We start from the raw sequence: 72,089 nt of genomic DNA, 5'->3' as shown, positions 1-72,089 counted from the left end.
AAATTCGTGTCTCATCATTTTACTGAGACATGAAATACATGTATTTTGTGTATGTTTGTGTGTAAGCGTGTTCTTCTTATTTTTGTGTCTCACAAACCAAATAGACACGTTCCACCGTGTCTATGTCTTGGCAAGACACGGATATTAAACAAACGGAGCCTTAAGGACTAATCTGAATTGATCTAACAAATTTATCTTGTCAGCAACAAGAGGATATTACTCAGCGAGTGCCACGCTGACAGTTAACGTGCTACGTCAGCGAGCGTTAACTACCTTAATAAACGAGATGACCAAATAACTAATATGACCAGATTCATTATCTTTTAGAGATTAATTTGATTAATTTATTTTTTCAGAAACAAAAATAAAGATCGAGTAATTTCGACAATTAACTTAATTATAAATTTATAGAAGAATTATTACCACAAAAACTAATTGATATAGTATTGATAAGGTAGGAGAGTTCAAAATTTTATAAGATTTTTTTTCAAGTGTTGACCTCTCCATATAGACTCCTTTTTAAAAATTAACTTATGAGACTATAATTTCTAGTATTAAATTAATGGAATATTTCACACACCATTAAATAATGAAAACAAATTTTAAAAATCTGTTCGAGAGAAATAAATTCATCTTATTTATTACTCTCCATGCTTTTTAAATAAGTATTCACAGTCAAATTTTTACTAAAATTAAAAAATAATTGAAATATATCAGAATTATAAAAATTGAAATGAATTTATAAAATTATCCTTTAAATATTATATTAATAATTCTTTCTATGATTGGAAAAAAATTATTTGCTAAATGAACACCTAATTTAAAAGTAGACTAAAAAGTAAAAACAGAATAAATTCCCAATTTTTTTCAATACTTTTATTGTTTTAAAAAATACAAACTAAAAAATAAATATGGTTAAAAACTTAAATTACTAATAACACTGTTGCGGTAAGTACTAAGTAGTAAGAAACTAAGAACAGATGAAGAGAAGTGTCACGAATGTTCATCATATACTCTCTACTTTCGACAGAGACAACAACATAAACACAAACACAACTTGGTACTTGTCGCTGCTTCAATTTAGAACGAAGGCAAGCAAGGAAGGAAGACACACTCAACTCTTCCTCTTCTATCTTCGTCTATGCACATTCCAACTAACCAAGAAAAGTATCAAACTTCTCTTCACTTTGGGGAATCAAACTCAACTTCACGCCGCCCACTTTCTCAGCATTCAATGCTCTTCATCTATCGGGATTGCATTGCTCATTATTAGTTCAGTAATTCACTGCTTCTCTCACCTCTGATTCTCAAAATCCATTTGGTAACTCTTCATCATTTTCCTTAATTTCCCTTTTGTTTGCGATTGGTACTGGGGCATACTTGATTGACTTTCAATTTCCATGTTTTAGAGGATTTTAGTTTCTTGGGGTTCATAATTAGCTTACAAAGCTTCAAGCTTTGATGAGATTTCCCACCAAAATTTCTGGGTATACTAGATCTTTGGTTGTCAACAGTCATAGGCATTTATACTGTAAGCCCTGTGCTCTTTCTTTGTCGTTTGGAACAAATACGAATCAATCAAAGATGAATCACACTGAAAATTCAAATTCAAATGGATCTCTTCATAATGTAAATGGTGGTGGTTTGGAATTGAAGCTTGATGAGCTTCGTCAGCTTATGGGGAAAGTGGATGGTGATCCATTGAGAATAGTTGGTGTTGGAGCTGGTGCTTGGGGTAGTGTCTTCACAGCTATGTTGCAAGAAGCTTATGGTTCCTTAAGGGAAAAAGTTCTTATAAGGATATGGAGGAGACCGGGGAGGATGGTTGATAAGGCCACTGCTCAGCACTTGTTTGAGGTTATCAATTCAAGGGAGGATGTATTGAGGAGGCTGATTAGGAGGTGTGCCTATTTGAAATATGTCGAGGCGAGGTTAGGGGATAGGTTTCTTTATGCTGATGAGATCTTGAAAGATGGGTTCTGCTTGAACATGATTGACACACCTCTTTGCCCTCTCAAGGTTGTCACCAATTTGCAGGAAGCTGTGTGGGATGCTGACATTGTGATCAATGGCTTGCCTTCGACGGAAACAAGCGAGGTTTTTGAAGAGATTAGTAAGTACTGGAAAGAGAGGATCACGGTTCCTGTCATTATTTCATTGGCAAAGGGTGTGGAGGCCGAATTAGGTAGCGAGCCGCGAATAATAACTCCGACTCTTATGATCAATCGAGCAAGTAAGACGTGGCTATATTTGTTTCTTTACCTGCATTATGTAATGGTCTAATGGGCCTGAATTATCTTCACTTTGCTATGGTTCTGAGCAACCTGGACTAAATTTGTTTTCTTAGTTTTCAATTTAACGTTGTCAGAACATTTATACTTAATGTTTTTGTTGCTTCTCTTTATGGCTCACTTCATTGTCAACTATCATGTTTTGCAGCCGGAGTCCCCATTGAGAACATCCTTTATTTGGGAGGACCTAACATTGCCTCAGAAATTTACAACAAAGAATATGCAAATGCTCGGATATGTGGAGCAGAGAAATGGCGGAAACCATTGGCAAAGTTTCTGAGGCAGCCCCATTTTATAGTATGGGATAATGGTGACCTTGTTACTCATGAAGTTATGGGTGGATTAAAGAATGTATACGCCATTGGAGCAGGTTAGTTTAGTTTTATTTGATCTACTCTAGATGCTATTCAGGATTCAGTGCTTTCATGTCCGGTTCTTTGAATTCTTTTATGTTACATCACATCGAAAAGCTCTCTTAATGTTTTGAAAACTTGTAATTTGTATTGATGAGTTTAAGTTTTGATAGGAATGGTAGCTGCTTTGACAAATGAAAGTGCCACCAGCAAATCGGTCTACTTTGCTCATTGCACATCGGAGATGATTTTCATCACTCATCTACTGGCAGAAGAGCCAGAGAAACTTGCAGGACCTCTCTTGGCCGATACCTATGTAACATTGTTGAAAGGTCGTAATGCTTGGTATGGACAAAAGTTGGCCAAAGGAGAGTTGAGCCTCGAAATGGGCGACAGCATCAAGGGCAAAGGGATGATTCAGGTATCAGATTTTTGTCATTCAACACTCGATAATGCTCGTTTCAAGTTTCGACTTTGCTGCTTATCAATGATATTTCATGTTGCTTCGGATTTCATAGGGAATCTCGGCAGTTAAAGCATTTTACGAGCTACTTAGTCAGTCCAGCTTAAATGTCCTAAATCCAGAAGAAAACAAGCATGTTGCCCCAGTGGAGCTTTGTCCCATCTTGAAGATGTTATATAGAATACTGATTACAAGGTAAATAAGTTTCACTTCCCATGGTTTTCGGGATAGTGTTTCAAGAATTGAACTAACTAACCAACCAACTAACTAAAACTAACTTACTTTTTCTATGGTTTGCTGAAATCTGATGTTCAGGGAATCTCCAGTACAAGCCATCCTTCAAGCGTTGCGAGATGAGACCATGAACGATCCGCGTGACCGTATTGAGATTGCTCAAAGCCAAGTGTTTTATAGGCCTTCACTTCTTGGTCAGAACCCTTAGCTAGAACCCTAGATGCATAAGAAGTTTGGTCAATGTATATTTCAGTGAGTTTGTGGATTTTTCAGTTGAGGCAGGCTTTAGTTTAGGAAGGTGTTTGATTATATATTTAATGAAACCTTAATATTACTTTTTGATTGATTTTTCCTTTCATATATATGAATACCTATGCCTTCAACAATTTTATGCCTTTGATCTGGCTATTAACATGATGAAAGCAGGAAATGAATCTGCTGTTGTGTACACAATTCTGTATAGAGCTGTTGCAAGTTTGAAACACCACAATTAATTTGCCTAGGATCGTCTAGTGAGATAAATACTTCAACAACAATACAACGTGATCTTAATATATTTTTTTTCTCAAACAATATAGTAGTACTATAAAGAGGAATAATATTACAACAATAAGAGATATCTCTGTTCTACTAACTCTCTTAATAGGGAGAAAGTTAACTTAAGCCCGGATTTACTTATGAACTTCACTTGAATAATCCAGTTAAATATAATATTTATTTATAGACTTGAATATGTTCATTTTTTTAATTATTAAGTCATTCCTAATTTTGATAAGTATGTCAATATATGATGACATAATTGTGATAAACTCTAGCCATAAATTCTGACTTTAAACATTGAGTCATACTTGATAAGTTTGGTGCAATTTTTGACTCTTTTTGACTGTCAACTTATTTAGTAGATACCATTCTCGTTTCTGTTGGTAACTTGTAGCATCATCTTTGAATATCTTAAATACTTTAGACTTGTTAATAAAATAATAAGCTTAGTTTAATAGTAAATAGCTATCAAAATGGGTTAATTTTGTCGGATTAGTCCATTTAACAATCTTAAATGAACAAGTTTTTAACTCCAAAAATAGAAATGTAAAAATGATATATTTAACAAGCTTAACTAAGAGCTTTGGTTGAATGGTTAAATATGTTACACCGGGATTAAATGTGTGCGAATGTGTGATGTGTGTGATGCCTAAAATTGAGAACTGTCTAATCAATTCGACAAAAAAAAAATTTGGCCTAATTAACTTGTGTATTAAACAGGTTCACCTGCGAAATAAACAATTATCCCAATTAATTAGTTTAATTTTCTCATATTCTTTTAGTTTTTTGAAGTTTTTAACAATTATTTTAATAATTCAATTCAAATATCTCAAATTTAATCCAATAACCTATTAAAAAGATAAAAAAAAGGTCAAAATTAATATTTTAGCCAAATAAATATTTTTTCAAACAAAAAAATAAAGTCCCAAAAAAAGAACAAAAAAAGTAAATGGGATGATTTAGTTTGACAGACTTCCTTTGAATGGGTTGGATCTCTAATTTAAAAGCCCATATATTTTTATATTAGTTTATTCGATGGTTTTTTTTTTTTTGAATGGATCCAAACCGAGTTTGGCATCTCTAATTTTCCGTAGCACATAATGCATTTTCATGTGGCTTACAACTTTTATGTTAGGTAGTAGGGTTGCGAATCTAGAATACAATAACTTTTATTTTTCAAGGAACTTATATCTTGTACAAGGAACATCATAATGAGGTCCACAGAGCAACATAGCAAGGGAACTGGAAGGCTTAAAGGTATAATCTTATACCATCTTTTTTCACGGCTATTTTTTATAATATGAAAATATTATTGGTGTTTTTAATAGAAATAGGTGTATTTGGTATATTCACAAATCGGTGAACGTATTAGTTGGACAATTTCAACACGTGAGGCGTGCTGACTCAACACGTGGGAGGCGTGCTGCCAACACGAGGAGAATATGCTGACTCAGCACGTGGAGGGTGTGATGTTTAGATGTCGCACTCTGATTCGTTGGCGATGCAATATGTGGTTTGCGTGTTGAGTAAAACTCGATAAATTAAACTTACAAAAGAGTAATTAAAAATTAAACTTAATTACTAAACCCCTGCTTATTTCTTTCCAAGCATCCAATTAAGTCCCTTGTTCATCATGCCCTGACCAAACCGCGACGGAGTAAACTTATAAGGTGGATTTAGGTTATATAGATGACCCCGAACTGAATTACCGACATCCGCGATGGCCGACCCACCTGCTTCTGTCGGAGCAGATGCATCGAGATTGTACTCCTCAACAACCTCATGCTCATTCACGTTTAACTCAAAAGTGCTCGGCCTAGTAGGTGGTAGATTGAGACGAGTAGTATCAAATACCATATGCGTAACGATGAAACCGCTCTGTCGGGAATCACACGATGCCTGCCCTGAAGTGCAATCAGAAGCAGATCCCTGTCGACCAGACTCTGGTAGTGAAGGGATAATGCTTAAATCTAGAACAGGACCCACACCAGTGTTAACCCATTACTGAATATGATCATCCCCATCCCCATCAACGGGAATCTGCGATGGGATTGACAAAAAGTCAACCAATTGTTGTCCGAGTTGAATGTGCTATGTAGGCTAAATCTGCTGGCTAGACTGACTCTGCCGACTATGCTGACTGTGACGGCTGTGCTAACTGTGTCCACTTAGCTGACTGTGCTAACTGTTACGGCTACGACGGCTGGGCTCATCGTGGTTGCTAGACTGACCGTGTTAGACTGTTGGTTGTATTGACTGAGTTGGCTGCGACGGCTGGGCTCGCCGTGGTCGATGGATTAGCCATGATGGTTGTGCTGACTGTGCTCTAGTTTCTATGAGAGATAATAAAAAAACAGTTCAAACACTTCATATTGAGGTGGATGCTGAGGAACTTGCTTCGACAATATCAGCAGATACCCGAACAAATCCACGTACCAATCACGATACTCAGTCGACGGTCTAAAGTCCCAAGTCAGAAGGGGGTGCAGATCCCGCAATCGAGTGTTACAACGGTTGCCCCATTCCTCTATCCATCATGCATGTAAAATCCTCCAGTCATGAAGTTGCACTCCGTAAAGAGAGATGCAAATCTCTTTCGATAGAATGACTTTCGCTAGCTCTGGAGTGGGTTGTGCATACCCGAACTGACACATCACTCAGTTCGTAGGGTGTCATTTGACACACTCGAACGACAATAACGGAGCAACGGTGTCACACACCTCGGGTATGATTAATCATTCGTATGGCCATCAGACAAATTTCATCGTATTATTAGAAAATTAGAAATATAATATTAATGTTGGATATTAACACACACAAAATAAAAATATTAACCTCGTCTATGTAGTCTATTTTCTGCCTAAATATCTCTATGGTCTTCGATAACCACGATGTGTATCGTGCTGAATGACTCCACTTGCAACATATAACATTGAAAAATTTTAAAAATGTGACGTCAATCAAGTATGCATCGTCAATAAAACACACAACTAAAATAAGAACTATTACCTCCGAACAACTAGTACGTCAGCCGTTGGATGGTATTGTCTCGAAACGGGCGCAATATACGGCATTCGCTCCCATGCCCAAACAAACAAAAGATTAAGAGGGTCATCCATCTCCTTAGTATCATACCATGATTCACGGCACAGTGCCCTGTAAAAATGCGTGAGACATGCTGCCCCCCAATTATAGGTGTGGATCCGCTGAAAATTGCGGAGCAACAGTAGATACTTCGCGTGGGCATATGTTGTTGACTTATCGTGAATAGGGTCGAACCTAGCAAACAGAAAATCTGGCATCTGACGTATCTTTGAATAAAGTCCAAAGTGTCCAATGGTTCTGCATCTTTGATACGACGAACCCATGCCAGCTTTATTTAAGAGTTGGAGGAACTACTGACAATGGGTTCACTACCAAAAATCGCAATGCTCTGGTTCTGCAAGAAGTCATGACTGCTATCTGTTCAGCTGCTCATTATCTTTCCATCAATGGTAAGCTAAATATATGAGCCACGTCCTCCAATGTAATAGTAACCTCACCCACCGGCAATACAAAAGTGTGAGTCTCCAACTTTCACCTTTCTACGAGAACAGATAGTAAAGGGTAAAATTCTCTGATCACCCCAATTCTCGAAACGTGGTAGAATTCAGTTGCTCGTAAGGCGTCTTCTACCATCGAATTCTATGTCTTTGGTAGATCAAGTTTACAGACCATAAATTTTCTATTAGACTAGTCCAACAAAAATATACCGTTAAATATACATATTAGTTTAAATGAACGAAGATTATAACAAATAATTATTTATTAACTACACTACTTTACATAAATAAAAAAATAAAATAAAAGATATTATATTATACTATTCACTCACTAGCTTAAATAATATTTAATATAAATATGGTCATAAATAAAAAAATAAAATATAATAATATTAATATCCTTGATAATTATTATAAAAAATAATCGAACAATTTTTTTATATTGATATTATTTATTTATTTTCGTAAATAAAAATTATTCATTAATATTCATTAAGTTAACTAAATACAAATTAAAATAAAAATATATTGTGACAACAGAAAATTAAAATACAAAAATAGAAATTCAAAAAATAATAATATTATTTATTTGTTAATATTTAAATTATTTATTAAATCTAGAAAAAAATAATCACATTATAATAAAATATTCAAAAAAAATTATATGATCATATTTATATTATTTCTTTGTTTAATACTTACAAATATAAAATAAAATAATAATATACTGACAAAATAAAAATATTATCCGATAATAGTTTAATATTTATTATTATTTATTAAATTTAATAATTATAAATTTAAATAATACAGTAATATTAAGTACAAAAAAAATAATAATACTAAAATAACAATGTTATATCATCATATGATGCTAACACAAAAAAATTAATATGAGTTAAAATTAACAAAATTACATTACAAAAAAATTATTAACTTACATGAACTGGATTGTCACGGCCCAAAATGAATCATGACCGGCGCTCAGGAAACAGTTCCCTAGCAAGCCTATCAGACTCAAATATAAATTAAATAAGAAAGTTACAAAGATTTTGAATAATTTACAAGCTCTAAAATAAATAGTTATACATTTTTAACAAAAATTAAAATAATTAAGAATGGTTGAATCCTGCCTGTGACATATAGAGCATATAACGTCTAGAAACTCAATAAGGAATAGATACCCATTGCAGATTATAATTCTTGAATAGAAGGGATCACATATTTAAGTATTTATTTCTAAAAAATATTTTTAAAAAAATAGAATGAGTTTTGCAACTCAGTGACTAGATAATACATTTATAATTTACATGAGATCATATAAACGTTATTATAAAAATAATTTCATTTAGAAAATAATAATTTTTATGAATGAGTGAATCAATAAGGGAGTTTTCATATAGAAATTAAATCAAATAGTCCACACTTGGGCGGCTCCACCTCTAAGGGTAGCCATTTCCTCTCGTGTGTCTGTACGGAATAACAGATCCACCGTGTGGCTTACACGTTAGGCTAGTGGTGCGAAATTTATAACCACAAACTAACCGACAAGTGCACCGGGTCGTACCAAGAAGTACCTCAAGTGAATGAGGGTCGATCCCACGATGATTGATGGACTAAGCAACAATGGTTGATTAATTTACTTAGTTAGACAAGCAGAAAATGATGTTTAGAGAGTTCAAAAGCATTAACAGTAAATTCAAAATATCAGAAAGCAAGCAGTAAATAAGTTGTGAATAATATATGGAGAAACAATTAAGGTTTCAGAGTTATCTATTTTCCGGATTGATTTTTCTTACTAACTATTTTAATCATGCAAGATTTAATTTATGGCAAACTGTATGTGACTAAACCCTAATTCCTTAGACCTTTTAGTCTTCTCTAAAATTCATCAACCGTCAATTGCTTGGTCACTTAGTTCCAATTAGAGGGTGAAGTTCAATTCTAGTTTATATACCACAAAAACCCGAATTACCCAAATATAAGAGGATTATATGTCATGTATCCCGTTAAGTACAGATAATTAGAATTTAGGAGAATATATTTTCAAGCTGTTGTTCAAGTAAAGAGCTTTTTCAAGTTATACAAGAACTCAATTAGAACAAGGGTCATACTTCTATTCCACACAAATTCATAAGATAACAAACGAAAACAATTCTTGAAATATAAATCAGTACATGAATTAAAATAGAAAAATAATAGTATTAATCCATACAATAATAGACAGAGCTCCTAACCTTAACAGTGGAGGTTTAGTTGCTCATGGTTCAGAGAGAAAACTAGGATTCATAAAACTGTAAAGTACGGAATGAGGTTGAAGAGAAGAGAAGAGTGATGCGTGAGCATCTTGTCTATCTTTTCCTAGTGAATTTGCATCTAATTTGTTGAGTTTAATTAAGAATTAATTATATTTTAGCCACTATGGATGCTATTTTGAGTTTTGTGCAATTTTATTTATTTTAGGTAGCATTCGGAGGGATTTGATGAAGTTTTTGCAGAGAAAAAGAAGAAACCAAAGAGATGACCAGCGAAGACCGACACGGACGCGTAGCTCACGCGACCGTGCGGAATGGTGAAATCGCAATGACGCGAACGCGTGGACTGGAATATGCACAAATGACGCGAATGCGTGGATGACGCGGACGCGTCACATGCGCGATCTGCAAAAATACAAATGACGCTGGAGGCAAATTCTGGGCTGTTTTAACCCAGTTTTCAGCCCAGAAAACATAGATTAAAAGCTGCAGAATGGACAAATCAAGTGGTCCCCACCCATCAACAGAAGACCTGTTAATTAATTCAAATTTAAATTCAAATATTATCTTTTAGGAAAAGATATTATTTTTAGTTTTAGATATTAGATTTTAAATTAATTAGGATTAGTTATAAAAAGGGGAGACTTCTCTTCTTTAGAGGGACATTCAGATCAGAAACAGTTTACCTAAATCCTAGTTTTCTACTCTGAACCATGAGCAATTAATCCTCCATTGTTAAGGTTAGGAGCTCTGTCTATTTGTATGGGTTGATTTTATTACTTTTTCTATTTTAATTTATGTATGGATTTATAATTTAAGAATTGTTTTCGTTCTTTATTTTATGAATTTGGGTGGAACGGAAGTATGACCCTCTTTCTATTTGAGTTCTTGTAAAACTTGATAAAGCTCTTTACTAGAACAACAGCTTGAAAACATATTCTCCTAAATTTTAATTATCTGGATTTAACGAGATACGTGACATATAATCCTTTTATTTTTGGGTAATTAAAGTTTTTGTAGCATGTAAACTGGAATTTGATCATCACCCTCTAATCGGAATTAATTGATCAAGGAATTGGCAATTGATGAATTTTAGAGGAGACTAGGAAGGTCTAAGGAATTAGGGTCTAGTCACATATAGTTTACCATGAAATTAAATCTTGCATGATTAAATCAATTAGTAATAAAAGTTAATCCGGAAAAATAGATGACTCTGAAACCATAACTGCCTTCTTAATATTTTATTCCCAACTTATTTACTTGTCTGTGTTTAATGCTCTTTGAATACCAAAACACTCTTTTCTACTTGCCTAACTAATCCTATCAAACGCTATTGTTGCTTGATCCATCAATCCTCGTGGGATCGACCCTTACTCACGTAAGGTATTACTTGGCACGACCTGGTGCACTTGCCGGTTAGTAGTGTGGGTTGTAAAATACCACACCAAGTTTTTGGCGCCGTTGCCGGGGATTGATAGTGATTAACAACTGTTAGTTGTTTGATTACTTAGATTAGGCGTTTTTAGTTTTAATTTTATTTAAAAAAATTTGCTATTGCAACAAACAACTTTGAGTTGAAGTCTCAACTGGTCACCCTGGTGCAACAAAACTGCCAGTATCATGGTTTTCCCCACGAAGACCCAAATAAATTCATTTCAAGTTTTTTGCAGATTTGTGATACTGTGAAGACAAACAGAGTGAACCCAGATGTGTACAAACTAATGCTCTTCCCGTTTACTCTGAGGGACGGAGCAAAACTATGGCTAGATTCTCAACCCAAGGACAATTTGGATACTTGGAACAAGGTGGTTACTGAGTTTCTCACAAAATTTTTCCCACCAAAGAAGCTGACTAAGCTTAAGATGGAGGTTCAGACCTTCAGACAGAAAGATGGTGAGACTCTGTATGAAACTTGGGAGAGATACAAGCTATTGACTAGGCAATTCCCTCCAGACATGTTCTCCAAATGGACACAAATAGACATATTTTATGAAGGCTTGGGTGAAATGTCTAAAATGTGCTTAGATAATTCTGCAGGAGCTTCATTGCACAAGAAGAAGACACCGGAGGAGACTATTGAGCTTATTGAATTGGTTGCTAGCAACCAATATTTATACTCCTCTAACAGGAATCCTGTGAACTCTGAGACTCCTCAGAAGAAGGGTGTCATGGAAGTGAAAACTCTTAATACTATTCTTGCTCAGAACAAGCTTATGTCTCAGCAAATAACTCTTCTTACTCAACAGATGGGTGGCATGCAAGTCTCAGCTATCAACACCCAAAATCCCCCTTAAGAAGCCCCTTATGACATTACATGTAATTTTGTGCAGAATGATAACTATGATTATGCTCAAGCTTCTTCTGAACAGGTCAATTACATGGGGAGTGCTCCTAGAAATCCCAACAATGACCCATATTCTAAGACATACAACCAGGGATGGAGGAATCACCCAAATTTTGGATGGAGGGATCAACCTCAGAGATCTCAGAACTTCAACAATAATTCTCAGGGCGGTTTCCAACAGAACAATGATTTGGAAGCAATATTGACAGGTTTTAAACAGGAAATCAGAGCATCCATCAAGAATCTGGAGATTCAAATGGGTCAATTAGCCACAAAAGTCACTGAAATTGATCAGAGGGCCACTAATAGCCTTCCTGGTAACACAATTCCAAATCCAAAAAAGGAATGCAAGGCTATCACTGTGATAAGTGGACAAGTGGCAAGTGCAGAAGCACAAGTTATGCAGGAAACCAGAGCCTCCATTAAAAATTTAGAAGTGCTAGTGGGTCAACTGAGCAAGCAAATACTTGAGAGGTCTGCAAGTACATTTCAAGGTGATACAGTGGTGAACCCAGGAGAAGATTGCAAGGCTATTCAATTAAGAAGTGGTAAAGTAGCTGGTTCTGAGACCAAGGTCAATGAAGAGCTAGTTGAAAAGGATGCTCCAGAGGAGAAGAAGGAAGAAGTAGAGCACGCCCCTCCAAAGCGTGCAGACAACCCATTCCCAAACTCTCTTGACACTTATCCTAAACTGCCAAAGGCTCCTGAGTACAAGTCTAAGATGCCAGATCCTCAGAGACTTCAAAAGAAGACCAAGGACAAGCAGTTCTCAAAGTTCTTGGAAATCTTCAGAAAATTACAAATCAATATTCCTTTTGCTGAGGTTTTGGAGCAAATGCCTATCTATGCCAAATTCATGAAGGAGCTGTTGTCAAAGAAAAAGCGTTTAAAGGGAGATGAGACAGTAGTCCTGACTAAGGAATGTAGTGCTGTAATTCAGAATAACTTGCCAAAGAAGATGCCAGATTCAGGGAGCTTTCAAATTCCATGCACCATTGGGAGCACAACCTTTGAGAAAGCCTTATGTGATCTGGGGGCAAGCATAAATCTAATGCCCTTATCTGTGATGAAGAAGCTGCAAATCCAAGAGGCACAACTCACAAAGATAGCATTGCAGATGGCAGATAAATCTATGAAGCCTGCATACGGATTAGTAGAGAATATCTTGGTCAAAGTGGGTAAGTTCTTCCTCCCAGCAGACTTTGTGATTCTGGACACAGGGGAGGATGTGAATGCCTCTATAATTCTAGGAAGACCATTCCTAGCCACTGGAAGAGCTCTTATTGATGTAGAAGTGGGTGAATTAGTGCTTAGAGTGCATAATGAGCAACTGGTCTTTCATGTCTTCAAAGATATACATCCAACAGGTGAAGAAGAGAGGTGCATGCAGGCTAAGCTTATTGATCCAAACCTTTAAAAACCGCCTGATGATACACAGCAGAATCTTCAACTCAAACCTCCCTTGGTAACAGTCAATAAAATTCCTCCTGACATCAAACCTAAGTTTGGTGTTGGGAATGCATCATCTACCAAGGAAGAGGTTCCCAAAAAGAAGAAAGTACCCAGAGGATGGAGAAACAAAAAGATCCCCACTGAAGGTTTCTCCCCAGGAATGAAGGTAGTATTGACCAGCAATCCAGCATGGGTTTATATAGTAATCAGAATCCTCTCTCTGGAGCATATTGAGCTACGTTATGTAGATACAGGAAAAAAGTTCAAAGTAAGGGGTGAAGAGCTGAGCCCCTATGATCCTTCTCCTTAGAGGAGCTGACCGTCAAGCTAGTGACGATAAAGAAGCGCTTGTCGGGAGGCAACCCGATAATTTCGTATCCTTAGCTATTTTTAATTTTTGTAGTAGTAATTTTCTTATTTGATTTTTTTTGAGTTCTTACTAATTTTCTGATCATGCTGCTATTTTATCACAGGAACCGAACACCTCCAGCTCTATATATAATTAAAAAAAACGCATACGACGCCGCAAGCGTCACTGACGCGAATGCATCGGTCATGTGTGAGTAAAAAAATAAATTTAACAGAGAGTTGCGCAGGAGTGGTGCTAGAATGGAGCCTTTCGCACAAAGGATCCCACTCGTTTACGTCGTTTGTTATTTTTGCCATTCACGCGGGCGCATCCCTGATGCGAACGCGTGACCAGCAAATTCGACGTAAAAGAGTATTGGGCAGAGAGTTGTGCTGGCTTGGGGCAGGAAGTGTGCTAAAAGCACAAATTAGATCACGCAGACGTGTGACTGACACGTTCGCGTCAGTTGCACATATAGCCATCCACGCGAGCGCATGTACGACGCGAACGCGTTGTATGAAAAATGGATTCCCAAGCACTATGAATAGAGAGTCGCGCGGGCGCGTGCCTGGCTTCGGACAAATCGCACAAAATCCAGGGCACGCGGACGCGTGCCTGACGCTAACGCGTCATTATGAAGAATGCACGACCCACGCGTAGGCGTCGTTCTGCGCCGCCCAGTTTTTCTTCCTCTCTCTCTCCCAATCCTAATTCTATTTTATTCTTTTATCCTTTTATTTTTTTTCCTCATAATATTTGTCTCTTCTATTTTCAGTTCTTCTTTGCTTGAGGACAAGCAAACCTTTAAGTTTGGTGTTGACGCTACGCTTATAGGTATCCAATCGTCAAAAAAGGGAGGCGAATCATCTTCACGGAGGAGCACAACCTGAAGAATAAAGTGACCGCAAGGATAATTAAGGTGGTTGAGTTCCTTTCATTTTTATTCCTCTCCTCTTTTTCTATGTTATGTTCCGGTCTTCTGCTCTTTTGTTTTATTTGTTGCATGATCCTTTATTAGTTAGAATCCTAGGACTAGTTTAGTTTCCTTTTTTATGCTGAAAAGATGTTTCATGTACCACTCACTGAACTTGAATCCAAAAAGAAAAGAAAAAGAAGTGATGTATTGCATGAGAAATTGAGTTAATTTTAAGAATAGTCTTATTTACTTAAATGTGGTGGTATTTTCTGTGATTTTTGAATGCATGATATGAACATTGTATATTTGAATTTGAATCAAGGGATGTTGATATATAAGGAACAGGAATTTAGAGAATTATTATGACTTCTCTGAAATAAATAAAAATTTAATCCTTGAAGCAAAAGAAACAGAAAAAAAATGAATGAATAAAAATAAAAGCAAGGTCCAAGGCTCTGAGCATCAATGACTAGGGAGGTCAGACATGATTAAAAGCTCAAAGAGTTGTTTTCCTAGTCATATGCTTGTGGTGTGATTGTGTCAAGTAATCCTTGAGACAGAACACTTAGAGTCGAGACCAAGTGCGTTTAACAGAGTATGCCAAAGGCTTTGAGCACCACTGTTTGGGAGTAACTGAAAGAAAAATCAGAACTCAAAGAAAGTTCCCCAGTTAAGTGCTTGTGGTGTTTCTGTATCAAGTAACTCTTGAGACAAAACATTTAAAGTCACGGCTAGGCTCAAGGTGCAAAGCACCAAAGAAAAATAAATTAAAGTAAATTTTGCTGTGTTCAAGGATTAAACTGAAATATAAAAGATCAGAGAATTCATAATATTATCCGGATTCTAATTTCAGATGACAGTGACATCCTTCTGATTTAAAGGAGAGTAAGATGCCAAACCTATTCAGGATTACAGTTATAAACCCCACTATAAAAAGAGACACGAGCTTAATCGAATTCTCATTCTCATGCAAATTCACATCCTAAGCCTATATAGTTTTGGTTGCTTGAGGACAAGCAACAGTTCAAGTTTGGTGTTGTGATGCGTGAGCATCTTGTCTATCTTTTCCTAGTGAATTTGCATCTAATTTGTTGAGTTTAATTAAGAATTAATTATATTTTAGCCACTATGGATGCTATTTTGAGTTTTGTGCAATTTTATTTATTTTAGGTAGCATTCGGAGGGATTTGATGAAGTTTCTACAGAGAAAAAGAAGAAACCAAAGAGATGACCAGCGAAGACCGACGCGGACACGTAGCTCACGCGACCGCGCGGAATGGAGAAATCGCAATGACGCGATCGCGTGCCTAACGCGAACGCGTAGACTGGAATATGCACAAATGACACGAATGCGTGGACGATGCGGACGCGTCACATGCGCGATCTACAAAAATACAAATGACGCTGGAGGCGAATTCTGGGCTACTTTAACCCAATTTCCAGCCCAGAAAACACAGATTAAAAGCTGCAGAATGGACAAATCAAGTGGTCCCCACCCATCAACTGAAGATCTGTTAATTAATTCAAATTTAAATTCAAATCTTATCTTTTAGGAAAATATATTATTTTTAGTTTTAGATATTAGATTTTAAATTAATTAGGATTAGTTATAAAAAGGGGAGACTTCTCTTCTTTAGAGGGACATTCAGATCAGAAACAGTTTACCTAAATCCTAGTTTTCTACTCTAAACCATGAGCAATTAATCCTCCATTGTTAAGGTTAGGAGCTCTGTCTATTTGTATGGATTGATTTTATTACTTTTTCTATTTTAATTTATGTATGGATTTATAATTTAAGAATTGTTTTCACTCTTTATTTTATGAATTTGGGTGGAACGGAAGTATGACCCTCTTTCTATTTGAGTTCTTGTAAAACTTGGTAAAGCTCTTTACTAGAACAACAGCTTGAAAACATATTCTCCTAAATTTTAATTATCTGGATTTAACGGGATACGTGACATATAATCCTTTTATTTTTGAGTAATTAAAGTTTTTGTGGCATGTAAACTGGAATTTGATCATCACCCTCTAATTGGAATTAATTGACCAATGAATTGGCAATTGATGAATTTTAGAGGAGACTAGGAAGGTCTAAGGAATTAAGGTCTAGTCACATATAGTTTACCATGAAATTAAATCTTGCATGATTAAATCAATTAGTAATAAAAGTTAATCCGGAAAAATAGATAACTCTAAAACCTTAAATGCTTTCTTAATATTTTATTTCCAACTTATTTACTTGTCTGTGTTTAATGCTCTTTGAATACCAAAACACTCTTTTCTGCTTGCCTAACTAATCCTATCAAACGCTATTGTTGCTTGATCCATCAATTCTCGTGAGATCGACCCTTACTCACGTAAGGTATTACTTGGTACGACCCGGTACACTTGCCGATTAGTAGTGTGGGTTGTAAAATACCACACCAAGTTTTTGACGTCATTGCCGGAGATTGATAGTGATTAACAACTGTTAGTTGTTTGATTGTTTAGATTAGGCGTTTTTAGTTTTAATTTTATTTAAAAAAAATTTGCTTTAAATTTTCGAAAAAAAAAATTTACGGTATTTTTCTTTTTTTTTTACGTTAATTTTTTTCTTTCTATCCTTTACGTTATTTTTCCTTTTCCTTTTCATTTTACCCCCTCCCCTGTTCTTTCTTTCTCGTTTCTTTTTTTATTTTGTTTAAAAAAAATAATAGATAAATAAATAAATTAAAATAATAAATAAATAAATAAAATATTTTTTCTCTTATTTTACGTGAACCCCTTCCCCTATTTCGTTTTAATTTTTTTCTTTTATTACTTGATTTTCAAAAAAAAAAAAGATTTCGAAATTTTTTTTAAATAGCACCAATATTTTTCTTAATTTCTGAAATTAAGTTTGGTGTTGACTATTTGTTATTTTTCTTCTATTTATTTTTATTCAATATTTTTATCTCTTTATACAGGTTACCTCATTGGGAATTCTCTGCACTCTAACGTAGAGATTCCCATTCTTTCTTGTTTTTTGTTTGTTTATGCGCAGGAACAGAGACAAAGAACATCTCTTAGGCTTTGATCCTGAACCTGAAAGGACTTTCAGGCGGCGTTTACAACAAGCAAGACTTTATAAGGCTGCAGAATCCACTATGGATCCGACTAATACTGAGAATACCAATGCGGCAAACCCAAATGGAAATGAACAAAGGAGAGTACTTGGCTCTTTCTCTGCTCCTACTGCAGATCTGTATGGAAAGAGCATTGTGGTGTCTCCTATTGCTGCAAACAACTTTGAGTTGAAGCCTCAACTGGTCACCCTGGTGCAACAAAACTGCCAGTATCATGGTCTTCCCCACAAAGACCCAAATAAATTCATTTCAAGTTTTCTGCAGATTTGTGATACTGTGAAGACAAACGGAGCAAAGCCAGATGTGTACAAACTAATGCTCTTCCCGTTTGCTCTGAGGGATGGAGCAAAACTATGGCTAGATTCTCAACCCAAGGACAGTTTGGATACTTGGAACAAGGTGGTTACTGAGTTTCTCACAAAATTTTTCCTACCAAAGAAGCTGACTAAGCTTAGGATGGAGGTTCAAACCTTCAGACAGAAGGATGGTGAGACTCTGTATGAAGCTTGGGAGAGATACAAGCTACTGACTAGGCAATGCCCTCCAAACATGTTCTCTAAATGGACACAAATAGACATATTTTATGAAGGCTTGGGTGAAATGTCCAAAATGTGCTTAGATAATTCTACAGGAGGTTCATTGCACAAGAAGAAGACACCGGAGGAGACTATTGAGCTTATTGAATTGGTTGCTAGCAACCAATATTTATACTCCTCTAACAGGAATCCTGTGAACTCTAAGGCTCCTCAGAAGAAGGGTGTCATGGAAGTGGAAACTCTTAATGCTATTCTTGCTCAGAACAAGCTTATGTCTTAGCAAATAAATCTTCTTACTCAACAGATGGGTGGAATGCAAGTCTCAGCTATCAACACCCAAAATCTCCCTCAAGAAGCCCCTTATGACATTACAGGTAATTTTGTGCAGAATGATAACTATGATTATGCTCAAGCTTCTTCTGAACAGGTCAATTACATGGGGAGTGCTCCTAGAAATCCCAACAATGACCCATATTCTAAGACATACAACCAGGGATGGAGGAATCACCCAAATTTTGGATGGAGGGATCAATCTCAGAGATCTCAGAACTTCAACAATAATTCTCAGGACGGTTTCCAACAGAACAATGATTTGGAAGCAATATTGACAGGTTTTAGACAGGAAACCAGAGCATCCATCAAGAACCTGGAGATTCAAATGGGTCAATTAGCCACAAAAGTCACTGAAATTGATCAGAGGACCACTAATAGCCTTCCTGGTAACACAATTCCAAATCCAAGAGAGGAATGTAAGGCTATCACTGTGATAAGTGGACAAGTGGCAAGTGCAGAAGCACAAGTTATGCAGGAAACCAGAGCCTCCATTAAAAATTTAGAAGTGCTAGTGGGTCAACTAAGCAAGCAAATACTTGAGAGGTCTACAAGTACATTTCAAGATGATACAGTGGTGAACCCAGGAGAAGATTGCAAGGCTATTCAATTAAGAAGTGGTAAAGTAGCTGGTTCTAAGACCAAGGTCAATGAAGAGCTAGTTGAAAAGGATGCTCCAGAGGAGAAGAAGGAAGAAGTAGAGCACGCCCCTCCAAAGCGTGCAGACAATCCAATCCCAAACTCTCTTGACACTTATCCTGTACTACCAAAGGCTCCTGAGTACAAGCCTAAGATGCCATATCCTCAGAGACTTCAAAAGGAGACCAAGGACAAGCAGTTCTCAAAGTTCTTGGAAATATTCAGAAAATTACAAATCGATATTCCTTTTGCTGAGGTTTTGGAGCAAATGCCTATCTATGCCAAATTCATGAAGGAGCTGTTGTCAAAGAAAAAGCGTTTAAAGGGAGATGAGACAGTAGTCCTGACTAAGGAATGTAGTGCTGTAATTCAGAATAACTTGCCAAAGAAGATGCCAGATCCAGGGAGCTTTCAAATTCCATGCACCATTGGGAGCACAACCTTTGAGAAAGCCTTATGTGATCTGGGGGCAAGCAAAAATCTAATGATCTTATCTGTGATGAAGAAGCTGCAAATCCAAGAGGCACAACTCACAAAGATAGCATTGCAGATGGCAGATAAATCTATGAAGCCTGCATACGGATTAATGGAGAATATCTTGGTCAAAGTGGGTAAGTTCTTCCTCCCAGCAGACTTTGTGATTCTGGACACAGGGGAGGATGTGAATGCCTCTATAATTCTAGGAAGACCATTCCTAGCCACTGGAAGAGCTCTGATTGATGTAGAAGTGGGTGAATTAGTGCTTAGAGTGCATAATGAGTAATTGGTTTTTCATGTCTTCAAAGATATACATCCAACAGGTGAAGAAGAGAGGTGCATGCAGGCTGAGCTTATTGATCCAAACCTTCAAAAACTGCCTGATGATACACAGCAGAATCTGCAACTCAAACCTCCCTTGGTAACAGTCAATAAAATTCCTCCTGACATCAAACCTAAGTTTGGTGTTGGGAATGCATCATCTAACAAGGAAGAGGTTCCCAAAAAGAAGAAAGTACCCAGAGGATGGAGAAACAAAAAGATCCCCACTGAAGGTTTCTCCCCAGGAATGAAGGTAGTATTAAACAACAATTCAGCATGGGTTTATACAGTAATCAGAATCCTCTCTCTGGAGCATATTGAGCTACATTATGGAGATACAGGAAAAAATTTCAAAGTAAGGAGTGAAGAGCTGAGCCCCTATGATCCTCCTCCTTAGAGGAGCTGACCGTCAAGCTAGTGACGATAAAGAAGCGCTTGTCGGGAGGCAACCCGATAATTTCGTATCCTTAGCTATTTTTAATTTTCGTAGTAGTAATTTTCTTATTTGATTTTTTTTGAGTTCTTACTAATTTTTTGATCATGCTGCTTTTTTATCACAGGAACCAAACACCTCCAGCTCTATATATAATTCAAAAAAAAAATAAAAAATAAAAAATAAACAACGCATACGACGCGCAAGTGTCACTGACGCGAACGCATTGATCATGTGTAAGTAAAAAAATAAATTTAATAGAGAGTTGCGCAAGAGTGGCGCCAGAATGGAGCCTTTCGCACAAACAATCCCACGCGTTTGCGTACCCCACGCGTTTGCGTACCCCACGCGTTCGCGTCGTTTGTGATTTTTGCCATTTACGCGGGCGCGTTCCTGACGCGAATGCGTGACCGGCGAATTCGACGTAAAAGAGTATTGGGCAGAGAGTTGTGCTGGCTTGGGGTAGGAAGTGTGATAAAAGCACAAATTAGATCACGCGGACGCGTGACTGACGCGTTCGCGTCAGTTGCACATATAGCCATCCACGCGAGCGCATGTACGACGCGAACGCGTCGTATGAAAAATTGATTCCCAAGCACTATGAACAGAGAGTTGCGCGTGCACGCGGCTGGATTCGGGCGAATCGCACAAATTCCAGGGCACCCGGACGCGTGCCTGACGCTAATAATAGTGGAAATTTAGTTACTCATGGTTCAGAAAGAAAACTAGGATTCATAAAACTGTAAAGTACGGAATGAGGTTGAAGAGAAGAGAAGAGCCCAAAGGCTGATTCTTTTTCCTTTTATATCTAATCCTAATTAATGTAAAATATATTTTCTAAAACTAAAATAATATATTTTCCTAATTATAAATAAAAGAAAATTAAATCAAAATTTATTAAACATGCGCAGCCTTGTATGAGTGCATGGGGACCATTGGATTCGTTCAGGTCCACGCTGAACTTGGGAATTCTCAAGTTCAGCGTGGGTGAGAGCAGTATGTGTCCTTTGGAGCTTTGAATCCGCGCTGAACTTGGAAATTCTCAAGTTTAGCGTGGACTGATGCGCACATTCCTCTTTTGATTCTTCAAACTAGCGCTGAACTTGAATAACTTCAAGTTCAGCGTGGAGTGATCACACAAAGTGGAAGAAAAATGTATACTATTATATATCATTAGAAAGCTCTAAAAATTAGCTTTCCAATTCCTCTAGAATCACGTCAATTGGATCTTTGTAACTCAAGTTATTTTTGTTTGAGTACAAGGAGGTCGGGGTTGACAGCATCATTCGCTTTTTTCCTTTTCTGCTACAAAAATCCGTCAAATCCATCCAAATGCTACCTGAAATAAACAGAAATTACACACAACTCAAAGTAGCATTCATAGTGGCTAAAAGTAGTTAAATCTTGATTAAACATAGTAATTCAAATGCAAATTCACTAGGAAAAGTTAGAAAAGATACTCACACATCAAAACACCAAACTTGAATTGTTTCTTGTCCTCAAATAACCAAAATTAGTAAATGATTAAGATGTGAATTTGCATGAGAAGTGAGAGTTCAGTTATGCTCATGTCTATTCTTAAAGTGGGGCTTATCTCTTGTAATTCTGAACAGTTTTGGCATCTCACTCTCCTTTGAATTAAAGTAGTGTCACTGTCATTTGGAATTAGAATCTGGATTATATTATGAATTCTCTGATCTTTATACTTCAGTTTAATCCTTGAACACAGCAGATATCCTTTAATTCTCAAGAAATTGGTGCTTTGCACCTTGAGTCTAGCCGTAACTTTAAATGTCTTGTCTCAAGCTTCACTTGACACAAAAATACCACAAGCACTTGACTAGGGAACTCTCTTTAAGTTCTGATTTTTCTTTCAGTTACTCCCAGATAGTGGTGCTCAAAGCCTTTGGCATACTCTGCTAAATGTATTTGGCCTCGACTCTAGATATTCTGTCTCAAGGATCACTTGACACAAGAACACCACAAGTATATGACTAAGGAAATAACTCCTTGAGCTTTTAATCATGTCTGACCTCCTTAGTCATCAATGCTCAGAGCCTTGGACCTTGCTTTTATTTTTCTTTTGCTTCAAGGATTAAGCTTTCACTAATTTCATAGAAGTTATAATAGTTTTCTAAATTCCTGTTCCTTATACATCAACATCCTTTGATTCCAATTCAGATATGCACTGTTCATGTCATGCATTCAGGATTATAGAAAGGGGAATGCTAGGGGAACAATGATTATTTTGAACAACATGAACAACCACCAATAAAATAAAAACACACTACACCTCCAAATTAACCCTCTAAAGTTTAATATTAAAATAACCATCCGTACACTAGTAAAATGAACATCCGATATATCTATTATTTATATTGTTTAATATTTTCATTGTCTACCTATACTTTTCCTTACAAAAAATACTACCACATTCAAGTAAATAAGACTACTCTTCAATATAACTCCATCTCTCATGCAATACATCACTTCTTTCTTTTCTTTTTGATTTCAAACTCAGTGAGCAATACATGAGACACCTTTTTGAATTAAAATCAAATAACAAAATAAAAACAGCAAACTAAACTAGAATCTAGGAATTGAAATAACAATTGATCATGCAATAACTAAAACAAAACAACAGAAAACCGGAAAATAACATAGTAAGAACGGGAAGGAATATATAATGAAAGAAACTCAACCACCTCAGTTATCCTAGCGGCCGTTTCATTCTTCAAGCTGTGCTCCTCCGTGAAGATGATTCACCTCCCTTGGTGCCATTAAAATAAACAGAAAAGTCACAAGCGAAGCGACAACACCAAACTTAAAAGTTTGCTTATCCTTAAGCAAAGAAAATCTAAAAACAGGGAGGCACAGAAAAAGTGCACAGAGAAGGAAAAACAAAAATTAAAATTAAAAAAAAAGAAAATGATAAAAAGAAAAGAAAAGTTAAAACTAATTAAAAAATATATATGTAGATGTTTATATATATATATATATATATAGTTATTTATTTATTTATTTATTTATTATATATATTGTTCCTGTGTGAAAGATATCTCTGAGGAATAGCCTATTCTGCTAGTGCTTGAACTTGCTTTTCTTGGGAGTGAGAGGAAGGAACGTCATCTTCTTGTAAGGACGGTGGCGTTGGACACATGCAAAGGGACTCCAACGCTCCAGTTAGTAAGAGCAGAAGATATACGAAGTTATTATGAATGAATAATGTACCTGTGACCTAGTGAGTCACTTATATTTATAAAGTTGTATTTGAAACGGTTATCAGCATTTCCGTAACTGTTTTGTAGTGTTATGGTTGATCATGCGATAATTGTGTTTTAGTGATTCGCTTGGGGTTTGTGTGGAGAGATTTGCGGAGAGATTTCTGTTGGCACGTGGTTATTTGATTTTTATCGGATAAATCGGTTAGGAGAGCAAAACACGTACTCTATGTACTACTGATGCAGGACGTGTTTATTTAGTTTTAAGCAGATTCCGATTTATAGGTTTATTTGAGCCGAGTTATAGCCAATGGATCATAGCCCCCAAGCTTGACCTGTGAAAGTTTTCAATTAAACAAGTTGAGCTTATGAGTTTTTGTAGTGTTATAAATCGGAATGGTAAATATACCTTGGAATAGTGATTGTAATCATAGTTCGGAATGGTGATAGTAATAGTAGTAGTCCCCAAGCTCAACTTGTTGTATGTTGAAAAGTGATAGTCATGCTTGGAATTTTGGTGCAGGTGAATAGTGAGATAAAAGAAATTTAAGAATGATTAAGAATAATGGTTAAATAATAAGGATAAGCCCCCAAGTTTAATCTAATGGCATGAAAAATAAAATTTATTTTTTTGAAAAAAGGTTCTTGGTATGCATCGGCTTAATTTTGACTAATTTTAACTTATAAATGCAAATTTGTGGAGTTGTTCCAACGTATAAGTGTGTTGTTTGGATTGAATCGGACTTATAGATGAAAATATGATTGGATTTGTTCTGACATATAACTATTACTGCATGTTTGAGTATAGTGAGATTGACAGAGGTAGCAAGTATATTGAGATTGGCAGAGGTAGCATGATTTGCATGATAATTATTCTGTACACCATTTGATGGAAATATTGATGAGAAAAGAGGGAAACGTAGACTTGGTTTGGCAAGTGTCAATAAATAATTATATAAGATAGGCTAAGTGACCATTGTTGATAGGTCAAATGAATGTCGTCGGTTGTTGAGTTGTTTAAAAAATTGGTGAACTGATGTAATAGACTGGTTTAGAATTGAGCATAGCATATATGGAGTTGTACAACTTATAGATTGATTTGGTTGAAATTATTCTGACTCATAGGTGTTGGGTTGTTTGAAATGAGTTTGACTTGTAGATGTCGGTTTGTTTGGATTGATAGATAGCTTGGTAGCTTGTGCGTTTGAAAACCAAAGTATAGCTCGGTTTTGATTAGTTGATTAAGCCACAGATATTTGTTTGTGGATAGTATCTTCAGAAGATAGAGGAGTAAAAGTCATGATTTACTTGAAAACCAAATTATAATTAGTAAGGAGAGCTGAATTTGAATAATGGATTGGATATCCTTTTAGATAAGTTTGAGCGGTTGACTCAATGTCAATGGATTTGTAAATTGCTTTTGAAATTTGACAATCCAAATTGTAGGTTTATTTTGGTATGAAAAGAATTGGTAATATGTAACTTGGTAACGTGTTTTATGGGGGAGTATATCTTGGTCGAAGATTTGTACATGATTTTGAAGATTCGTGGCGGAGCAGTTTATGTTTATCGTGTATGAGATACTTATAGATCAATTAGGAATGACGAAAATGATAGAAAAAATTGAAAGTAAAAGAGTAAAGATATTTCATTAATAAAAATAACACCACCATATTGTCGTCTTATAAGGTAGGTTGTGATATACCTGTTAGGCTAGCCTTTATATATTGATTTTGGTGTCGAGTGGTCGTTGAAAAGTACAAACTGTCTGAGTTATAATATAATCCGCATGGTCTATAGCATACCAGATATTCTTAAAAAGGTCAATCAACAATGAAATATAGATTGATAATATTGATAATCAACAATAAAATATAGATTGATAATCTTGATAATATGCAACTAAATATAACATGTCCAAGGTTATTATATGAAATGGTAAGATATATTAAGGTAAAATGGTTCAAGTAAATAGGTTAGTGTATATCTTATAATAGGCCATGTCGTATTGAAGATGAAAATAAAAGAATATTTTAAGCGGTTATTCACCTCTCAATTGACATTCAATTTAATTTTTGAATTTTTTTATTGTATTGTAAATTCATGTTTTGAATTGTCGGTTAAAACTATAACTGAATTCTTTTATTATGGGAGCAAAATAATTGAAGAAAATAAAAGAAAAAGACTTAAATAAAATAACATGGATTAAATATTGAGCAATCAAAAAGTTGTTTCAAAAGAAAAAAGAAATAATAATCATTATAGTAATAGCAATGTAAACAAGAACGAAAAAATTTTGTTGTCATCACTGTAATAGCAATGGCAATAGCAATGTAAATTGCAGTCATTATTTCCAAGGTGTGGTCATCATTGTCTCGGAGTTGACTTTAAATTTATCTTTTTATATTGACCTCAGCATTTTATGATATGGTAATATACAAGGCAGTTTGAATTTAGAAAAGAAGTTAAATGTGACAATGCAAACACCGAAGAAACAAATAATTGAAATTACCAAAGGAACAACACAAATAGGACAGTATGAATATCGAACAATCAAAATGCAGTTGAAAAACAGGATAGTACTTACTAGCAATAGAAATTTGCGATAGATAAATATAATTGAGAATAAATGTATCTCATTGTGTCAGTAAAAATTGTTAATAAAAATTAAGTAATTTTGCATTTATGCTACTTTATTGAAAATTAATTAAAAATTGTTATAAGAAGGAAAAGAATAATTAGTATAAGAATAAATATTGTGAATAGAGTAAAGGTTGTAAAGCAATGCAAAATAAAAAATAAGATAGAACTTGTATTCACAAATAATATATGAATTCCAAATAAGTTTGAAAGATTCCTATTACTAAAGGAGTAGAGTAGATGATAAGTCTTTTTGAACTAACATCTTGAAAGTACAAAATCCTATAAAATTTTATTCTTGATCAAAGATAATGAAATTAATTTTGCTATTTGGTCAAATAGTTATATAATCTTACGAAGCCAACATTTTTTATGTAAATATGAAAATCGAAAATGTGTAGCATGTAACTAAAACTGCATACCGCTAAATAATGTTACCGAAAAATTTGAAATTTATAGTGCGTTGCAGGATTTTGTCCTTCCGTCATTAATTACATCCTATAAAAGAAGGTAAAAATCAAGCAGAGAAGATGGTGGGGTTAGATATACGACCCCACGGTGGATGCCAAATGTTCCTGTGTGAAAGATATCTCCGAGGAATAGCCTGTTCTGCTAGTGCTTGAAGTTGCTTTCCTCGGGAGTGAAGGGAAAGAACGTCGTCTTCTTGTAAGGACGGCGGCGTTGGACACCTGCAAAAGGACTCCAACGTTCAAGTTAGTAAGAGCAGAAGATATGCGAAGTTATTCAGAATGAATAATGTACTTGTGACCTAATGAGTCACTTATATTTATAAAGTTGTATTTGAAACGGTCATCAGAATTTTTGTAACTGTTTTGAAGTGTTATGGTTGATCATGCGATAACTGTGTTTTAGTGATTCGCTTGGGGTTTGTGTGGAGAGATTTGCGGAGAGATTTTTGTGCCAATTTGGATTGGTACGTGGTTATTTAATTTTATCAGATAAATCGGTTAGGAGAGCAAAACACATACTCCACGTACTAATGATGTAGGACGTGTTTATTTAGTTTTAAGCATATTCTGATTTATAAGTTTATTTCAGCCGAGTTATAACCAACGGATATATGTGTGTGTGTGTGTGTGTGTGTGTGTGTGTTTGTGTGTGTGTGTGCGCGCGCGCGCGCGCGCTTGGATTTGGATAAGAATAGGGATTTGGCACCGAACGTGGGGGGTGGGCAAGTTCAGCGCCATGATGCACTTAATGGAACTCTTCTCTCCACAGTTCGGCGTGGGTTCACTCCTTTTCTTTTAACCCCCCACACTGAACTTAGAGGGGGCAAGTTCGGCGCTGCTGCTTGTCGCATGTACTCCCCTTTTTTTACGTCGTTCTCCACGTTGAATTTGGGATTTTTCAAGTTAAGCGTGGGCTTTTGATGCATGAGTATCTTCTTTATTTTTTTCTAATGAATTTGCATTTAAATTGTTGAGTTTAATCAAGATTTAAATATCTTTTAGCCACTATAGATGCTACTTTGAGTTGTGTGCATTTTCGTTTATTTCAGGTAGCATTCGGATGGATTTGACTGAGTTTTGTAGCAGAAAAGGAAGAAAGCGAATGATGCTATTAACCCCGACCTCCTTGCAATAAAAAAGAAATAACTTGAGCTACAGAGATCCAATTGACGTGATTTTAGCAGCATTGGAAAGCTAACTTTTAGAGCTTTCCAACGATATATAATAGTATACCCTTTTCTTCCATTTCGCATGGCCTTCTCCACGCTGAACTTGGACTCAAAGAAAAACCAAAGAAGAAGCCATTGCCTCCTCCACGCTGAACTTGGAAATTCTCAAGTTCAGCGTGTTCCTTAAGTGCAAGAGTGGTCCCCATGTACGTCCAAGGGTTTGCACGAGTATTTAATTAATTTTGATTAAATTTTTATTTTATTTATAATTAGGAAAAGATATTATTTTAGTTTTAGGAAATATATTTTACATTAATTAGGATTAGATATAAAAGGGAAAAGAATCAGCCCTTCGGGCTCATCTCTTCTACCTCATTCCGCAATTTACAGTTTTTACGAATCCTAGTTTTTCTCTCTGAACCATGATCAACTAAACCTTCACTGTTAAGGTTAGGAGCTCTGTCTATTGTATGGATTGATACTATTATTTTTCTATTTTAATTCATGTACTGATTTATATTTCAATAATTGTTTTCGTTTTTTATCTTATGAATTTGGGTGGAACAGAAGTATGACCCTTGTTCTAATTGAGTTCTTGTATAACATGGAAAAGCTCTTTACTTGAACAACAGTTTGAAAACATATTCTTATAAATTTCTAATTATCTGGACTTAACGGGATATGTGACATATAATCCTCTTATATTTTGGTAATTAGGATTTTTGTGGCCTATAAACTAGAATTGAACTTTACCCTCTAATTGGAATCAAGTGACCAAGGAATTGGCGGTTAATGAATTTTAGAGGAGACTAAAAAGGTCTAAGGAATTAGGATTTGGTCACATACAGTTTGCCATGAATTAAATCTTACATGATTAAAATAGTTAATAAGAAAAGTCAATGCAGAAGATAGATATCTCTGAAGGCTTAACTGTGTCTCCATATATTATTCATAACTTGTTTACTGCTTGCTATTCTAATTTTCTGATTTACTGTTTAATACTTTTGAACTCTCAACCATCATTTTCTACTTGTCTAACTAAGTAAATTAAACTGATTAGGATCTTCCTGAGGGAGTCCACGATACTATTATATATTGTTGGAAAGCATTGAAAGTTAGCTTTCCAATGCCGCTGAAATAAAATCAATTAGACATTTGTAGCTGAAGTTATTCTTGTTTGAGTGCAAGGAGGTCGGGGTTGACAACATCATTCGCTTTCTTCCTTTTCTGCTACAAAACTCTATCAAATCCATCCGAATGCTACATGAAATAAACAGAAATTGCACACAACTCAAATTAGCATTCATAGTGGCTAAAAGTAGTTAAGTCTTGATTAAACATAGTAATTCAAATCCAAATTCACTAGAAAAAGATATAAAAGATGCTCACGATCAGCTAGCAATGCCCCTGCTAGCTGAGGTTTAAGCCAGATGCATCTAGGTTAACGTCATAACCGTCATTAACTGCAGTTTTCTAATACGAGCCTCCCAAACCAATTCAAAACATATAATTTCAAATACAACCAATCTTTTGATCTTTCAGATATATACAATATCAAATCAAATCAAATAATACTTTCTCATCAAAAATTCCTTTCAATCATATGAAATGTCGAATATACTTTACAAATTCAGAGTATATAAGTGAGTATCAACAATATTTCAACGTTCCAGAAATACATATTCAAATAAAATCGAACATTTTAAAATAATACAAAACTTCACCAAACATGTGTACAGTCTCATGTGCAGATTGAAAATCTATATTTCACAGAAATAAATATTTAGTTCTAATAAATCCATTATTAAAATAAAACTCAAATCTTTGTTGGTAACTTGTAAATATAGTCACAAATTCAAGCAGCATATATCAAAATAATTATAGATGTAAAATCAAATAATTATAAATGTAAAGCCTACTCACAATGTGGTCCCAATGGACCGAAAATACCAAAGCCGGAGCGCCAAATTCAAGGTGAGGAGGATTGAAGTAGAATAAAATGAATGAGCACAGAATTTGGATCAGAGTAGCGACAAGATAGAGTTGGCGATAGTTCTGAAAATCTAAAACAAGCAAAACTAAAATCAAATTAAAACAAGGACAAGACAGATTAAATGGTGTCATAATAGAACTTGAAAGTTAGAGCAGAATCAAGGAAAAAGGCTAGATCGGGATAATGACAGGAACGGTTCAGCTCCTGCAGCACCAACAACTCCGGCGGCAAGGATGATGGCTTGGTTCAGGTACATCCAAACGGCGACAGGAACAACACAGCAGTGAATGGTTCCTCCTCCTTGGTGTTTCTCTCTCTCTGAGAACTCCTCTCTCTTCGAAGCTCCAAATCTACAACTATGACAACGACAGTGAGGCTGGCTTCGACGGCGGCGGCTAGGCATTTCTTGGCGGCAGAGGCGCGGCGGCCATAGCAACAACAGCAGCGGAGTTCTAACGGCGGCGGAACCTCCCTGCGACCCCTTCTCTCTCCACGTGCGTTCTGTTTCTCTCCCGGCGACGGCGACAGATCTGGCGGCGCGAAACGAAGGCACGAACAACGGCAATGGTGGTTGGGCTTGACGGCGATTACCCTTCCCGCGGCGGCTCTGGTTAGAACGGTGCGTCTTCCTTCTGTTCGTGAACCTCCATGGACGGCGACGATGAAGACCTCGACGGTGACGCCTCCTTCTCCTCGGTTCTGGCCTTCCTCGCGACGACACGACGGCGGCGACGGTGGCAATGATGCCCACCAGCGCCACCTCCCTTCTTTCCACTTCTCTTCCCTTTCCGGTTTTTTCCCTCTTTTCATTTCCCTTTCTATTCTTTTGCTCTGCTGTTGGGTAAAAGGTAAAGACGGCTAGAATTTTGGTGAGTGTGTGTGAGGGAATGTGTTATGTCAAAATTAAGATTAGAATTTTGGTTTGAAAAAAAAAAGAAAAGTAGGAGTATTTTAAAAGTTTTACATAAATAATCTAAATAATTGATAATATTTTATTTAGTATTATATAATTACGTACCATTTTTTATTAATACAAACTGATAATTTTTTTTATATAATTACTTTTTTTTAAACACACTACTAACCATCTTCTTCTTCACTTTAGTACTTTTCTCTCTCAAAATAGTGGTTCTCTTCAACAAATGCATCAAAGAAAAGAGGGTTGAGTTCTATTTAAAAAAGTTCAGTCCTGCGTCGCTGATTCTCAGAGGAAAGAGCTGTCTTTTGCATTCAGACCAATTCCAATACGTCCTCCCGTATTGAAAGAATACCTACAACTCTTCGAAAATATGCGTAAATCTTTATAAAAGCTAGTTGGAATTTTTGACCATCTTTTAGATTAATATTGTAACTCGGTCACACAATACCGAATCCGGATTTTGGGCCTTAGAGAGCAGATCTCAGAAGTATAATACTATAGATTCGTATAGTTCGCCAAATGTTTTTTGGCCTCAAGATAAAATTTGCAAGAATGTGAAAGACATATATGATTATTGAAATTAAATAATAACGAGAAAATTCCACTCCCCTCCCTGTGAGATGCTAAAATGATACTCTCCTCTCCTCTATTTTATAAATGTACATTTCTCTCTCTTCTAACTTTTAAAAAACCTCATTTTTAATCCATTTTAAACTTTTTGTGTTAACTAATGTTAACTTTATCCATTTTTTAAGAAAAAAAAATTATTTTTTAAAAAAATAGTCATTAGCAAAAATTTTATTTTTTATTATTAAATTTTTCTTAATAAAATATTCTTTAATAAATTATTTTTTTTATTGATTAAATTGTATTTTTAAAAAATTTAATAATTATGTTATTTTTTTAAATACCCTTTAATAATTTTTTAATTATTAAATTATAATTTTACCAAAATTTTTGTTAACAATTTGTTTAGATTTTACTATTAATTTTTTGATATCTATATATTATTTTAACATTAAATAAAAAATTTTTGTAAAATTATTTTTCAATATCAATAAATATTAATTGTTATACATATTACCAGTGGTAAGATTTTTTATTTAATATTAAAATAATATATATTAATATAAAAAAAATTAATAATAAATATAAAAATAATTGTTAACAAAAATTTTAGTAAAATCACAATTTAATAATTAAAAAGTTATTGAAAAACAGGTATCTTAGAAAAAAATAATTTAATTATTAATTTTTTTAAAAATATTTCGTTAAAAATACAATTTAATTAATAAAAGAATAATTTATTAAAAGATATTTTGGTAAGCAAAATTTAATGATAAAAAATAAAATTTTTGTTAATGGATATTTTTTCAAAAAATAATTTATTTTTTTTTCATAAAAAATGGATAAAGTTAACATTATTAACACAAAAAATTTAAAATGGATTAAAGAGGAGGTTTTTTAAAAGTTAGAAGGGAGAAAAATGTACATTTATAAAATAGAGGGGAGGGGAGTGACATTTTAGCATCTCGCAGGGGAGGGGAGGGGCATTTTCTCAATAATAAATTATGTTATCATGTTATATTAATATTTAGAACAAAATTCTCGAAAATATCTTAATTTTAAAAAAGTTTATACAGTTTATATTAACAAACATCTATAAAATACGAACATTTTTTTAATTTATCGTATTTGTATGTCGGACATTTGAATATATTTTAGACACAATATTCAATAATACCTATTCGATGCATGTATCTTTTGTGTCCAACCATATTTTAATAAAAAAATTAGTGTATAAACTTATGTTCAGTATGAAAAAATTTATAAAAATAAAAAAATTATATGTTTGGATATTTTAAAAAACCACAAAATAATTATTATTTTAAAAAATTTATAAAATTATTATCAAAATCAAAGTTTAACTTAAAAATAATGAGTAATAATCATTTTATACTTTTTTTAAGTTAAATAATTATACATTGATAAAGAATTTAAAATAAAATTAAAATATTTACAATAGAATCCTATTTTTTTAAAAATTTTTCTATAATCAACATTGATGGTTGAATTTACAGACATTCCTACGTGATTCATAAGTAAAACTTTTAAACTTCTCTTAGTCTTAACTCTTGAAAGTACCACATATAGTTGACCATGTGTAAAAACTAGTTTGAACAAGTACAATTCAATGTGAGATAAAGTTTGTCCCTAAGACTTATTAATTATCATGGCAAACGATACTATTATGGAAACTACTTCATTAAAATCTAAGATTTCATTTGTTGGTACCATATTCATTCTTAGAATCAAAGCAATATGACCAATGACAAAACTTGAAACAAAATTTTGGAGAATTATATTTAACATAAAAATTTAATAATAATATTTATATTAAAATAAAATTTATAAATATAATTATTCTTTAAATTTGGTACTAATAAGATAATAAATAAATAATTTTACAGATAAAAAATATAAAATAATTTATAATAATACTTTTGAATCTTTAATAATTTAAAATCTTATTTCTTAACTTTGTCTTTATTATTTCATTGTAAAAAATGATTGCTTTATAAAAATATTAAAATATTATTATAATTTATCTAAACATATTATTTATAAGTATGCGTATTCTATGTCGCTTGGCATCCAGAATACCAGGATCCTTGCATCTTACGTCCATAAGCATGTATCTAGTCTCTAGAGTCTAGACTCAGTGTTGGAATTATCATTCGGCCATTCTTCTACGGTAAGTGTTGGGGAACTTTCTACGGCACTATATAAAGAGGAGGATTGGAGGATCATACCCAATAAGTCAAGTTAGAAAAGACCTAATAAGTTCTCCACTCATACACCAAGTTCTTTTTCGTTGTACTTTTAAGTTTCCGTGTGGAAATGGGCTAATTATTTTTTGTTATGGAAGTAGAAATCGTGATATACCTTAATATTATAATTTTTGGTATTTTTTAAAATTGTGAAAAGTACATTCTGTATTTTAAATTTTTTAATTTTTTAACTACAAATCGAACGGTCCGATTTGTGTATCTCTCACAAATTGGACGGTCCGATTTTTGTATATCTATAAATTAGACGGTTTAATTTCTGTACCTCTACAAATCAGACGATCTGATTTGTGTACCTCTAAAAATCGGACGATCTGATTTTTGTACCTCTAATAAATCGAACGGTCTGATTTCTACCTCTCTAGTTAAACGATTTCACATTTGAGTATAACACCCAACAATTCACATTTTAAAAAAAAACACTATCACTCCAATATTTAAAATAAAAAGTTCGTGGAAATGATGTTTGGGGGAAAAAAGGAAAAAACACTTGGCGTTTGTATTAGAACTTACCAGTTAATAGTCATGCAAACATAAATGTATTTCTTTATAGATTCAGAAGATTAAAATATAAAATTATGTTTACCACACAAAATTTAGATAAAAATATTATATATAAAAATATTAAATTAATATATTTTATATTTATTTATTTAATAAAAAATACAAAAATATTAATAAAAATATAATTTTTTTATTTTTTATTATTTTTATTAATTTTTATAATTATATTTTATAATTTTTTAAATAAAAAAATAAAATTAAATTAAATTTTTATCATTTATTTTAATTTATTATCAAATAAAATATAAAATTACTAATTTTTGTGTTTTTATTTTTTATGTCTTATTTTTAATATCTTATATTATCCTATTTTCAAAATCAAAACGTAATCAAAATCCATCTATGTTTGTTAATAAAAATTTAGAGTAATATCCTGAATGGAATTCCTAAAAGAATTTATTCATACACTTTAAGTAGTATCAATTTTTGTTTGCTGAATTATTTCTTGACTTTTTATTTCATTAGCTAAATTCTTTTATAATATTAATATACAAGTATTGGTGTGAGGATTGTAAAATTTTTACGTGGTTTTCAAATGATGATAGAACTGGATTGACAAACTTATTAGTTTATTTCTAACATGAGAATTTGACATGAAGACCTATGTTATTTAATAAACTAGAAGCTAGTAATTTAATAATTAATATACACATTAAAAATACGTTAATATACACATTGTATTTATTATTTTCATTTATAAGACTTATTTAGGTGAGTTTTTTTTAAAAAAAATATTTTAAAAATTTTTTTATTTAAAAAAATAAAAAAATTTTATGTTTAGATCTTTCATAAAAAAATATTTTTACTTATCAATTTTATTTGTGTATAATAATATAAAAAATATTTTGTTGTTTATTTATTATGTAAGTTTTTAATGTTAGTTAAGTACCAAATTCTACAACCAATTGGCACGCAACAATGCCTAAAAATATTTTTAAAAATGAGTAAATTATAACTTCTTAAAAAAATACTTTTTTAATATTTTTACTTTTATTATTAAAAATTTAATAAATACAATAAAAAATAAAAATAAAAACTTTTTTTTCATTCAAAAAGAATATTTTGCTATCAAGACACCAAAGAAGCACGTAGTCTTTCAAAAGAAGACAACTTCATAATAGAACCTTTGAAAAATCACGCTAAAATTTAAAACAAAGGTACATTCAGAAAAATTGAAAGGAAAATGCATGGAATGGAAGAAACTTCCTTCCGTAATATTTGAATTTTAAGTCGGACAAAATATATATGGTGGAAATATATATGGTGGATAAATATATATGGTGGAAACTAAATTGCAGTCGACTTCACGTGAAATTATCTAAGAACTATTAGATGATTTGATTGATTTGACTAAATTTTAATCTAACAGCTTTTAGATATCAGCTTTACTTAACATCGACTTCACCTGAATTTTCACACACATATATATATATATATATATTTGAATTTCCATGTTTACCCTTATGTGTGATTGCCATTTGCCAGTGCAATCTAGTTCCCGCTATCTTCGGCGATGTTTGAAAGTTTCCTCATCTTTCTTTTGTGTTTGAATGTTATTAGCAAAATAAAATAATTTGCATGGTTTGATCAGTGATCAGTAACAATGGAGAGGTACCTCAGAGACAACTTTTACGTTCAGCCCAAGCGCCCTACCTCCGACGCCCTCCGCCGATGGAGGTCCGCCGTCGCCGTCGTCAAGAACCCCCGCCGCCGATTCCGTATGGTCGCCAATCTCGCCCAACGCGCCGAAGCCGAACAGAAGCGCAAGAAGAGTCAGGTTCCTCAATTACTTCCCTGCATTATTATTATTATTCTTCTCTTTCTTCTTCATTCTTTCCTTCCTTCGTTTTTCTTTTTCCTCTCAACACTTCTCGATCCAATTTTAACACTCAATAAAAATCAAATGGCGCGCGCCACAAAGAAAACCTAACTGCGATTTTTTTTACTTTTTAATTTTGTTTTCATTCCGAGTTTGATTTTCCTAGCGTGCAAATGAAGCTGGCTATTTAGTTCTTCTCTCTCGACTTAAACCATTTCTAGTTTAACAATTTCTACTTAGTATTTCAGCTTCCAGTTTCTGATCTGTTTTTTTCTACTATAATTAATTATGGACGAATTTCAAATAATGAACTAGTTCAACGAATTGTTTCAACCTTAGTTACTATCTGATTGACATTTTAGCTTAACATATAAAATTATGGTAGCTAGGCTCTACATAAAATGTTACTATATTAATTAGTGATGGCATGAGCATAATTTATTTAAGTGTTTTATAAATACCAAACCATTTTTTTTCATGCAAACGTAATTATGAATGGATTTAAAACAAAAAAATTATTTGAATGGCTATTTTTGCTTAGATTAATTACAATGATTTTTTGAAAAACTTTTCATGTTAAAATATATGTTTCTATCAACTAATTTGGATTAGTCTATTGGTCAACTATAAACAGTGTTAGTAGTTTAAATTCCGTTTTGTATATGCAGTAACTCATGCTAGTGATATACTCTTAACTAAAGCTGCTTGCAATAGATTAGTCATTGGTTTATCGGATTAGGAGGATATTGTGGGAAATTCTACCTTAATGTACTGTTATATCCATGATTATCCTTGATTAATAAGTTTTCTCGTTAAACTTGGCTATGATTGTGCCTGTATTTTATGTTATCCATGGGCCCGTGACCATGGACCACACTTAACCCCTTATATGCTGTAATTATGTCAGAATAGATACGAGGTATAGCACTACCTTTGAGTCGTTTTCTTCTTTTCCGCAATACTTTCGTTCTTTATTCCTTTTCCCAGTTGATCTGTTTCACAGAACTTCTTCTGCAAGTAACACTTTCTTATGGCAGAGAGATAAAATTTTATTGGAAACCACAATAGTACAGTTATAGTAACTAAATCTCAGTTATCGTTATGCTCTCAATGTCAAAGTAGTGTCCATAAACCTTGTATACAAAGGTTTCCTCTTGTGTATGCTAATCAGCTAATGATTCTGTCATAGTAAAGCAGAATTAACAGAATAATTATAGTTATATTGCTATAGACATGGAAAAACAAGAAGGTAGAGATCATTTACATCCTATAGGAGTAGCCATGGATTTTCATATACCCACCGGTCAACCAAAGCAATATAATTTTGCTATTCCATCTTTGTTTATTTGTTAAGAGTCACGTCAATAGTTTGTCCTGGACCTAGATCACATGATGCTGAAGAGTGAAGATCACGATCAAACTTTGCATGCTATATAGTTAGAAAATTTTTTTCTTAAAAAAAGTCCAATTTTCAGTAAAAATACAGAATGAAACTTTTATTAGTTTAATAACATGCTATCATGATCTTTGTCCGAGCAATTCATAAATGATATCAAACATTTACTTTGCCATGATGATAGCGAAAATGCTCCTATATGCTCTGCCTGTGACACGTCTATTTTGGAAAATTTCATATGAACAGAATTGGTTCACCTATGTTTCCCTTTTTTTCCCCTTTAATATCCAATAATGGTATCATACATATATCTACACTTTTGGTTGTTTCATTAATGGTGTAATAATATTAATTTGTCTGTCATCACTGTGCTTATTCTTGAACAAGAAAATACTATATTATGATCTTGGTGGCGTAAGCAGAATGTTTGTAGCTAGAAATAGTATTCATTTCCACGTGCTTCCTAACTCTTTCTGATTAACGTTGCATGAAATGCATTTATTATCCGTCTCTCTTATCACACCATGCTTATGCCTCAACTATATTTGACCACAGGAAAAGGTCAGGGTGGCTCTCTATGTGCAAAAAGCAGCATTGCAATTCATTAGCGGTATTTGCATTTTTTGAATCCCGTTATTCACTCGTCTTTTTCTCATGTCACCAACACAAACTCCCCCTTCTTCTGTTACTTACTATTTTGTTTTTCCAAATTCTCACACAGCTGGAAGCCGTAGTGCTGAGTACATGCTCTCCAAAGAGGTACAAGAAGCGGGTTTTGGAATTGAGCCAGATGAATTAGCGGAAATTGTTCGTTCCCATGACACCAAATCTTTGGACCGCAATGAAGGAGTTGAAGGTTTAGCTAAGCGTGTTTGTGTGTCTCTTCAAGATGGCATTCATTCACAGGATATTTCACACAGACAGAAGATCTTCGGTTGTAATCAGTACACAGAGAAGCCGCAAAGAAGCTTCTGGATGTTTGTTTGGGATGCAATGCAAGACTTGACACTCATGATCCTCATTGTCTGTGCTGTGATTTCAGTAGGTGTTGGAATATCAACGGAAGGTTTTCCAAAAGGTATGTATGATGGAGTTGGAATTATACTTTGCATTCTGTTAGTGGTATTTGTCACTTCAATCAGTGACTACAGACAGAGTTTGCAATTCAAAGATTTGGATAAAGAAAAGAAGAATGTCAGAATCCAAGTCACAAGAGAGGGTAAAAGACAGAAGGTTTCGATTTATGAACTTGTGGTGGGAGACATAGTTCATCTTTCAATAGGAGATGTAATCCCTGCAGATGGAATTTTCATATCAGGTTTCAGCTTGTTGATTGATGAATCAAGCTTATCCGGTGAGAGTGAAGCAGTGCATGTTGATCATGAGAAGCCTTTTCTTCTATCAGGGACATCCGTTCAAGATGGTTCTGCAAAGATGCTAGTGACTTCTGTTGGTATGAGAACTGAATGGGGAAAACTGATGGATACTTTGAATGAAGGAGGTGATGACGAGACACCACTTCAGGTCAAGCTCAATGGTGTTGCTACAATTATAGGAAAGATAGGACTTGGTTTTGCAGTCCTAACATTCCTGGTTTTGACTGGAAGGTACTTGTTGGAGAAAGTAAAACATCAGGAGATTGCTCATTGGTCCATGGATGATGCATCAAAGCTTCTCAATTTCTTTGCCACTGCTGTGATCATAATTGTTGTGGCAGTTCCTGAGGGACTTCCTTTGGCAGTCACACTAAGCCTTGCGTTTGCAATGAAGAAACTTATGAATGATAAGGCACTTGTAAGGCACCTTTCGGCATGCGAAACGATGGGCTCGGCCGGCTGTATCTGCACGGATAAGACAGGAACCTTGACGACAAATCACATGGTTGTTGACAAGTTATGGATATGTGAACAAACTAAGGCAGTAAAAAAGGGTGATGGTGAGAGTGTCTTGAAGAATTTTGTTCCTGAAGAGATATTTGATCTCTTTCTGCAGTCTATATTTCAGAACACAGGCTCTGAGATTGTCAAAGGGGAGGATGGTAAGAACAAGGTCATGGGAACTCCCACGGAAACGGCATTGTTGGAATGCGGATTGATGTTAGGAGGTGATTCTAAATCTTACAATGACAAGTACAAGATAATGAAGGTTGAGCCTTTCAATTCTGAGAAAAAAAAGATGTCTGTGCTTGTGGCCCTTCCTGATGGCACCATCAACAAGTCTAGAGCATTTTGTAAAGGAGCATCAGAAATAGTTCTCAAGAATTGTAACAAGGTTATTAATGCAGATGGGAAAGTGGTGGATTTGAATGAAGAACAGAGAAAGAGCATCATAGAAGTAATAGATGGTTTTGCTTGTGAGGCTCTGAGAACACTCGGTATTGCCTTCAAGGATATGGAAGGATCTTCTTCTGAAAGTAATGGCATCCCTGAGGATAACTACACATTCGTAGCAATTATTGGAATCAAGGATCCAGTGAGACCTGGAGTTAAAGAAGCTGTGAAGACTTGTTTAGAAGCTGGAATCAATGTTAGAATGGTAACTGGTGATAACATAAACACTGCTAAAGCCATTGCTAAAGAATGTGGCATCTTGACAGATGGAATTGCTATTGAGGGACCAGAATTCAGGAATAAAAGCCAGCAGGAGTTGGAGGAGATCATACCAAAACTCCAGGTTCATTCCAATTCCACATCTTGATTCTCTTATTTATATGTTCCATAGCTACTTTTTTAATGTTTAGCAAACATGGTAACCCTAAAAAATTTGTTTGCTTTATTTGTATAGGTGATGGCTAGGTCCCTGCCTCTTGACAAGCACAAATTAGTAACCCATTTGAGGAATGATTTTAATGAAGTTGTGGCAGTGACAGGTGATGGGACCAATGATGCTCCAGCATTACATGAGGCTGATATTGGACTCGCCATGGGTATTGCAGGGACAGAGGTTTGTCATGCACACAATCTATATATCATGGATTACTTCCATTGTACTTCCTCAGTTCCTTTTTACCTAACTTTTTGGTATATCATTGGATTAATGAATCTGAATATAATTGTATCTGGGTACTTTATTAAAAAATTTACCAACAGATAGCATATTTCATCATTAATTATTCCATGCTAGATAAATGTGTGAATTCATTGCGTGCTCCATTGCATGCTATTGTGCTAAGCATTGTAAACCTCCATGTTCTGTAGGTTGCAAAAGAGAATGCGGATGTGATTGTAATGGACGACAACTTTGCCACCATAGTGAATGTTGCCAAATGGGGTCGTTCTGTTTATATAAACATACAAAAGTTTGTTCAGTTCCAATTAACAGTCAACGTTGTAGCTCTCATGCTAAATTTTGTTTCAGCATGTGTCTCAGGTATTACACATAATATTATTTTCAATTTTCAATCACTTTCAAGGTCATACTGTCATAGTCATGCTTCCTAATCTCAATACAAAATCTATCAGGCTCTGCTCCTCTTACCGCTGTTCAAATGCTTTGGGTGAACATGATCATGGACACACTTGGCGCATTGGCATTGGCTACTGAACCTCCCCATGGTGGACTCATGAAGAGACCACCTATTGGAAAGGACACCAAATTCATAACCCCTGTCATGTGGAGGAACATAATTGGTCAGAGTATTTATCAAACTATTGTCCTGTTGCTACTCAAATTTCGCGGCAAACAGATTCTCAAGCTCAGTGATTCTGATTCTACCCTACTCAATACTGTCATATTCAACGCCTTTGTGTTTTGCCAGGTACCATATCAGTCAACTTACTTTTGCATTCAAATTTCTTTCCCTAAGCTTATGTGTAGTAAATGTGTCTACAATTGTCTTAAGCTTTTATCAAAACTATTTTTATGGTAAAAATGTTGTTACTTTTTTTGGCCAAGTTTCAAAAGTCTCTTAAAATTAGGTTACATTAAAGATGACACCCCTTGATTTGTGATACCTACATTCATCCACATAAAGAGAATGTTAATGACATGTTTATAAGACATGCTAGTATCACCATTTTACAAAATATAAAATTGTTGAATCTCATATAGGTGGTTACTTCCAAAAAAACATTTTTATTTAAAGATGATATTATAAACAGTTGGATGGTTTGATATGTTTGACCGAACTATCGAACATCTTGCGATATAATAGAACTAACCACCTCTCATGTAATCTTAATCTTGCAAAAGTTACTTAGTATAATACACTTTTAACAGATAGAGAGTTGACATATTACATTGTTTTGCTTGCTTTCATTAAATGATGTGGTTGAATACACCCATATTATTACATAAATAATATATATATATTTGAAATGAATAGGTGTTCAACGAGATAAATAGCCGTGACATGGAAAAGATAAATGTTGTAAGAGGCATGTTGAGCAGCTGGGTATTCCTTGTGGTGATAGCATCAACAGTTACATTTCAAGTGGTAATAGTTGAGTTTTTAGGAACATTTGCACAAACAGTGCCACTGAGTAAGGACTTGTGGTTATTCAGCGTGTTAATTGGTGCGGTTAGTTTAGTGATAGCTGTTGTCCTAAAATGCATTCCTGTTGGTACCACTGATTCTCATTATCAACCTGCTTCTCATGATGGCTACGAGCAGCTACCAAGTGGACCTGACATGGCATGAACCATCACACTATGATCTTCATTATAAGCTTTCATAATGAAGATATATCATAAATTCCTCTTACGCATTTCTCTCCATCCCAATTCCAATTTTTTTTGGTGCACTCTCATTCTTTTTTATTAGGGTAGCCATCACTTTCGGAAGTTTATAAGAAATGAAAGAAAAAAAAAATCCATGGTGCTGTAATTTTGTAGTAAACTTTGTATTGGACTGAAATTATTAGGGGTTTAAGGTTAATAGGCTCTTTTTTTGTTCATAAAAAAAATATTTATAGTTTTTTAGTTCCTTTTTTGAATGAAGGAGTGAAAGCCCTTGGATATTTTTGCATAGTTATTCGGCCGAATTTGAAATTGATTTTTTTTTTTGGAAGTAAAAGAGCTCAACTTGAATACTTATTACTCTATCTTTTTTTCAATTGTTATTTTTGTCCTTTCTGCCATTATTTTTTTTCTCGTGCTTGATGTCTTCAACTGAGTTAATAAACTCATTACTCGTTAGTTAAGAATAATCATTAATTAGTTTAACATTGTTAGAGATTACTATAGTATTTTATTATTTTTGTATTGTACTGTAACAACTATAACTACAAAAGTTTAGGATTTTACATAACTCTTAGCTTTTAGCATGATTTCCAAGGCGACTTATTACTATTTAACAACATGCACTATTTTTTAAAAGGATAAAATATATTTTTTACTGTTAGAATTTAATAAAAGCTTTAAAAAATATTTTTAAATTTTATTTTGTTTTAGTTTTATTTAAAAAATTTACGATTTGCATCAAATATATTTTTGGCAGCTAATTTTTAAAAAAATTTATTATTAATAATAATTTCACAAGAACAACTTTCAAATAAACAACATAAACATAATTGTCATGTATCAGTATTATTGTTGGATTGATCGTAATCTTTTTGAAAATTTAGCTGTTAAGGATATATTTAATGCAAACAAAAAAATTTAGACACAACATTGAAACATAATAAAATTTAAAAGTTATTTTTTTTTAATTTTTGACATATTTCAAAGATAAAAAATATATTTACTTTAAAAAAAACATGCATGCCTGATGACTCATTTGGTTAGTTGAGTTGTATGTAAATGAATTTATTTATTTCAATCTTTTTGCAAGGATTTAGACATATTTGGAAACACGTGGTTCGTTGTGTGAAGAATATTTATAAGTTTAAAAGATATGGCGATTCCTCGTGAGACAAGAAAGAAATTTCATCTTTAAAGAAAAGCTCCATGTTTCAAAGCATACATACCTTCCTATTGTATTGTCCTAAATTAATTATTTGACGTATATATCAAGTATAGTTTCATTAATTGATTTGAAGAAATGTAAGACTCAGAGTAATTACTATTTTATGTGTGAGAACTCGGACAACTTCAGCCTTCAGCTAATATTCTTATTTTTGTTTCATAAAAATAATAATAATAAGATTTGTATTTGTCTCCAAAAATTTGTCTTCATCAATCTCAACTTCCAACCGACCATCCATATACTACTAACAAAATAATTTAGCAGATTCTTCTACTTTTTCAGCATGAATAATAATAGCTGAGCTTCTTTTTTTTTTCAGCAAGATATAGTTTTTTTTGGGGGGGGGGGGGGGGGGGTTGTTTGTGTGAAACTTTTAAGTGTTGTCAACGACATTTATATTTTCAACACGAGGTTGTCTTTTAGTGCAAACAAAGCAATTGAGCTGTTAAATATTGGTAGAATTGATATAAGAGTTTTGCTAACGGATATACTTATTATTTATTAAGATTATCAATGTAAAATGTTTATATTATTCAGAAGATGAAAACTCTCCGATTTCAATGAATTTATGAAGTAAATTGTTATAAAATTTTGCATTATAAGTAACTAAAAACCTTGATATATAGAACTGAATCCTTTTGACCAACTCAGTTGTTGGGTTTTGATTCTAAAAGAAGAAGTATGATGTGTGTTATGTGGTGTTAGCATGGCACATTCTTTCTTCTTTATCCTCAACATACACTTTGGAATAGTGGTTGTATATAAGTGCTGACATGTTTACGTGTGTCCATGTGCAATTTAAATTTGTCTATCTATTTATAACATGCTCACCCCAATATTCTTGCAAAACTATATGCCAACATTATCATGTTCATGTTATTATGTTATGCACATTCCATATAATATCTTTGACCTTCCACCAATCCCTCTTTTTTTCACCACTTCATTCCTTTTTCCAATCACCTTCATTCTATTTACTGATTTCATTATATAATTTTCACACTACAAGAAATTATCAAAATAGTGACCGTTTTAGCGACCGATTATGATGGTCGCTAAAACCTTAGTCGCTAATTTAAAAATAGCGACCAATTTTGATCGCTAACCATTAGCAACTGATTTTGATTTTCAACCAATACTACTAAACTAGTACCAAATGATCATATATTTTAGTAATAAGACAATAACAACATATGGAATGTAGATCCTATCATATTCTTGCAATTTAATATTTTATAATTAATGATTATTACTATGAGATGGTGATGTAACTACTTTATTGCAAATTGCAATTGTTTTTGTTTAGTTATCAATTCCCTTTTCAGGTTTATTCATGCCATTCTTCCCTTTCCGAGATTTCAATCTACCAAAGATTTTTCTTTTTGTTCGGTACACATAAAGTCTAATGTCATAGACACAGAAAATATGGGCTATTAATGACTTTTTCAAGAAAAAGAAAAGGAGAAAAAAAAAAAGATCAGTGGTCACTATCTTCAAAATTAAATATTAAATATTATTACTACATGACAAAAAAGAAGCCACGATATATATAAGCTGTATCCCCTATCCCCAAAATCATGTATATATATAACAAAAAAATGTCAATAAAACATTAAAACTGTTTCTTTTGACTTCAAGATTTAACTCAGCTTTTTAAATTTATCACTCACAAAATATATAAAAAAATCTCTTTCCTTTTTATCAAACGTGATGTAGATGGCAAGCCATTAACATGCATCAATTATATGAAAATGGACAAACTTTTTCTTAACCTAGTTATGTCGTGCTACTTTATTTTGCAAGACAAGATTAGAGTTACAAATCTTAAAAACTAGGTGAAGAGAACCAACATTTTGTCTATTTCTATGATGATTATTTAGTTACTGAGCACAATTATCGATGATAATATTATGCGTATATAAAAAATTAATTAATACATATATTTATACACAAATATATAATCATTGAATTTTTAGTCTAAAAATACCATTTTTGTATGATTATTAGTCAAAAAATTTCCAAAAACATTTGAGTATATAAAAAAAAAACACTGTCCCATGTTTTCTAGAATTCTAAGCCATTAGAATTTAGAACTAACAAATGTAACACATGCCACATAACAAGGCCATGACATGTGAAAACATGTCTTCGTCAAAATCGGGAACAAGATTAATATCATTTATTTATGCAAACACAACTTAGTCCCCAAAACCACAATTCATCAGTTCGTTAACTCCCAAGAAAACTCGAACCTGGGATTCACCAAAGTCACTGCTTCTAGTCACATGTTACCAATCACCACCATTGAGGGTAAAATAGTCTTGCATGGTTATGACATGATCCTCAATATAATTGAATCAATTTAGTTATCAGCTAAGTTTCTGCTTCGTTATGAAAATTTGATCTCGTTTGGTTTGTAACTTTGTATTTTAAATAGTCTAACCTAAGTTTCCCTCTATTATTATTATTATATAGCCCAAGGTCAAATTGGGAAACCTAATGTTGATACTTAAAGTGATAAACTATGTAATTCTTAGAGCCTAATAATCTCTTTTGAACTTAAAGTGTAAATTTTACATTCGTCTTTTTTTTAAAAAAAAATCTTTCTTTTAAATTATTAAAGCAGATATCATGTACTAAAATTACTTATTTCAAAAATTTAAACTAATACATATAAATTATCTTATACCAACGAACTATAACTCAAATGACATTGTCTTTTCATACTCAGCTAGAGATTACGGATTCAAGTCTCACTCTTAATTTTGGAAAATAATTACTTTGTTTCAACCAAACAAAAACCCTTCTCAAACTCAAAAAAACATTCAAACCAAACTCGACATAATTCAACAAGTTAAAGTAATTTTTACAAAAAGTGATTCTTCTGAAAAAAATGAAGCGAAACACACACCAACTTGTCAAGACAAACCAACTAACATGACGGCTTGTGCTTATCCACTAGGTGGTGCCACTCCTCTTTTCAAAACCCCTTAACCCTACACAATACATCACCTAGAACTATTAAAAACTTCACACATAAATATAGATTTTTAAACATGGTAAATGAAATAAGAGAGAGAGAGAGAAAAGGGCACAGTAAGTAAGTAAGAAAAACAAGTGTTGGTACTATTACTATGACTATGTGATAATTTTGATGTTATGAGAGAGTCACAAGACCACAGAGCCCAAAAGATTCCCCAGTAAAACTGGCCACTTTTGTCATACGTGTGGGCATCTACCCCTACTTTTAGATCTGTGTATGTATGTCCTTTCCTGTCAAGGAGAGAGATTAACTAATGCTGTATCTATAGATTTTTATATAGATATAGTGAGAGAAAGTGGCATCACTCACATGGGTAGGTGCTGGTGGGTAGGACCCATTCACAACCTGGCAATATATAAATGTTAAATGGCCCACTTGCAGTGTCAGCAACACCCCCATGTGATCTTGTGCCCTTCTTCTGGGCCCCACACCCTTCTTTCCCCCCCTCCAATAATGGCAAAAATTTCTGATTACCCCACCATTGTTTTTTTGTTCAAATTCAAACCCCTTATTTTTAAATCATTACTTATCATGGTAGTTTTGTATTTATTGTGTAACAAACTCAAAATTACACCTTTTTAAGTACAAAATGAGTAAGCAATAAAAATAAGGTGGTAAATAGTTAAATACTCCTACAGTGATAGTTTTCATTAGATAATTTGATATATTTGTAATGCCAAAATGTCTTTATAAGAATATCTCCCAAATGAGTTATACACATGTTGAGCTTGAATAATTGGAGGAACAAAGAGACAAATTCTCATCTTTAAGAAATCAAAATGATTAAAGAGAGACACAGAGAGAGAGAGAATAACTAGAAAGAGGCAAAAACAAAAATAAGAAAACAAATTAAGCTCTAAAAATTAAAGAAACTCACTTTTGATTCATTCTTCCTTTTTTTTTTTCTAAAATCTTTCTCTTTTCTTTGTCTTCTGGTAATCTAAGGAGGGGTTTCATAACTCTGTGTAACAACTAAGTAGAGCAGTGATACAAGTACAAACATAAAATCTGCAACAGAAATATTGGAACTTTAAAAAACAAAAAAAAAAAACACCCTTCCCAGCTACTAATATAATAAGATTAACAAATTATACATATTCCTTTTTTTTTCTCACTCACTCACTCCTGGCCTTGAAACTCAAATTTCCCATCATGGGGTAGGTGGGATTTGAATCAATCAGCCTTGTAGTTATACAAACTCCAACTTTAATTTGCATGCATGCTCTCTTTTCTTTCTTACTGAGTAATGCTTCAGCTGTACATTAATATAAGGACTTAGAATTTAGAAATTTTACCTGTGATGGCAACATAGGACACTAAAGAGGATATCTTCTAATAACTACTACATCATCCTCCAATGATAAAGGGAGGGGAATAAAAGATAAAAGAAGAAAATTACACTGCCAGGAGTTACACTACTACACATTGGAGACTCTGGATTCCTTTTTTTTTTAACTGTGTTATTTTTTTAGACCTGTGGTTCAGCTTACTACAGAAATGAAAAAGAAGAAAAGAAAAGAAAATGGTACAATAATGCTACCAAAAGAAAAGAAGGAACACATGCCCCACTTTCCTTTACTGAAACTGCTTTTTACGTATGCATTTTGTATGGTAGTAAGTAGTATAGTATTGATGATTGATGGTGATGGCCACGGTGCTGGTGATTCTCTACAAGATTTGTTTTTGTGTTTCTTCTCTTCCTGCAAAATCATATTTGGAACCATATAAAAGATTACTTAAATTCAACAAAGTAATCTCCAAATCAAGAACTTGGTCTTACATAAAATGGTCCGAAGTTAATACCCGAAAATACTCGGGGGAACGGGGTACTAAATGCCGATGGCGCCGCCGGTCCCGGCTAACATCCCAATAGTTCCATGGCCAGAAGAGAACCTAAAGTTTCAAAACAAACCCAGATGAAAACATATTCCAAAGTTCAAAACTTTATTAATGGTAACTGAAATTCATGGCTTAAATAACTGTAACATCAGTGGTTGAGTACCTAGGTATTTGGCAGTTAAAGGATTTGAATGAACCCATGTCAAGAGCAGATGCTGATGGAAGTAGAGAGCTAGTTCCAAATTTGGAGTTGGCAGAAGAAGCTGAGGGATCTGCATCAATGGCCTCATTAGGTCCATTGTTGAAGGCAGCCATGTAATCTCCAACAGCAGCTTTTGTAGGTGAAGCAAAAGGGCTATCAGGGAGATTATGCTCCAAACTGCATTTTATTCATACAATAATATTTAACTACTTTAATTAAATAATAAATAAAAAAGGGAAGACCTGAATAAATGCACAAAATTTTTGTGCATGGACTAAAAGAGGGAATTTGATGCAAAAAAGAAAATAAAGGCCTTTTTGCTATTCTTGTAGTACCCTTTTGGTAATTATTCTAAATGAGAATAAAATTCTATACCATTCTTGTAGATCACTGTCTTCATGACTTGAACTTTGCTTGCCATTGCCATTGCCATCACTATATCCATTCTCTCCATTATTGGTTCCAACTTCCTTGCCAACAGATATGTTGACTGTCTGTTGACCAATAACCGAAACCGGTGCCGTGCTACTTGGAGCAGAAGCTGATCCATTCTCTGTAACAATTAAAACAGCATAAATATGTGTACATAAACAAATTTGTAGCTGCAAGCAACGGCATTGTGTCGTGTGTGCACATATACATACCCTCCGGCGAATCTGGGGTGCCGTGAAACGAATGATGAACAAGAGTTTGGTTGAACATGTTAGGAGAGTGTGTTGGGGATGGTATCGGACTTCCGGCGGAGAGGGCGCGATGATGGTGCTGCTTCTTGATGTCAAGGAGCTGCAGACCCATCAACCTCCTACTTTGGAGCTCAAGAGCTTGCTGCAAATCAGCTTGCTCCTCCATCTTCCTCCTCCAAAGCATGTCTTGAGTGTTGTAGAACATTCTCCCTCCTAAAAACACACCAAAATTTTGCCAGTTAAGGACTAATAAGCTAGATTACAAATACCAAAAGAAGGTTATATATATGAATGCATTATGAATCTACCTAGTTGGAGATCATATTGGTCTCTAGCATCTAGTCCAGTAGGAGTGCCACAAGGTGAAAAATCCCTATCTACCTGTTGCTGTTGCTTCCTACAAAATCAAATTCAAATTCAAAGCATTATTGTGTGAGACAATTAAGAAAGAAAGAAAAAAAAGATAAGAAGAAAAGACTATAGAAGAATGAGTAGGTGCCTGTACTTGTCTGGAACTTTGCCCTTCTCCTTGTAAGGCTTAACAAGCACTCTTGCATCACACACAAAATGAGGGTTCCCTTTTGAGAGAATGAGCTTCACAGTCTCCGGATAAACGAATGTAACAAATCCAAACATGCGCTTCTGCTGGTATGGGATTCTCACATCTTGAACTGGCCCATAAATGCTTCAAGTTTCAACAACAAAAAGATAAGTCATGAAGTGAGTAATATAGCAAATTTGAAGTTTGAAAAGAGTAAGCTAAGTAGCAACAAAGAAGAACCTGAAGTAGTTGGAAACATCTTCCTCTCTAAAAGTGCTGTCAGCTGGGAAAGTCAAATAGATCTGCCTGGAAGCTGGGTTGACCATGCCAGGGCTGTTCAAAGAGAAATCACTCCTTTCAAGCCTCGATCTTCCGAATTTGTGTAAGTCCTCGCTCATCATCAAAGCCGCAGCCGCAGCCCTATTAGCAAATTATGCAAACCATTATTAGAATTCAAGTTGTTTGAGAACTTGAGTACATGAGAAATTAAAACCTCACCTTTGAGTATCATTTTGCTGCTGCTGCTGCTGCTGCTGCTGCTGTAAGAGGAAATTCATGCACTTTGAAGAGTAAGGAAAGCTTGAAGATGCCATGAGTTGAGAAGCAGCAGCAAATCTTTGTTGCTGAGCAGTTTTAGATCTGAGAAGTTCATGACACTGCTCCATCATCTCAATCTTGCTTGGAGAACCAACCATTGCAGCAGCAGCAGCAGCACCATCAGCTTCTCCAAGTCCACCACCATGGAGGAACCTGCAGCTAGTGCCATTCTTGCAGTACCCTCTAGCAAAGTAAAGACAAGGCTTCCAACCAAACCCGGAATTGGGATCCTCCGAAGCCAAACATGCATCATTCACTGAACAACTTCTCCTATGAAGAGGCCCTCCCCAGCCATAAGAAGGGAACAAAGAGGGGTCACCAGCACCAGTAGGACTAGAAGCCATGTCTGAGTGAGGGTAGAACAAATCATGGCTCTTGTTATGGTGTGAACCACCACAAGCAGCCGCAGCAAGAGTAGAATTTGGAGAACCATCGTTCAAGAATGAAAGCTGGTCCTGTAACTGGTACTCATCAATTGGATCTGACCCTCCATTTGCATAAAAGGGTAGAGAAGATGAAGTTGTGGAAGAAGAACCAACAACCAAGTTGTTAGGACTCATCAAGTCCTCAGGGTTTTGAAGGTCAGACATGGCAGCCCAAGAAGCTGAAGAAGAAGAAGGGTTTGGTATGGTTAGAGCAGGTGGAAGGTTCATCCCACTACCAAGCCTTGAAGAAGAAGAAGTTGAGTTCTGCCTTGAAATGTTAACCGGGTTGGTAGAAGCTGAAAGAAAAGGTGATGGAGATGGTGGAGTTGAAGGTGTAGGAGGAGAGTTTGAAGGTAAACCTAAGTCTTTTCTAGCTTTGGAAATCACAGAGTGAAGTAAAGCTTCTGGTCCAAATGCTAACCTAATCATCTCCTTCTCACCATGGTCTTGAATCAGAAGAAGACCCATGATTTTTGAAGCGTTTTCAGGGTCCATGCTTTGGATCCTTGAGAACACTATCCTAGTTGCTTCGTAACCATCCATGGCAAACCAGCAAACAAGGGAAAAAGATTGCTACTTTCTTCCACAAAGACAAACTTTCAACTCACCCCACTTCTAAAAATCCAATTTTTATGTGCGTGCGTGTGTATGTAACACTCTCTCTCTCTTTCTCTCTCTTTCTCTTTCCCCCCTTCTCTCTCTCTCTATTACAAGTAAAGTTTCTTTCTCAACCACACACAAGAGCTACCTACCAAGTTGAGATGAGTGGTGGCACAGTGTGTTTCTTTCTCATATTCTTCCTGCAAAAAGAGGCACACAAAGAGAGAGGGAAAAAAAAAAGCTAAGTTAAAGAAGAAAAAGAGAGAGAGAAAAGAGAGAGAGAGAGAGAGGAAGATGATGATGAAGATGAAGAAGTAGTAAGTAGTAGAGAGGGGGGAAAAAGTGAAGTGTTAAAAAGGAGTATTCTCGTGTGGTTGATTAATATGGAGTAGGAGGAAGAAGGTGATTACAGTTTACCCTTTGATTAATAAAAGAGGGAGAGATAGAGAGAGGGACATAACATGGTGGTTGAATTTCTCTATAAAGAAGTAATGAGTGCTAAAGTTGCAGACAACAAAATAAACAAAAAAACAAAAACAAAACAAGTTACCCTTTTTTTCCATTTTTATTTATTATTATTTAAATCATTATATTACAATTAATAAGCTCCTTCTAAATCCAAAACTAAATGTCAATCAAAATCCCCCCTTTTTTCCAAATTGAATACGAAATATAAGAGTAAGGCCTTACCCAATAAAGGGTATAAATATATATAGGGACTAGTGTTGTGTTTGAACCTTGAAATGAAGAGAGATGAAGGGTGAGATTATTAGTTCAAAGATTGAGAGTGGGGTGGTCAAAGAGAGTGATTAATATTACTAGAAAAGCCAAACCACCGCCTTATTTAAAACCTGGTGACAGATGCAAATGCAAACAAGTTGATGCAGTTGCAGTAACAGTTGCAGTATGCAGAAGATGGGTGCAGTTGTTGCAGAAACAACAACAATCACCATGAATGTGAATTTCCCCTCGATGCCCCTTCTTCAATCCTCAAAGCTTGTGAGTGAGTGAGTGAGTGTCCTTTGAGAGCATGGTAAAAGGCAAAGGACGACGAGGACAACAACAACATCATCAACAACAACCAACAAGCGCGAGACGCCGTGCGTGTGCTCCTGTCTCCTTGTATTTGGAGAAAAAAATATACCTCCTCTTACTTCTTTCAATAACCCCCACAAAAATAACCAAATTCATCAATTCTTTTATTATTCAATACACACTAACTAAATCAGGTAATTATTTTTTTTATCTAGTTTACTCTGTTATTTTTGTTACTCTCCCAATTTTGTTATCCCATGTCAAAATTTTCTTATATAAATTATGAATTATTTATCAATTTAATTGTTAAAAATTGATATAATTCCAAGCTAATTTTTTTAGGTATTAATTAAATTTTTGTGTAGTACTCAATTTTTAAATTTTTATAGTATTTTTTAAAATTTTGGAAGCGTGTTGTCTCGTTTTTAAAATTCTAAAAAATATTTAAAAATTTAATAACTGAGTATCACATCAAAATTTGGTTAATATCTAAAAAAATTACAACAATTCCATTCTACAAATTAATTATGTAAAATTTCATAAAATCTTGAAATAATTTGATATTTTCTAAATTTTAAAATAACTGTTACCAATAATTCATCAAATTCAATTTCAGTAAGTACATCCTTACACAACCAATAAGGAAGTGAATAAAAGAGTTGGGTTATTATTTCTTGAGAATTTATTCAAATATAAGTTCAATTGAGTTTATCAATATTTAAATTAGATTTAATTATTCTATTGATTTCTATAGTTTTGCAAAATTTTCAAGTAGGTCCTATATATTTTTTTTTTAATTGGGTCTTTGCACTAATTTTTTTTCAATTAGATCCCTTAAAGTAGTAATTGGCTTAATTATATAGAGATCTAATTAAAAAAAATTAGTACAGAGACTCAAATAAAAGGAAAAAAAAGTATAGAGACTCAATTAGAAAAAAGAATTGGTACAGGAATCCAATTAAAAGAAAAAAAAATATAGAGACCTAATTAAAAATTTCGCAAAACTATAGGAATCAACGGAACCTTTAAATTACTAGTAAGATGATTAATTGAAAAGAAGAAAAATACTAAAGATAACATGTTTTAAAAATAAGAAATAATATATCAAAACCAGCTGTTACTATTTAACTTCATTTAATGTCTTAAACTCTTTGATAACTATTTTTTATTCATACTTTTCCTAATGTAATGTAAGTATGTCAAATTATTGCTCTTAACTATAGTTGTAGTTTAATGACTAAGTTCAACAACTCTCTTAATTGGACTAATCACGTTAATGGAATGAGAATTCATGATAAGACCACATAAACAAGCACTTTTTTCGGCAAGATATACTTTAATTTATGACAATTTGTTTGTTTAGCTTGTTCTAATATATGAGCTTAGATTTATCAATTAGAAACATTTTAGGTTCATTGCTCCTAAAAAAAGACATTAAAAAATCAAATAATTACATAATATATTAAATCAAAAAAATAAAAGACGAACAAAAATGTAAGAGAATAAAATAAAAAAAATCTAAGGTAATAAACAAATTTTTTTTTATAACAAGATATATTATATCAGCATTCAATTTGACATGTCAGTATTTAGTGGAATAAATTAATAACAAAAATTAGAATAGATAACTTTCAAATATAATTAAACTAAAACTAAAAGAAATATTTATAAAACTTAAAACCAAAAAACATATATATTTGATTGGAAAAAAAAAACTATAACGAGCAGTATAACAAAATATGAGAGAGTAGATATTTGAAAAATATTTCTCTTTTCGCATTTTGTCTTGTCGCAATATGTGAGGCTAATTGCTAAGAAAATATTAAGGCCTGGGTATACTATTTGTGAATATAGGATACATGATAAGACAGTCACCAAAAAAAGGATACATGATAAGATACTACATTGGTTTACCATTTATATTTAGATTTAGATCGAATGGTTTGGAATAAATTTGGTGTAAATATATATGGTATTTAACATTTTATATTATATTGTACATGTTTAAATTACAGTCTAGTTTTTCTAATTATAAAATGTTGTTAAAGTATAAATATACCTACATTATATTTTACTTTTCTAATAGTGTTTGTAACTAATATTCTAAAGATTTTTATTAATAAAATTCTAATCTTAAACATTTTTATAATAAAAAATATAAATAAACTTTTGGTTCTTACAAAATTAGAATATATATATTACAAAGATAAAGGATTTTATTTCATTATTTATAAATAAGCCATTGAAGTAAAGACATTATAAACAATATTTAGGGAGGACATAGAATAGGATAGAATGGGTATTTCAATATCAACATCCGTTCCAAATATTAATTATTTGTATGTCTCATTATTCATAGGTATTTTATTTATCAATTTAAATTTATACATAGGTATTTTACAGTCTCATTCGTCTTGTATTCAAACATCAATTTTTTGTCTTTTTTTTAATAGCATTTTTCTTTGTATAAAATATAGGATAAACTATATACTCCAATTATCTTTGTGCGGATAAAAATATTTTTAAATTTTATTATTGATGAAAATATTTTTAAATAATTTAAAAATATACCAAAAATACTCATTTGTGATTAAAAAAAAAAAACATGTTCCACTAGTAAAAAAAGTGTGATATACCTCACTTGTCAATATTAGAGACTTATTTATTACATTAAAAATTCTGTTTATTACATTACCTTTTTTATTAATGTAGAATATCTTAATTCACAAGTTTGTATTTTATAATTTTTTTAAATAATTTAAAGATATTTTTGTAAAAATTTAAAAATATTTTTGTTAGTGACAAAATAATTTAAGCATTTTTCATAATTTATTCTAAGATATAATCCATGGTATATAAAAGCAAAATATAAAGTACTAAAAAGATTATGTATACATTATAAATTATAAATAACCTTAAAAGAAATCAAATTCATCAAAAAGTTAAATTTATTAAATCTGATCATTCATTTTAAACATTTATTTATGTATTTTCGAAATAAATACGAAACATATACTGATATACGGAAAAAGACAACTATCTTTTATACTTATTTCATACTAAAATAAATACTATCAAGTACTCTTTGGTACCTATTCTAAACCTCCATCAATGGTTAAAAATTTGGTCCAAATATATTAGAATAAATCAAATTAGGTCAAATTTTGTTATTCTCAATAATACCAATGCCTCTTAATTTTTTAATTAATATTTTAAATAATAATTTTATATTATATTATATTAAATTTATTAAGATAAAAATATAAATATGTAAAAATGATTAAATAATATAAAATCACAATTTATAAAAATCAATTAAAATAAAAAATTAAATATGCAACAAAAATCTAATATAATATAATATTAGTGGTGGTTGTTTGAGGGGATCTAGATCTATGTTTGAGATACAAAATTGCAAAATATATAGACTTCACTTGGCTTGGCCTTTGCCCCCTCCCCACCCTAACCTCTGACACGCTCTCTGTTCTCTGAATAGAACACTCGCTGTGAAGGAGTGTAGTGTTCACGGTCCAAGCTAATCAGTGTAGTGTGTGGACCCTACCATTCACGTTATTATCAATCACCATTCATTGGAGAGTGGTCAGCACGCTCTCTTGATTGCCTCATCATGTGTCTTTCTTCCAAGGACAGAGTAGTCAATGCTACAATCAACACCCTCCCTTCCTGTCTTTTCTCTCTCCATGTTTAAAGCTACTATATTACTAGACCAAAAATACTTCATAATTAGTAAATTTTTTTATTTTTAATCAGCAATTAATTATTCATATTTAAAAATATAAATTAAAAATATATTATTAAATTATTAAATTAAAAAAATAAATTAATAATTAAAAATAATAATAAATTATATTAATCCTTTAACATTTTTCTAACAAAAAAATAGTGATAACAATCAAATAATCTTTATTTTTAAAATTATTGTTATTCAATAAAAAAATATAACTCTTTAAAAAATTTTAAAATTCTTAAATTAATCCCCGCATATAGATTATGATGTAGAGACTAATTTAATTTGCATAACAAAATAAAAATTTAAAAGACTAGTTTAATAATTAAAATTTGTTAAATGCTAAAATGTCGTACTATCTTTTGAAGATTCAATCAGATTATTATTTTTAATATTTTAATAAAATAAATTTAATTATTTTTAATTATAATCATTATATTAATAATAATTATTTTATGGTGTCTATTAGTAATAATATTTTTTAGGTAACATTTCTATTTTCAAATTTATTTCTTAACATATATTCCCTTCCTTAAAAAAATTAATACCAAAGACCATTAAGAGGTATAAATTAAGTAAAAGGACCAATTGTATTTAAATTAATAAAAAGATTAAAATGAAATTTAATTATACTGAAGGACTTGGTAGATATTAATACTCTTGATTTTGTTCAACTAAACATTTACCAAATTTATTCCAATATTCTATGTCAGTGTGGCCGTTGATGAAATTTCTGATATTCGCCGATGTTGAGGTGGAGAGACTTTCGAGAGGGAACTGAGTTAATGAATTTGTTGATTAGTTTTCTCTAATTTGATATACAAAATTGAAACAATGAGTTGGTTAGGCAAAAATTAAGAAAAGTGAATAAATATAAAATATGTTTTTTTTTTCTCACAATCTTCTTTGTGACCATAAATTTTAAAAAGTTATATTTAATAATATTTATACATTTTTGAATATTTGAGAATGTTTTAGAAGATTTTAAAAAATTTTAAAAAAAATTTAAAATTTCTAAAAAGTTATAAAATATTGTAAAAAAAGTGTAAATGTATATAAAATTATGAAGAGTAATATAAAATAATCTAAAAGTATTTAAAGAAATATGGGAGAATAAATATTTGTAATAAAAGTTTTAGAAAATCAATTTGGACCATTAATTATATTTAATTCTAACCATCAATTGAGGAGATGAATGGCTATCAATAAGAGTGAGACTTAGGGTATGTTTGTCAAAAACATTAAAAAAAAAAGAAGTTTTATTTTTATGTTTGGCAATTTTTATCCTTCTAAATGCAGAATGCCTTTAAATGCACGTTCAGGATAAGCTAAAATTTGTGGCTTCTGTTTTTCACGTTCATGGTGGCTGATTATCTTAGAAAATTAGGTGAAAATTTTATTTCTTTTTTACTAATCATATCCTTCATTTTTTTTCTATAAAAAGGATACTAGTAACGATTACATTCACAGTAGTTCTTTGTAGTTCTTCCTATTTTTTCATGGTTCTTAGTTCTAATTTTTTTAATCAAAATGGTTTAAATTTGTTTCAATTACTAACAAAGTGTAGTGTTCTAATTTCTCATGTTATATTTTTATATGAGTTTTTTTATCATTTATTATACTATTTTTTATATGTATATTTTTTATGAAATATTTTTTATTTTTGTTTGGCTTTATTCATATGATTTTTTATTTATTTTATTGTATTTCTTTTATTCATATGACAAATGTTGTTGATTTTTTTATAGTGCTCTAATTTTTAGATATTTTATTAATTTTTATGATATTTTTATTATTTTTTGTGCATATGAATTCTTTTTCTCCATCCTGCATTGTATTTATATTGTGTATGAAATTTTTTTATTTTTTATTTGATTTTATTTATATGAATTTTATTTATCTTTTATTGTATTTTTTTGTTCATATGATATATATTGTTAGTTTTATAGAATTTTTATTATTTTTTATCTGTATTATTTTTTTATTCTTTGATGTACTCTATTTTTATTTTGTATTAATTTTTTTATTTTTTATTCTAATTTTGTAAAATTTATAATTATAATTATTATATACTATATTTATTATCCAAATTTTATAATATAAATTATGATCCTATAAAAAAAAGATAAAATAAATAAAAAACTAATTATAAGTAATAATAGAGTCATATATAATGAAAAATAGTTGATGCAACAAAGGAAATGGATTATAGTCTAAAACAATACTAAATTAAAGAATACTGACAGTACTAAAAAAAATATAGAATATTTTTTTATATTATAAAATTTATAGTACTCTCTTTCCTATTTTATTTTTATTGTATTTATTTTATTTATATGATAAATATTTTTTATATTATTTTTGTTAGCGTTTTGATTTTGCATGTATATAAAAAAAGTATTTAAATTGATGTTTTTTTTGGTAATTTTTCATCTAAAAGTGATTTTGAGTAGTATAAACCAAACAACATTTATTTTACTATAATCAATTTTGATATAAAGATTGCCAAACATAAATTACATTAACACAAACTTATTTTCTATCAAAATCAATTCTATGCAAACTCCTCCAAACTGTAATCCAAACACACACTTAGAGTTTAGGTGTATGAGTCATTTGTAACAAACACTTGAGCAATAAAGTATTCTTTTTATCAAATCTTTTTTTTCTTTTGTATTCTTAACTTTCTTGCTAAGCATTGAGGGTTAGGCTGACTTGGTTTTAACTCAAGAGGTTGAGTAGGTCCGAGTGTCAACATGGTAGCGTGGGAGCGTGTCCAAGGCCGTGACAATTTGACATCAAAACAAGATTCGGGAGAGAGAACAAGTGGTTTGTGGGTATGACTTCTATGTTAGAAAATGTTCTATCATCTATGAATGAGCGCTTCTAAAAGGTAGAACATGACAAGGAGACCTTTGAGTCTCACGTGTTGGGAGAACTAGATGCTTTCAAAGAAAGCATGCTCCAAATCGAAGAGAAACTTGAGAATTCTTTGAAGTTTTTTGAGGAAGTTCAAGTTTGGTTTGAAGAGGCAAAATCTTAACTAACTATTATAAGGGAGACGACAAAGATTAATCTCTCAAAGCCAAAGGAGTTCAAGGACGTGAGGGAGGCTCGAGAAATGGAGAACATCCTATGACAAATGGAGACGTACTTCAAAGGCCAAGGGGTGGTCAAAAAAGTAATAAAGATACGCACAACAACTCTCTACCTTTCTGATAATGTTACTTAATGGTAGAGAAAAAAGTGCATAGACATGAAAAATGGTACTTGTAACATAGCTGCATGGGAAGATTTTAAAAGAGAGTTAAAAATACAATTCTTTCTTGAAAATTTGGTCTATAAAGCAAGAAAGAAATTGAGAAAGTTGAAGCACAAAAGTAAGATTAGTGACTACATAAAGGAGTTCACTATTCTCACGCTTCAAATCCCCAACTTACCATCAGAGGATGCGTTGTTCTTCTTCATTGATGGACTATAACCTTGGGCAAAGCAAAAATTACAAAGGATAAATGTTAAGGATGTTAACGAAGTCATCGTGGTGGCCGAATCATTCACTGAGTATCATCGGAGAGATTCTAAACCCAAGTCTTCCTCCAAACCTAGTTCTACTAAAGTTCGGAAAGACAAGAAAAAGTGTTTCTCAACCAAAAAAGAAGGAAAGTACTCTTCAAAGAAAGAATATGAGAAAAAGAAGAAAGCTTTTGTATTCAAAGGAGGATGCTTCGTGCGCAAGGGACCACATCAAATGAAGGACTGTCAAAAACTATGGACTCTGGCATCTATCGTTGAAGAACGAAAAGTTCAATCGCAGGTAACTGAATGTGTTGGATCTGTCCAACTCAGGAATGCTATGAAGGAAAAAAGGCAAGTCCTACATAAAAGAAAAGCCTGATGTATGTCAAAACCTTTATCAATAAAAAACTTGTTATGGTTATGATTGACATTGATACTGTACACAACTTCATCATGCCTGATGATGTAAAGAGGCTTGAGTTAAAGATCACCAAAAAGAATGGCTGGTTTAAATCCGTGAATACCAACGGTGAACCTCTTAAGGGAGTAGCAAAAGGGATTGAGATGACCCTTGGTTCTTGGAAGGGTCTTGTGGATTTCTCAATACCACCCATAGACGATTTTAAAATAGTCATCGAGATTGATTTGTAAAGGAGGGCAAATATAGTATCTACGTCATACTACGACATAGTATGTGTCATAGAGAAATGATCTTCATGCATGGTTCCTAAAGTCTCAAAAGCCGGAGGAATTTCGATGCTCTCGACTATGAAATTCAAGAAATATTTTAAGAAGGGAGAGATGATGTATTTGATTCTACTACAAAAGAGTCAACATTCGGGAGAAATTGTTCCCCCTAAAATCAAGGAAGTCCTTAAAGAAAATAAGGATGTGATGCCTCCCGAGTTGCCAAAATAACTACCACCTAGAAGAAAAGTGGACCATTATATTGAATTGAAGTTAGAAGCGAAGTTGTCTTTCTCAGCACCATACAGGACGACAGTCAATTCCATGGTTGGAGGAGACATTATATGCATCATCAAGAAAAGGTTACAAATGATCCATTAGCCACGGAGTTGGTAGAGTTGGCTAGAGAATGTAAGACCAAACAATTTTGACTAGAAAATGACATTCACTACACCAAAAGAAGAAGATTATACGTCTCCAAGTGAAAAAATCTGAGGAGAAAGTTAGTGAAGGAATGTCACGACACTAAGTGGGCTGGTCATCAAGGAAACGAAGGACCTTGGTGCTCATTGAATGTTTTTATTATTGTCCTCAAATGAGAGATGAAGTGGAGAGTTATATGAAGACTTGTCTTGTGTGCCAACAAGATAAGATTAAAAATAAGACACCAAGCGAATTGTTGGAACTTCTACCTCTGCCAGAGCGACCATGAAAAAGTGTATCTCTATATTTCATCTCTACCTTACCAAAGTCCGAGTGGTTTGGATCTATTCTCGTAATAGTGGATCGATTCTCGAAGTATACTGCTTTTATACATTCCCCTATTGATTGCACTTCTGAGGAAGCAACATGATTATTCTTCAAGAATGTGGTGAAGTATTTGGGATTGCTTAAGAGTATCACGAGTCATCGAGATCCACGGTTCACAGGACGACTATGGACAGAGATGTTCAAACTACTTGGATCTATCCACTTCTTGACAAGCTTCCATCATCAAACTGATGGGCAGACTAAGAGTAAATGCCTTATTCGAGTGTTATTTGAGGAATTTCGTAAGCGCTAATCAAAATGATTGGACAAAAATTTTAGTCATTGTTCAATTCTCATACAATCTGTAAAGGAGCGAGTCCATAAGGAATAGTACATTCGAAATCGTGACTGGACAACAACTACTTACACCACACTTTCTTTCTTCCTCTTACTTAAATAAGAGCCCTGGAGTCTATCACATGATCAAGTCTTGGGAAGAACAAGCAGATGTCACTCGTTCTTACCTTGAAAAAGCCACAAAGAAAATGAAGAAGTCGACGGACAAGAAGAGAAAACACGCTAGTTATCAAGTAGGAGATAAGATAATGATTAAACTTCTTCCACAACAATTCAAAACCTTTCGCAAGGTTCATAAGGGCTTGATCCACAAATATAAAGGGCCATTTAAGATAATTGGGCTTGTTGAGGAGGTTGTTTATAAAGTACAACTATGAAGATCCATCCCCTCTTCCATGTGAGTATGCTTAAATTATATCATGGAGACCAAGAGAAATCAAGTAGAGGTGACTTAAGTCATGCTCCACCCATAGTGATTAGATCATTTGATAAGGAAATTAAAAAGATATTAGCTAATCATATTGTGAGACGCAAAGGAGTACTACCAAGTATCTAATACTTGACTAAGGGGAAAGAACTCCCAATAATCAGTGGCGGAGCTTAAAACAAAATTTTGGGGGGTCAGATAGAAGATAATTGTTAAGATGCTTTTCATATGAACCCCATTTAAGATAAACTCGTCTAACCTCATCTCTTTGATTCGGGTGATATTACCAAATTTGAAGCCGTTTTCTAGGTTTCGTTCCAAAGAATTAAGGTCAAACTCATCAGATGCAACTCTTTGAACTTTTGAAGGTTGTATCTCACTTAAAGGTAGAGGGAGTGTTGCTTATTGAATAGAGGAGTTGCGAAATACAAATACACTCAATTCATTCCAAATCCAACATGTTTGAATATTTAAAACTAAAAACTATTGTGCAATAAAAGCAAGAGATGAAGATTAAGCTTTGGTATTTTAAGTCATAGTAAAGTATTTGAGCCAACTGAACTATTTTTTATTTTTTGAAGAAGTATTACTAATTTTTTAACAAAAGTTTGGGGGGGGGGCCATGGCCCCCCTTTGTTTCAACTAAGCTCCGCCCCTGCCAATAATAGAGGCTACCTGAAAAACTCATGAAGATTTATAGCAATTTCAAGAACACCTAGAATGCTATCATGAACAGAATGTGATGAGAATGTTTGCGCAATAGGTGAGGAAGAATGTTACGGTAAATTTTAGAAGGTTATATTTAACGGTATCTGTATACTATTTTAGAGTATTTGAGAATGCTCTAGATGGTTTCGAAACATTCTAAAAGGCTCTAGAAGGTTTTGTAAGACTTTGAAAGGTTATAGAGTATTCTAAAAGAGTTGGAATGTATATATAAGTATGAAGATAGAGTAGTATGAAATAATATAAAAGTATTTAGAAAAATGTGGTAGGATAGATATTTATAGTAAAGGTTCTAGATGATCAATCAGGACTGTTGGTTACATTTAATTCTAACCATCTATTGAGGAGGTGGATGACAATAAATAGGGGTTAGAGTTACAGTTTGGGTGTGTGAGTTATTTATAACAAACACTTGAGTAATAAAATATTCTTTCCACCAAAATTTTCTTTCTCTTGTGTTCTTAGCTTTCTTGCTAAATATTAATGCTGACTTGATATTAATTTAAAAAGTTGAATAAATTCAAATATCAGCACAATAGTATTGGAGTGTGTTCAAAATCGTGACATTCCAACAATATCAAACCTAATACTCACCAAATCATTGCTTAGTATTCTTCATCATCCGTCCATGTATGAAGATTTGGCAAATAAAACTTCAAAAAATATAAAGAGTAAGGAGATTAAATTATTTATTTTACATTTTTAGAAAATTTGGAGATTGCAGGATGTATTTTCTAATCTTTTTTTCCTTCCTTTAACTTCCATATTTTGTGAGAATATACGATAATTTTAAAAATAGGATTGAATTGATGATTCAATTAGGTTAATAAAAAATTAAGGACAAGTTACTTAAATAAAATAATTAAAACCCAAAATTACCAGATTACAATTTTTTAAACTGAATACGCAATTGAGATTTTTTTATATCTATACAAACCGTTACTATTAACAGTAAATTCAAAATCAACATAACCACTACTATCAGTAGCGGTCTACGTGAAGAGAGACTGAAGCAGAAACCGCTATATGCAGTAGCAATTTCTGAAGGAATAATAATAGAACAAAGCATAAACTGCTTTATGCAGTTTATGTGTCATACTCATTATTCTCGCCAATCTTGGAATCATAATTATCTCATCATCATTGATACTCATCACATCATTTTTTTGTTATTGTCAAAATCACTGCCTACAGAGTCATTGGAATAACTACTCTCCTGATAAGAATCATTGTGTACAAATATGCAACAATTCAGTACCAGAAATATCAGTTGTAGCACTAACTTCTTTATATACTTTTGATCTTATCTTATTTACCGACATGTACAAAAAGACAGGAGTAAAGAGAATAATCACCTCCCTGAATAAGCCAATCAGAGATCGAGCTACTACTGAAACTACCTTCTCACGTGATTTTTTATACATAGCATGGTCTTGTAATAAATGTGTGTTTAGTTTAGCAAAAATTAAATAAAAATAATAAAATAAAATAAAATGAAGATAGAAGATGGAGAAGGATAGTTGAGAAATAAGATAAAAATGACCTCGCATGTAAAAAGATGAGAAAGATGAAGAAAAATATTTGATAAATAAAATAAAGATGACTTAAAAGTAAGAAAGTGAAAAAGGATAGTTGAGAGAATAAATTTTACTATTAATTCTCAACAATAAAAATTGAAAACAAAAGCTATAAAATGTTGCTTCAAGTAAACATACGTTTGAGGATAAAAATCATGTTAAAAAAATTATCGAAACAAATTTGGTGCAACATTTAAGACTTTTGAACGTTAAACAAAACATACACTAAGCTTTCCTTCATTAACTACATTTCAAAATCTATAATAAAGGAGAAACTTAACAATGCACAAGACATTGGTGATAGAAGTTCAAGAGTAAAGAGGGTATTTTTTAATTTCAAGGCCAGAGTATACAATAATATATAAATCGCTGCTGCCTTCAGCAGTTTACACTAACCTTCGTTTTCAGATTTATGTTTTGTTCTATTCGTTAAAAAATCGTTGCTGCATATAGCAGTTCTGTTTCAGTCTCTTCTCACCTAAATTGCATCCGGTAATAGCGATTTGTATAGATATAAAAAAGTTATAATTGCGTTTTTAATTTAAAAAAGTTACAATCTAGTATTTTGAGTTCTAATTATTTTATTTGAGTAACTTATCCAAAAATTAATTATCAATTATTAATTTTAAAAATAATACGAATTAGTTTAAATTAATCTAAAATTATTTTATTTTATATTTATTAATTATTTCTAAAATAAATGCATAATAATAAATATAATAAATATATAATATTAAATATTATATATATAATTATAAATATTAAATTTAATAAGAGAATTTTATATTATTTTTTAATTTAGTTTTCTACACACATATACACACACATTTTTCATTCTTCCCCTCGTAAAGATAAATATTAAGGAAAACAATCATAATAAATATATATTTAAATTAACTACCAAAATTAGTTATTAGGATAAAATATATATTAAAATATAATTTATATTAAAAATAAATAAAATAATATATATTTATACATAATATATTAATAATTAATTTTAATATATAAATAATAATTTTATTTAAAATTTATTTTTTAATTTTTTATCGAATCATATTGTCAAGTGTGATTTTTTATTATACAATATCATCTTCACGTGTTTATTTTTTTACTCTTTTGAAATGGATATGATATGAAATTACATTAATCAATATCAACTAATTTTTTTAAAAAAAAATCTATTTCCTTTCTATTTTATTCACATATATTAATAAAATATTAGTTACTAACTTTGACCATAAATATCTCAAACAGAATATGTGCCTTTATTTTCTTTTAATTTTAGTATGATTTATACTCTTTTACTTTATATAGGTATATTTATTTTGGATAATTATGGTATCTACATAACATGTTTAACTCTTTTTTATATTTTATTTTATCAACATAATAATTAAAGAAAATATGATGAAAGTTAAATACATAACTTTAAATTCAAAAGAAATATATAAAGACAGTTTTATTATATGTTAGTTGATAGGTTATTTATCTTCTAAATCATTGTTTCAAACATCTTTTAGCTTCTGTTAATAAAAAAAAAAAGTACTGATAACTACTATTTATATATATATGGTACGATTCTTAACACATTTTCCTGTTTAAGAATTAAGGGACTAATAAAAATGTATTTTTATTATTTATTTTTAATTAATGTAAAATATTATTTTAATTTTTAATATTTAGATTAAATTTTAATTTAATTAATAATATTTTAAATATTATATTTCAATTTCAAAAAATTTTAAACGAATTTAATATTATTCTATTGTTAAATTTAATTCGAATAATTAATAAATTTTTTTATATTAATAATTATTCGTAAGTAGATTTTATTTATATACTAATATCGAATATTATATTAACTCATTTTTAACTATAATAATTGTTGTGTCAATTTTATCTGTAGAATAATATTAAATCTATTTAAAATTCAACCCGAACGTTAAAGGCTAAAATAAGTTAATTATTTATCTGGGACATGCAAGTTCTTCCTTCTATCATATGATCTTCTTCCATACTCTACTCTCTTCACTGTTCATCTAATTAAGTATACTTAATTAATTAATTTAGTGAAATTAATTAATTTATTTACAGTAGTTGGTGTGTGATGGTTACGTGATAATATATAATGTATGTAATTATATGTAAGAAAAAGAGAGAAGGTTTCTCACTTTCTCTAGTTGGTATAAAATTACAAAAGGGTTATTATAGGGTTTTGAATAGAGACAAGAAGAAGAGGGGTAGCCTTCGGTTATGCTGCATTATTTTGCTTTCTCACTTGTCGTTTTTGAGATACCCCACATAAACAAATAAAAATGATCACTCTCTCTCTCTCTTTTTCTCCCTCTCTTATATTTTAGTTTAGAAAAATATTATTTGTACACTAAAATTAATCATTAAAATTAATTATTAATATATTTATATATAAATATATATATAATTTAATTTATTTTTAATATATATTTATATTTTAATATATATTTTATATTATTAATTAATTTTAATGACTAATTTTAATATACACATAAAATAACCATTTAGTCTTTTCAAATCTCGGCGCCCAACTCATATCTCCATATATATAATTTTTAATAATGTTATTGTCATACTTGTCTTAATAACAACTACATTTGTATTCTTTAATTGTGTAAGTAATGATAGTAGTTAAAAACTTCATATCAACACACCTTTTCATAATTACTCGTGTAGTTTAGTTTAAAATAAATTTCATTATAATTTAAGCTCACCATCACTGCTTGTATTACTGATTGTTGACAAAATATACTATATGGTGATATTTAACCATCTTATATATTATATACTTTTGAACTCCACTTGTCCTATATTATTTTACAGTAAAAGGCTCAAACACCTTTTTTATTCGGCCTTTCTCATTTTAAATAGGAAAAAAATATTATTTAATTTGTAGTTTAGAATTTTGTTATGTTATTTTTAGGTATATAATATTATACTATAATTATTAATTAAACTGTGATTTCTACACTTTTTTATTATATCTTTTTTTATACTTAAACTCAATAAACATATTAAAGGCAAACTAATAAAATAATATTAAAAAATTTATATTATTGATAAAAATAATTCTAAAAAATATGAACGATAAATAAATTTCAAAATTTTAAAAAATTACAAAAATATTTTTTTTATATAGCAAACAAATTTTATATTTACAAACGCCTTGTTATTTAATTCAAATTGATGTAGGAACATTTGGATAAATATTTCACTAGATATCTTTTTTATTTAAAAAAAAAAGATTATTCAACAAAAAAGTTACTTAGTATAAAATTACAAATTTTTAATCACGCTTGCAAAAATATATTTATATATTATTTATTTATCATTCGTATCTTAAAAATTATTTTTTTCAGGAGCGATACGAACTTTGAAGGTTATTTTCATATAATTGACCCAAAATATATTAAAAGAAATATCAAGTTGGGAATGCAAGTAGCATTATGCTATGAAACAACTTAGTACCATTGATATGTACAAGTGAGAAAAAGGGAATGAGCAGTTCCCACATGCCGAGTGACACTAAAAAGTTAGGGTTTGATGAATAATAGTTGGAGAAAATGTAAAAAAGGGAGAAGAAGAAGAGGCACTTATGCTATTGTTAGAGAGCTTCCCACATGGGGTGTTTTAATTTGCACTCATTCTTTATCTTTGAAGTCATACTCAACTCAATCATGCCATGCATTACACTTGAACCCCAATCTCATCACCAGACAATATGCAAGTACAGCTAAGCTTTAAGACAATCTACAAATTAATTTATATTTATATATTTATTAAGTATATCTCTCCCTCACTCTTAATTAATTGGAAACAAATATCTCACATAAAGTAACAACTATTATTATTATTATTATTATTATTATTATTATTATTATTGTTGTTGTTGTTGTTGTTGTTGTTGTTGTTGTTGTTTATAAATTTTAGGTTTAATTACTCTGTTGGTCCCTATAGTTTCGTGAAATTTTCAATTAGGTCCCTATACTTTTTTTCTTTTTAATTGGGTCCCTGCACTAACTTTTTTTTTCAATTAAGTCCCTCTTAGTAGTAATTGGCTTAATTTTATAGGGACTCAACTAAAAAAAAATGGTATAGGGACCTAAATAAAAGGAAAAAAAAAGTGTAGGGACCCAATTAAAAAAAAATGGCGAAAGGACTCGATTAAAAGGAAAAGAGTATAGGGACCTAATTAAAAATTTCGCGAAACTATAGGACCAATAGAGTAATTAAACCTAAATTTTATTTTATATATTTTTAATAAAATAATCAGCTATTAAAATAATTAATATTTTACAGAAAAATAATCAAATATATTATGATAAAATGATCAAATATTTTTATGAATAATATATACATCATTGATTATATCATTGCTTCATTATATTTTCAGTTGCTTCTTCACTTTTCCTCTAGTGTATGAGAAGCAAAATTAAAGAGAGCAATGGCATTCTACCGTTATTCTAGTTTGCTATGAATGTTTTGAATCATGGAATATTATAAGAGGTGAGAAATGATAAGATAATCTTGTTCCAGCTAGCCAGCTATTATACTTAACCATGCGCTTTATATACTCCATCATTTTTAAAATAAGTACAGCTTTTATACTTTAGTTTTATTAAAAAATAAATATATTCGGATAATCTTTTAGTTTAAATTTGTTACATCTTTTAATAAAATTTAAAATAAAATATTTATTTAAAAAATATTAGGTTTTGTTAAGAACGAGAGTGTTTTTTTTTTTTTATGTAAACGAATAAACGATGACATGCAGTAAAAGGCACGTGCATATTTGAAACCACATACATGAGCTTTTAATACCGACAGATTGAAAGCTTCAAAACGACATGATTATTGCACGTGTTTATTAAGTGTGTATTTCATGTTATAAACTTATTCGGAAATGCTGTAGTGTGAAAATTCAAACTTACTATGACACGTTAATCGGGCCGAACAATATGATACGAAATTGAATTTACCCTTTGAAGCACCTTTATTGTTTCGTTGCGTAACTAGTTGAGTTATTTTCCTCATTTTTTATTTGTAATAATGGATGTATGCGTATCTAATATTATTATTCTAATAATGTTATATATCTAGATGGTTGAATCAATTTCAGTTTGCATTTATGTAACTCAGTTAGGAATTAGGGTCTAGTTCATCTCCTCGATCTAATCGAAGATTCAGTGTCTAAGGGTTTCTTTCTAAGAAGTTTCTCTTAAAGTCATCAAGCTCAAAAAATAAATTGTTTGGGGTTTTTGCCATACAAAATTCTTTTAAAATTATTGTTATAATATTAGGGCAATTCACCTCATTAAACTAAATACATATCAATATTATTTAAATATCCTAAAATAAAAAATACAACGTCAAAATCTTAAAATACATTTGTATATAAATCAAATTGATTAAATTCGATTTATTGAAACACGAAATAAATCGAATCCAATAAATTCAAATTAGGTAAAAAAATATTGCTGAACAAAAATGAAATCAAGTAGATTCAATTTAGGTGCATGGTTAAAATAGAAGCAAATTGAATAAATTTGCTCGATTTATAAGTAAGAATAGATTCGATTTAGCATCCAAGGTAATTTGAAACCAATAGATTCGATTTGATGGTTTTGACACCCATGATTTTTATTTACTAGTTATTTCTATGTCCCATAATTCGATTTATACATTATTGATGTTTCTTTTTTCATTTTACCACTGTTTCAGATACAATTTTCATAAATACACTTTCTTTTTTATTTATTATTTTATTAAATTACATTGAGTGTCCATCATGTACATCTTTGTATTTTATATATAATATTTTATATATAATATTTTTACTTTATATCAATTTTAAATTTATAGATTTTCTACTTTATAAAAAATTGTGATAATAAATAGAAATAGTATCATTTATATAAGTATTTAAAATAAAAAATTAAGTTAAAAATATAATTTAGACTTTAAAATAAGTTAAACAATATTTATATATAATTGCATAACGATTAATTTAGTATTTAATTTTTTATGTATATATAATATTTTTACTAAAAATATGAGTACTAATAGTATAAGAATATAAAAAATCTCTAAAATAATGAGTACAAAAATAACCACAAATTTATAATAATAAAAATTCAAAAGTATTAAAATTTTTGTTTTTTTTTTAATTTTTAATGCTCTTACTTATAAATCGAAGCAAATTTATTCGATTTACTAGCATCTTAACCATGCACTTAAATCGAATCCACTCGATTCGATTTTTGTTTAACAATATTTTTTACTTAATTCGAATCCATTGGATTCGATTTACTTCGTGTTTCAATAAATTGAATTTAATCAATTCGATTTGTATAGAAATGTGTTTTGAAACTTTGATGTTGTATTTTCTATTTTAGGACATTTAAGTAATATTGATATGCATTTGGTTTAATGAGGTGAATTGCCCATAATATTATCTATATAATTTTAAATAAAATTATGTTTCCTAACAAAGTCAAAATAATTTGAGTTACAAATTAAATAATAAAAAATATTATTTATTCTTTAAAATATTAGACAATTTTTAAATCTAATCGTTTATTATATTAAGAATTTTAAATTTAATCATTTATTATATTAAGAATAATGCTTTGCATCCAAGTGATTTCCCTAACTAAGTCCATCCAAATGATTTATTCTCACGTGTCACGCCACTTACTTATAACAGAGTTTTAACGTAAAACTTCTATTATTCTTCGACGTAAAGCTTCCATTCTTCGTTTCTCTTCAAGGTATACATTCTTTGTTTTCTTCTTCAGATTTTTTATTTTTTTTTCTCTAATTTTCGATCTGCATTTACGTTGAATCGAATAGTGTATTATTCTTCTGAATCAAATGTATTATTATTCTTATTAAAATAATGAATGATTCAAGTTCAAATAAGAGAAATAGCGATTTGGATTATTCTTCTAAATTGAATCAAGTGGACGAGGTTTGATGATCACATTTTTTTGGTTCATTTGTTATTACACAATAGTCTTGTTATGATAATATTTTCAGTTTATTGTTTAACAATTTTAATTTGAATGGAATAGAATACAATTGAATAAAGTGATAATGAATAATTTCATCCTTCTTTACTAAAATCAATGTTTTTTTATTAATTTGAATTTGGATAGAATATAGGAGTTTCTGAATTTGAATAATGCACATTTTTTAATTTATTTGTTTTTACACAATGATCTTGTTATTATAATATTTCGGTTCACTCTTCAACAATTTTGAATAGAATGGAATGGAATTGAATAAAGTGATAATGAATAATTTTATTATTCTTTGCTAAAATTAGCATTATTTATGAATTTGAATTTAGATAGAATGCAGGAGTTTCTGAAGTCATATAATGCACAATTACACAATGGTCTTGTGTATGATAATATTTTGGTTTATTTTGCAGTCCAAATGTGTTGTCGATGAACAATTTGTCCCAAAAGTTGGGATAACTTTCAAGACACTTGAAGAAGCTAGAAAGTTCTACAAAAATTATTCCAAACTTGCTGACTTTTCTACGAAAATAAAGAACACCACTCGGATCAAGTGAGATGAAATTAAGAATCAATCAATTACATGTAATAGAGAGGAGAAATGGAAATCAAAGATATATCTAACTCTGAATAAAAATAGAATGATTTTCTCATGAAGTATGGTGTTGGAGGTAATAAATGGCTTTTAAGTAACCGTGATTTCATTCGAATTAATTGATGTTGTTATTTCTTCACTTCAAACAGGTATAACTTT

General features: G+C 32.0%; 3 protein-coding genes across 8 annotated transcripts; 2 read left to right on the top strand and 1 right to left on the bottom strand.

The window, feature by feature from the left end:
* The first annotated feature begins 998 nt into the window (after positions 1 to 998).
* Positions 999 to 3,819, top strand: LOC130967438 (probable glycerol-3-phosphate dehydrogenase [NAD(+)] 1, cytosolic). Its single transcript, XM_057892289.1, has 5 exons — positions 999 to 2,233; positions 2,440 to 2,661; positions 2,818 to 3,065; positions 3,163 to 3,302; positions 3,423 to 3,819. The coding sequence occupies exons 1-5, from the start codon at positions 1,462 to 1,464 to the stop codon at positions 3,547 to 3,549; spliced, it is 1,509 nt and encodes a 502-aa protein (XP_057748272.1). The 5' UTR covers positions 999 to 1,461; the 3' UTR covers positions 3,550 to 3,819.
* Positions 3,820 to 36,007: 32,188 nt separating this feature from the next.
* Positions 36,008 to 42,494, top strand: LOC130970349 (putative calcium-transporting ATPase 11, plasma membrane-type). 4 transcript variants are annotated; one of them, XM_057896415.1, is made up of 8 exons: positions 36,008 to 36,181; positions 38,175 to 38,229; positions 38,341 to 40,012; positions 40,232 to 40,292; positions 40,404 to 40,562; positions 40,817 to 40,988; positions 41,081 to 41,376; positions 41,944 to 42,494. In XM_057896415.1, the coding sequence occupies exons 1-8, from the start codon at positions 36,008 to 36,010 to the stop codon at positions 42,256 to 42,258; spliced, it is 2,904 nt and encodes a 967-aa protein (XP_057752398.1). In that variant the 3' UTR covers positions 42,259 to 42,494. The 4 variants fall into 4 exon arrangements, with proteins under 4 accessions (XP_057752398.1, XP_057752397.1, XP_057752396.1 ...); XM_057896414.1 differs by having other exon boundaries at positions 38,175 to 38,222; positions 38,337 to 40,292; XM_057896413.1 differs by having other exon boundaries at positions 38,175 to 38,226; positions 38,341 to 40,292.
* A 4,895-nt stretch (positions 42,495 to 47,389) lies between these two features.
* Positions 47,390 to 51,907, bottom strand: LOC130967535 (zinc finger CCCH domain-containing protein 53). Of its 3 annotated transcripts, none has more exons than XM_057892433.1 (9): positions 50,331 to 51,907; positions 50,073 to 50,252; positions 49,791 to 49,976; positions 49,600 to 49,688; positions 49,253 to 49,504; positions 48,984 to 49,161; positions 48,570 to 48,785; positions 48,348 to 48,460; positions 47,390 to 48,267 (listed from the first exon to the last, which is right to left on the bottom strand). In XM_057892433.1, the coding sequence occupies exons 1-8, from the start codon at positions 51,395 to 51,397 to the stop codon at positions 48,397 to 48,399; spliced, it is 2,232 nt and encodes a 743-aa protein (XP_057748416.1). In that variant the 5' UTR covers positions 51,398 to 51,907; the 3' UTR covers positions 47,390 to 48,267; positions 48,348 to 48,396. The 3 variants fall into 3 exon arrangements, with proteins under 3 accessions (XP_057748416.1, XP_057748415.1, XP_057748417.1); XM_057892432.1 differs by having other exon boundaries at positions 48,371 to 48,460; XM_057892434.1 differs by having other exon boundaries at positions 48,371 to 48,460; positions 49,797 to 49,976; positions 50,331 to 51,906.
* Between the last annotated feature and the right edge of the window lie 20,182 nt (positions 51,908 to 72,089).

The sequence above is a fragment of the Arachis stenosperma genome, chromosome 3 (assembly GCF_014773155.1).
Source record: "Arachis stenosperma cultivar V10309 chromosome 3, arast.V10309.gnm1.PFL2, whole genome shotgun sequence".
Taxonomy (NCBI): Eukaryota; Viridiplantae; Streptophyta; class Magnoliopsida; order Fabales; family Fabaceae; genus Arachis; species Arachis stenosperma.
Note: the sequence above shows the minus strand (reverse complement) of the source record. Positions and strands in the feature narration are given on the sequence as shown.

Coding starts and splice junctions, on each gene's coding strand:
- LOC130967438 (XM_057892289.1), top strand. CDS start 1,462: ATGAGATTTCCCACCAAAATTTCTGGGTATACTAGATCTTTGGTTGTC. Junction 2,662..2,817: donor TGTATACGCCATTGGAGCAG/GTTAGTTTAGTT, acceptor AAGTTTTGATAG/GAATGGTAGCTGCTTTGACA. Junction 3,066..3,162: donor AGGGCAAAGGGATGATTCAG/GTATCAGATTTT, acceptor CGGATTTCATAG/GGAATCTCGGCAGTTAAAGC.
- LOC130970349 (XM_057896412.1), top strand. CDS start 36,008: ATGGAGAGGTACCTCAGAGACAACTTTTACGTTCAGCCCAAGCGCCCT. Junction 38,230..38,340: donor AGCATTGCAATTCATTAGCG/GTATTTGCATTT, acceptor ATTCTCACACAG/CTGGAAGCCGTAGTGCTGAG. Junction 40,989..41,080: donor TGTTTCAGCATGTGTCTCAG/GTATTACACATA, acceptor AAAATCTATCAG/GCTCTGCTCCTCTTACCGCT.
- LOC130967535 (XM_057892433.1), bottom strand. CDS start 51,397: ATGGATGGTTACGAAGCAACTAGGATAGTGTTCTCAAGGATCCAAAGC. Junction 49,977..50,072: donor GATGTTTCCAACTACTTCAG/GTTCTTCTTTGT, acceptor TGAAACTTGAAG/CATTTATGGGCCAGTTCAAG. Junction 49,689..49,790: donor AAAGTTCCAGACAAGTACAG/GCACCTACTCAT, acceptor TTGATTTTGTAG/GAAGCAACAGCAACAGGTAG.